Genomic DNA, 69,678 nt, shown 5'->3' with positions numbered 1-69,678 from the left:
GGCAACCTCTGAGTGAGAGCCGTCATAGGGTCCTCAGGTGCCCAGAAGTGGCCCAGGAAAGGTCGAAGCAAGTCTTACTTCTGGGGCCAGTTTAACCCAGTGGCAAGATGCAGAACCAAACCAGCTGTGGGGAGCCAACCCTGAGCAGGAGGGTCTCATGTCGGTGTCCCCTCAGGTCTTCTCACAGCTGCAGGTCCAGTCTGTTGCTAGGATTAGTGCCCAGATTAGCCCATCAAGTTTCCAGAACCTAGAGTGTGCCAGTCACCGGTGCTATAGAAACCTGGCTTGAGACTCCTTTTTAGGCAGGCCTGAGCCGCCTCAGCTCCTTATGGGGGAACAGTCAGAATTATAGGCCTAGAGAGAGCCTGGGCCTGAGTCACCATACCCACCTAGGTTTCCTTCTCAGAGCTCTATGCCCTGGGAACTTTGCAGTCTACCTGGGAACTTTGCAGTCTACCCCGAGCCAGGAGAGCACTGCTGAAATGGAACCATTCTCTGCAAGGTGTCAGGCTACAGGTGGGAAGCCTCAGTTCCTTCCATGTAGAACTCAGCACAGGGCCTGTGAGCCCAGACCCAGAAAGAAACAAAGACAGACAGGAGGGCCTATGTCTGTTTTGTATGGCTGCTTAGAGACCCCTACCTCCTCTTTGAAATGCTGTTTCTATTGTCCTGATAGCAGAGAGGGAGGGGCAGAAGTGAAGCTCTCTAGGGCCATCTTGAAAGATGACTCCCATGATCAGAGGCCACTGGCTTCTTCCACAACTTAGCTTGGAATGAGAGACGCAGCAGGTGTTATCCATAGCCTGGCGTCTGCCATCCTTTTCCCATGCCAAAGGCCTTGCCCACCTGACACCCCAGGCCCTTTCCTTCCCCTCTCAGGAGTCCTACTACCCATTTCCCTTCCCATCCTCCTGCCCTTCCTCAGCCCCACCACTGTTCAGGGCCTGACTTCCTGTCTCTCACCCTCTCTGGCCCCTCCTGTCCTCTCAGGGTGTACCACCTCACACATCCCTCTACTGCCCAGTTCCCCGTCACCTGACTACCACTCTGCCAGCCATTGCCATCACTTCCTGCCCTTCGTTCTGGAAGCAGTCTCCCCCTCCCCACTCCCGAGGTGATGATGAATAGCAGTGTGAAGAACAGGGTGTGTGTACTCTGAGAGTGAGCTTCTGAGCCCCGAGCCCCAACAATGCTGGTATGTAGGAAGGATACTCACTACTGCCCCTTGCTCCTGGCCCCACAACTTGGTAGATGCATTAACGACAGGAAGGGGAAACTGGGGTGCTTTGTGGGGTACACAATAGATCCTGGGGCACACTTTGGATCTCTGTGTGGTAAGCCAGTGCCGTTGGTCCAAGCCAAGTTACTACAACTCTGAGAAAAGAATATTAGAGACAGCATGGATTGGGGGTCCACCCTATCTTCCTTGGGCAAAGGAGGGAGGAGAGAGGGATGAAGGGGAAAGAAAGGGTAGGAGGAGACTCCTGCAGGAAGTCAGGGGCCCCAGAGGTCATCCACTCTGCCTTCCCTGACCCCCTTCCCTGTGGGGCCCAGACCTGAGGTGACACTGAGAGTCCTCCTCAGCACTGACCCATGGCTGGGAAAGGTCAGGGCTTTCTGGGGCTCTGCTGCCAAGGATGGGGGTGAGGAGCTCCTTCTGGTCTGTTCTTTGCCTCCCAAATGCTCTAGTCCTGGCAAGTCCAGTCCTGGAGGCCCACCACCCTCCCCTGGGAGCCCACGGCCCAGCTCTGCCAGCTGGGGCAGAGCATTTAAATTGACGCCTATTATGCAAGGAACGCTGCAGGCCCCAGGGCTGGAGCAGAGCAGGGTCATTTTTTTTATTAAAAAGCAAAACCTAAACCAAGAAAACAAAGTGATTAAGTTTCTCCTCAGAGCAGCGGGCCCTGCAGAGTCGGGACAACCAACTCACGGTTCCTTAGACCCTCAGCACAGGAAAACAACTGAAATCTGGACACAAACAGGAAGCAGCTGTTTTTCTACAAATGTGAGGGGGGGGGGCTGGGGTCTCCAGGACACCCGGGGTCTCCAGGACACCCACGGTCTAGATGGTGGTGCTGGAGCCAAGAACTCAGATGGCTAGGGGCTGTCCCAGACACTGCGGACATGTCCAGACAGGACCCTGGGGACCCCTGGGCTTCCTAAATTTGGCCAGGTGAGGCCAGAAAGAGTAACTTCCCCAAGGCATGCATGCACATGTTCTCTCTCTCTCTCACTCACTTTTCTGGTCAGTTGCTCTGAGTAGACTACCACCAGTAGCTCTCTAATGGGGGCCAAAAAGGGTTGAGCATAAAGACCAGTAGATAAAAAATAGAGCCCCCCACAATAAAAGAGAAGGAAATGAGCCTAGGTTCTGGGGCCTACCCCTTCTCAACAGTCTCTCCTATTGCCCCACTGTTGATTTCATTTGAGAGCAGTGGGAAATGGCTTTCTACTCCGCCCCACCTCTAGTGGAGGCAGCGTCTCGGTGGACCTGTACTGAAGCAGTGCTGAGGTTGGGAAATGGCCGAAGGAGGCTCAAAAGGAAACTTGGTGGAGCACGAATGGGTAGCCAGCCCAACAGAGAGCTCTCAACCAGCTGGTTTGAAGGCAAGACAAATGCAATCCTAGGAAGGGATCCCATCCCTAAAGAGAAGGAAATGCTCTGAGCCTGGGTTCTGGGACCTGTCCCTATATCAAAAGACAAGCATGCCTTACCATGTAATCCCAAAGTTGGGGAGGTAGAAACAGGAGGATTCCTTAGGTTCCAGGGGATCCAATGCCTTCTACTGACTTCTGCGGGCACCTGGGACATATGTGGTGCACATATATTCAGACAAAACACTCACAGACATAAAAAATTAAGTAAGCATTAAAAAAAGTTAAAACCCTCACTAGGTCTATAGAATGGTGCAGAGAGCTGGGGATGTGGGTCAGTTGTAGTGTGTCTGCCCAGCATGCAAGAAGTCCTAGGTTCAATGCCTAGCATAAAGAGTGTGGTAGTGCCTACCTGTTATTCCAGGGTGGAGGCAGGAGCATCAGAAGTTCAAGGTCAAGGTCTACTGGGTCTTGAGTTCAAGGTCAACCTGGAAACAACACGAAGAACCCAGCAGCCAGCTTCCCCTGTCATTAATAGCTTCCACTGGTGTGGGATTTGGCTTTCACCTGGTCCAGTCAGTGTCAACACACACTATTAACTAAAGTACATGCTTCCATTGGAGTCACTCTTGGAATCATACATTCTCATAGATGAGACAAATGTGTAACGCCACATGTCCATCCTTACAGTGTCAAACAGAATACTTCCACCATCCTCAACATCCCTTAGGCTCCACCCATCCCCATTGTTGCCCCGAGTCCTGATAGCCACTGATTCTTTGACCTTATGGTGATTTTGCCCTCTGTAGAATGTTGCAGCATGGTGGAGTCTTTCCAGTCTGGCTTCTTGTCCCCATGTGTCTTAGTCCCATGACTGACAACTAACTTCTTTTTAGCATGGAGCAGCAGCCCTGGGCATCCAACTGATGCCAGCTGTTCACCCACTTACCTGCTGAGGGACATCTAGGCAATTAGGAACAAAGCTGCTATAAGCCTTTGGGTGCAGGTTTTGTGGTAGTGAACCATCTCAAGATGATTTGTAAGGTCATTTCCCTTAACTGCTGGGAATAACTCTCTAGGGGTGGGGAGCGTGCATTTGTACACATTCTGCCCACACAGGCAGAGGCCAGGACCAATGTCTGTGGTTGTGAGCTCCCATGAAGGTTCTGGAAACAAAACCCAGGTCCTCTGTAAGAGCAGTAGTGCTCTTAACCACGGAGCCATCTCTCTAGCTGGCCCTAATAAGAATTTTACCTTGTCAAGTGATTGACTACATATTTGATTCTGAGGCCACTAGCTCCACTTTGTGGGGAACCACATAAACCAGGCTGTTTACACAGCTCATCCTGTGTGAGGCACACCCTCATAGAGTCTCTGCTTGTCACAATGGGAAACTGAAGCACACAGAAACTGGACAACACACCAAGATTTTTGCAGACAACACACTATTCTTTATACTGATGTTAGGCACAACTGGTGACCCCTGAGCTCTGTGACCTCATTTCTCAGTCATTCTGGCCTCAGAACTTTACATTCCTAGAAATTATATTGGCTCCCTAAAAGAGCTTTGCTTGAGATAAAGCTATACATATTGAATATTAAAAAGATATACTCCAGGGTTGAGATTTAATGTCCATCAAGGACATTCTTCAGCTAGCTATCAGCTAGCGGGTGCCTGGAGCTTATTATGCTCCCAGAGGTCTCCAGGCTAGCCCCCTTGTTCCACCCCCAGCACACTGTCCTTGCTGGAGTGTCTTGGTGGGAGTGTCTCAGCCTCACTACTACCACCACCATAGACCTATCCTGCTCTCCACACTTTGATCCTAGCCGTTCCTTGGCCCCACCTTCCATTATCTAGCATGTTTTCCCTTTCTTTCCATTATCTCCGTGAAGTTTTCTGTTGCAAAGCCCCCACGAGACATCTCCTTTTCTGGAGATGTTCATCTTCTCCTGTTCCAAGCTAGAAGTGCTGTCTTCAGTCTACCCAGCACACTTGTGGCTGCCTCTCATAAGGCCCCTTGCTCAAATCCAGCAGCAACAGAGTTTGGGGTTTCTTGGACTTTTGACTTGAATTAAGCAAAATCTGCTCCTGTGCTAATGATAGATGGAGTGTGGCAAAAAGCAAGCACATGGTTTCTCACTGTGACAGGCCGGCCCCAAGTTTCTTCTCATGCAAAACAATGAAGAGCTTCCTAGAATGTCATGGAATTACATGAATTCAAATTCGGTGGCCCACAGTGGCCATGAGGTGTTTCCATGGAACAGCCATGAGCGAGATATATCAGGATTAAGCTGCTTATGCCATCAGCTTCTTGTCTGGTTCTTGTGCTTTTCATAGGGTGGAAGGCTAGGAGGAGTCACGCCCAACCCAGCCACTCTTTCCTTCCTCCTTACCCGAGCCAGAAGCACTTTTGCTCCAGGGCAGCCAATGTGCCCATTCATCCTTTATCTAGAATGAGGCACAAAGGCCTAACTCCACCATGGATGACGCCATGGCACTGTAGGAGGTCTCCAGTACCTCTCCTATGCTCAGATCTGACTTGGTTGGTGCATACAGATGGGCCCCTAGGTGGGAGGCCACAAACAGCCAAAAGGACAGTATGCTAGAGCATGTATAGACCTTGGCGGGGGAGGGAAATCACTCTTCCTTCCATCATTCTGCCTAGGCCACCCGCTCATCAGGGGGTCCTTGCCTTTCTTATAATATGGAAAAGCACAGGGCCTTGGAAACTTTCCTCCTAGATGGCCTTCCCTCTTTTCTAGCTCTTCCAAGCTCTAGGCAGTACCTCCTATCCCTGAATCCAGAGGTGCTTGTTGGATAGGATGATGCATGTCCAGCAGCAAGAGTCCAAGCATCCTCAAGCTTGAGCCCTCCTACTGAAGTTTCAGTCTACCTAGCTGAGGGATGAGGCTGGTGGATACTTCTGGGAATGTCAGGAGCGTTTTCCGGTGAGTATGGAGCAGTCTCAGTCCGTGAGTACTTGGGGAAATGTGACAGACATATGAGTCAGAGTGGGGGAACTTGGCAATGGAAGCTAGTCACCTCTGCGTCCATAGTGAGTGATTTGCTGGAAATGGAACATGAGAATAGACCCCCACCACGGAAGTCCTTGGGCCTTCCCTGAGATGCCAGAGAACCCTGAGGCAGCTTTGAGATGACACATGAATCTATGCCAACCCTAGAACTTACCCAGGAGCCATCCCATGGAGCTATTACCTCAGGGAATGCAGTAGAATGCATTCCCAGCCAGGGAAGGCAGTTGAGTGATCTGCTCCCACCCCATCTCAACCTCCAGAGCCTGTGTCTGATAGAGGAGAAATGCCTAGGATACAAGGCTGGGGACAGTCTAGATGAGAGGTCCCCAAATATCTCTGGCCTTGGACTTAGGGGGCAAAAGTTGTGTACCGACCCAGGCATAGGAGGGTTTACACCCAGAGGCCTTACTATTCTCCACAGCCCATAATTATGTATCAGCTCACTGAAGTCCTTATTAGCTGTCACTGCCCCCTCCAGATGGTGAGTTTGCAGAGACAGGTCCCATGCAGCATTCCCGTCCTTCCTTAGCTCTTCTGTGATATCCAGCTCAGTGCCTGACTTGGGCCACTCCAGAACTAGGAAATGACTGACTAGTTTTCCTTTCATGGTTCAGTCAACGAATAGGGAGAACGAGCTATACTTTGAGGATGAAGTAACGGACAGATGAGCAGCAAGTATTATTAAGTGGTCCTTGGTCCCTGGAAACTTCTGAGTGAAGGCTGGCTTATAGACAGGAAGGCTGGAGATTCAACAGGTCCTTTGCCTGAGATGAAGGGCAAGAGAGAAGGAGTGATGTGAACAAACAAATTCACTCCAGATAGGACAGCACCAGCAGACCCAAGGGAGGATTAATTCTGTCCCAATCCAGCTTTGTGGACAAGTGGGTTTAGTCGGGGTTACTTATAGGAACATGGGTGAGGGGTGACCAAAGCTGCATCATCAAAACCTCACCCCCTTGCTTTGCACCTGATACATCCCAAGATCATGTCAGCGGGATTACATACAGCTGAGGAGTGGGGAACAGGTGTGTGAAAGTGGCTGGAACTTCAGGGGAGTGTCTGATGACCAGCCTTCCCCCTCCTGTGAAGGAATGTTAACAGGCCCAACCTCATAAGGATCTCATGAGTACAAATGATAGCAATGGTAGAGTCATGCCCACAATATTCCACCACAGGATCCTGGCTCAGGTGACTGCAGGACTAGGGTGGGTAGTCCTGAGGAATATAACCCTGAGAATTTTCTGGCAGATGAACTGAGCAGGTTTGGAGACCTGGACTCAAAGCCAGGACCATGAAATAAGAGATCCATATTCAGGGGTCTCCAGGATATAGGTCTAAGAAAGTCAGAAAAAGAGGAAAGGTCAGGACTAGGCACATGACCTTTAAGGAAAGGGGGACCAAAAACGAAACAAGATGAACAGGTGTTCTAGTTTCATGGAGGCTGTGATAAAACACTTGTGCCAAAAGCTACTTAGAGGAGGAAAGGGTTTATTTGGCTTACACTTCCAGGTCATAGTCTATCATTGATGGGACTCAAGGCAGGTGTCATGGAGGAATGCCACTTGCTGACTTGTTCATAGGTTTGTGCTCAGTTAGCTTTCTTATGCAGTCCAGGATCACCTGCCTGGGGAATGGTGCCGCCCACAGTTGCTGGGCCATCCTACATCAATGAACAACCAAGACAATCCCCCAAAGACACACCCGCAGGTCAATCTGATCTGGGCAATCACTATTGGGGGTCCCTTCTCAGGTGATTCTAGGCTGTGTCAAGTTGGCAGCTAAGAAGACGAACAGGCCAACTGGACAGAGTAGGCACAGCACCAGCTGATGGAAGCAAGTTCAAGGCTCTGATCATTGTGGTTCTGTTGCTTTCTGACTGCCATGTTTCCTGATGAGCTATCTATGGTCTTCTGACTCATCCTCCTGTTAGGTACCATGTCATTCTCTTGAGATTTTCTTTTGTGTTCTCTTTTATCAATGTGACTTCGGTGAGTTTAGGCCACAATTTTCTTTGAACTGATCCTGTTTTGGTTTTTATGAACTACTTGAAATGGTAAGTGTAGGCTTTTAACTAACTTGGGAAGTTTCTAGTTATAATCCTATGACTATAGTTATATAGTTATATGGTTCCATAGTCCTATGACACACCCCACCTCTTGCTCTCTCCTTTCTTGGAACCCCAATTAGTTAACCAAGGATTAAAACTTCTGACACCATCCATTTGTCCTTCAGTCTCCATATTACTACTTTTAATTTTTAACTATTTATTTTATTTTATGTGTATGAGCATTTTTTGCCTATATATATATACCACATGTATGCCTCATGCCTAAGGAGGTCAGAAGAGGGCATGGAATTCCCTGAAGCTAGTGGTTGTGAGCCTCCATGTGGGTACTAGAAACCAAACCCAGGTCTTCTGCAGGAGCAGTCAGTGTTCTGAACTGCTGGGCCATCTCTCCAGTCCTCATATTATTCTTTGTTGCTCCCATTCCCATATTCATATTGAATGTATTGTCTTGTTCTACATCTTCACATATATCTCCTGTCTCCCTGTGCCTGTGGCTAACCCCTTCCAGTAACATTTCTTTCTTTTTAATATTTCAGAAACTGTACTTTTCAGTCCAAACCATCTTTAAATAATGTTTGCCTGCTGAGATACCATACTTTCTTATTCACTGATTATCTAGCTTCCTTTACAGCCCCCTAGAGACATTGTAAAGTCTGTCTAATCACCCTAATGCCAGGGCTAGCCTCACAGTTGTCTTTTTCCCTGGGAATAAGACACGGGTTTATCCCTTACTGTCTCATGTGATTTGACATGGTGCCTTGCATTGTTAACATTACCTGTGGAGACTGCTGCACTGCTCTGGAGAACACTGAGGCATCTGCATGGACAGGTGATTGACATGATCAGCACCACCTGTGAATTGTCTCGCCTCAGCTCTCAGCTCTCCTCAGCCCAGCCCCAGCAGAATGTGAGTGGAGTGGATGCCTTGTTGTAGTTTAGATGTGAACTAATCCCCATGGGTTCACAATGTTTGAATGCTTGATCTCCAGCTGTGGTGCTGTTTTGGGGTGCTATGAGTCTTTGGGAGGTAGTGTCTAGATAGAGGAAATGGGTCACTTTGGGGCAAGACTTTCAGTTTATAGTCCAGCTCTGTTTCCAATCTCCTCTCTGCTTGCTGGCCCATCCAGATGTGAGCAAGCTTCCACCAATGCCGCTGTGAATTGCTACTATGGCTGCCCCACCATGACTGACTACATTCTTTTAAACTGTTAGCCAGAACAAACCTTTCTTCCCCTAAGTAGCTTCTTGTCAGGAATTTGGTAACAGCAATAACAAAAGCAACGAGTAACTCTTCCTTCTGACTCCTTCTGAGGGTTCTTTTCTCATTCTTTAATAACTTCCCATCACTGCAGGAGCATTCTCCAATCAGAAAGGCAGCTGACTTGCTGCTACTCAGATTTTGGTTACCACACCACGCCCTGACTCTCCTTTCAGGATCTACCTGCTTTTGCTTGTTATCTGGAGATCCTAGCTCATTTTTTGTTTGCCACAGCTCAGGGTTTATAGTTTCTCTCTGTGGGAGTGCTGCTGTGATAGGATTTTGATAGTTTGTGAGGAGATAGAACCAGATAATTTCAGGATGTGTAGGAGTTTAGCAGTCACAAGTGCAGCTGAGTTGGCAAGTCTGAAAGAAACAACCACTACATTTGGCTGTAAGAAACTGGGGATGGGTTGGAGAGATGGCTCAGAGGTTAAGAACACTGGCTGCTTTTCCAGAGGACCCTGGTTTGATTCCCATAACCCCATGACAGCTCATAGATGTAACTCCACTTAGAGGGGATCTGATGCCTTGTTTGGCCTCTGTGGGCACCAGGCACACATGTGGTACATAGACATACACACAGCCCAACACTCTTATATATAAAATATTAAAACTAATTTTAAGAAGAAGCTTTGGAGAGACCTTGATGAAGATGGTGAGTGGTGAGATGGGATACCAAGCAATTTGAGTGATGAAGTGATGGAATATAAGGAGACTTGGGGGATGGTGTGTCAGGATACAAGGAACTCAGTCTGTAGTGGTTTGAATGATATGCAATTTTTGTATCTTTCTTCATATGTAACTTTAAACTGTGGATTTCCTTTTTGTGTGTGTGCTACCATGATTGGGTTTGGTATCAGGATTTTATGCTAACCATCTTCTGTGCTTTCGTGCACTCGTCTACTGTGCACTATGGCATAGTGATGACCTTAGAGTTCAGAAATCTGACCATAAAACTATCATACTTTCTCTGGGAGATTTTATAACTTCTAGGTAGAAGCCTGGTTGTTGATGTGCTCAGATTTTCTAGGTCCTCCAGAAAAATCCAGATACTTAACTTACATTCTATTTAATAAATATATCTCATCCCTATGCTTGGGCAGACTATAGAAGGAGGATATAATACAACAGAATGAGCATATACACTTACTATAGGAACAGGTATTCTGTAGATTATAGTGTCCTTATTCTCTTCACTCATTCTCCACTAAGACTATCTCAGATGAGAACTCAGGTAGATGCTTGTGGGTGAACAGTTGACACACCCATCTACTTTCCCATTCATTTTTCTATCCATCTATCCTTCTATACATTGATATATTCATGCATCTATCCATTCACCTTTCCAAACCTGCCAACCCATTCATACAGTCATGAATGTATCTATCCATCCATCCAACCATTCACACATTCACACATCTATCCAACCTTCAACCTATCCTCTATCCATCCATCTAACTACCTACACATCATGCATCTCTCTATCCACTTACCCATTCATCAATCCACCAATCTATCTGCACATTCATGCATCTGTCCATCCCACCCTTCCATCTGCCAGTCATCTGCATATTCATACATATATCCATCCATCCATCCATCCACCCATCCATCCATCCATCTATCCAACCATCCATCCATTTATCTACCCATCTATCCTTACATCTCTTCATCAGCCCATCCATCAGTCAGTCCACCCACATATCCATACATGTATTTGTCCATCCAACAATAACTCTATCCTTGCATCTATCCATCCACCAACCCATCTACATGTTCATGCATGTGTCCACCCATCTATCTTTCTATACATTCACTACCCACATATTCATCCATGTGTTCATACATCCATATACCTTCCCTCCATTCTGGTCCTGTTCACTATGATTATCCTGAGGACCAGAATGAAATTCTGACAAGAACAGAATTCCGTCCATCTTCATGGTTCTAGGGGCTCCTCCATTCATGCAGCCCACACTGAGTTCCTGCTTTCCATTATGTACTATTCTAGGTTCAACTATTGAAGGTTCAATGCTGGAAGATAAAAGCCAAGTTCTGGAAGACCAAATTGAGATCCAAAGTGGTCCTAGCAAGACAATGCCATTGACAGAATAGAAACAATATGCCTTTGTGGAATTCAGGGACCTAAAGTGCAGATCTGAGTGCCCGGTTCCAGAAGGAGGAGCTCTCCAGCTCCAACAGGAGAGCCACAGAGCTTCTACCTGGGAAGGATTCGAAGAACACCTTGGGAGAGGACATGACAAGGCTTTGTAAAGTGTTAGCCTGGTTATCTCCTCAGCCTGGCTGTCTATCAGGCTTATGAAGATGGATTGTGTCCTGTTCACTATGATTATCCTGAGGACCAGAATGAAATTCTGACAAGAACAGAATTCCGTCCATCTTCATGGTTCTAGGGGCTCCTCTGAGGTCTGATAGGAAAGTTGACTAACAAGGAAAGGAAAGAAAAGGAAGGAAGGAAGGAAAGTGGGTCCCACATCTGGGAAGCAGTAAGTTCTCAGTCCCAGATGTCACAGAGGATCCCTGTGCTGAGCTGGATCTGGGGTTGTAGAACCATTGAGGGAATAGTGTGGCCATAGCAACAGCTACCCCATCATTGTAGGAGTTCTGCTCTCCATTTCTTTCCCCCTACCAGGCTCTGAACCCAGGGAACAGGGAGGCTCCCCTAGCCTCAGCCTACCCCCACATTCTGGGCACTGGCACACCTTCCATCACCCCAGTGTGTATCAGAAAGGAGCTTCTGGAGCTAGGCCAGGGACCTGTCTAGGGGTGTCATAGGCACAGGAAGATGGGGAGGGTGGGCATCTTTTTCTCTCTCCTCCTTCTCCTCCTTGTCTTCCACGACCAACTCTGTAGAGAACCAATTTGCCTTATCAGAAAGTCCAGCAAGCGGCTGGCTAACCAAATAGCTAGAATTCCTGCTCCAAGGCACATCTGGTCCTGATCGAGGGGAGGCCAGGGATGACAGGCAGGGGAGGGGGAAGTAGAGGTACTGGCCAGACCTTCCCAAAGCATTGCTCCAGGCCAGTAAGGAGAGCCTGCCAGCCTGGCCCCCAATGGGCAGCCCCCAATGGCCTCCAAGACAGTACTCTCTGCTTGCCCCTCAACCCCACCAGCAGAGGAGCCCAGGCCTGCCCTCTATGGGGCTAGGAGAGGTGAGAACACCTCACTCTAGTCTGTGTAGTGGTGTTGGTCCATACTGTGCTCCTCCCGACTGGAGCACCGCCCTGCTCCGCACCCCAACCTGCCCCTCCTGTTGCAACCATCACCACCCCACAAGCCTTCCCCAGCTCCAGTGCACCTCACATTTACAGCATCTTCCTAAACTTACATCTGGGTATCCTGGTCTCTCCCTAAAATCTCCCTGTTGCCACCCAGAGCCCTTGGCAGGGTGAGCTGAGGTTCAGAGTCAGGACTCAATCCTGGGGTGCTTTGAGCTCCTGGTTGTTCCTTCTAAAAAGAGACTCTTCCAGCCCTCCATGTCCAGGACTTCCTGCTTTGCCCTCTTCAGATGCAAGGGAGGAAGATCTCTCATGGGTAGGGAGGTCCTTTTCAGGCCCAGATGCCATCTTTCTGGCCCCTCTGGTAAGTCAGTGGAACTTATCTCAGGGCCCCCTTGACTCCGAAAAGACCCTTCTGTGATCCAGACTGGTGCAGACACCGGAGGGTGAAAATGAATGAAGACCAGGATTCCCTGGGAGGAGTGAGAGGGTACAGGAGCTGGGGGCTGTGGTAAGGCTCAAATGAAAGGCTTACTTAGGTTTTCTGTCTCCCTTAAGAGAAAGAGCAAGCAGGGACCCTGTCCTTCCTTCTGTATGGCCAGGGCCCTGACCACTGAACTTCCACAGTGCCCAAGTCGTCAGTCCCAGCCAGCTCCCCAGGGATAGCTCATATGTTCACAACAGCAGCCAGGAAACACCTGGTTGGGCAACATCTGTTGACCCACTGACCCAGGCCACAATGACAGAGGACATCCCTGCTCTGTGGGCTCCAGGGCACCATGGGCTTTGCGGGATGAGGAAGGAGATGAAGGAAGGAGACCAGTGGACAGGTGGGGCCCATCGGTCTAGGCACCAGTCCCGTGAAATGGAGGTGGGCGCTTAGTACTTCAGGGCAGACCTGGGCAGCAACCAGACAGTGTTTCCTCCACCTTCTTGCTGGGTCCAGGATGGATGCAGTCTGACTGAGTCCTAACACTGCTAGCCTCCAGATTCACCCTTGCATTGCCCCAGGGGCAACAGAGCCTCCTCTGGCTCCTTCACTCTCCTCACCACTTCACCAGGCCTGCAGCCCCTTCCTGGGGGCTCCCAGTACCCAGGATGAGGGCACAGCCAGAGCAGAGGCCAGTGGGGGTGCTTAGCAGCTGTAAACAGATCAGTTCTGTCTGCCTGGGGGGAGGGTGGGGGCAGGGAGGGAGTTGTCTTGGGCTTTGTTATGTTCTGAAAAAAAAAAAAAAGGCAAAAAATTTGGGTCACAAACCACAAACTGTTTTGCTTTCGGCATAACTGGCATAAACAGGCATTTTCTTCTTGGTTTCTGGCCGGCGGAGGCCTGGGTTGGCTGGGGCTGGGAGCGGGAGAGGCGGCAGGCTGTGCTAATGAGGCCTGAGGCCTTCAGCCCAACAGCCAGAAGGGGGTTGGGCAGGGGCAGGGCTCAGCAAAGCAGGTAGAGAGGCCAGGCTTGGGGGGTACTGTCAGCATGACACCACCCCCAACCCCAGCCTACCAGTGACTGGGGGGAACCTGAGGACCCTGGAAGCCAGGGCACCAGGGCAGGTGGTAACAAGTGCTTAAAGATGAATTTGATAACCTGGTCCAGGGAATTGGTCCAAGGGTAAGAGGCCACCGAAGAGTAGGACTCACCCTTGAAGAAGATGGGCATGGAGAAGCCCGGATCTCTGTAGTGGGTGCCCTGGGGTCCCCAGAGGCACCATCTCTCTCTCCAGCTCTGCAGTAAGGCTACAGAAAACTCCAGACAAGCTCTGGGAAGATCTGACAGTAGACATCTTGTGCTTTGGTTACTGCATCTCTGGGGTACGAGCGGGGGCCCGACTGCTATCTAAAGAAGACCAAACATTTGAGGGGTTCAGAACAGAACTGCTCAGGATAGCATAAGGCATGTCAAAGCCACCAGGTGATGACAGATACCAAAGGGTCTGGGAGTGAGGGGTGCCTTACAGGTCTGGGTGTGGGGACACTGAGAGGACCCAGGGGATGAAGGAAGGGTGTGACACAACCGAGATATGGGGAAGAGGTCATATGCTGAGGAACCCCAAAGCCTACTCGGGCTCTGGGTTTCATCTGATAGTCCATGTGAGCCACAGAGGAGTCCAGGTAGAGTGGCAAGATCTAGACCTGTCGTTCTGGTTTCATGGGAAGTATGTCTAGAGGGAGTTGAGAGTCTGGCTTGTGGTCGGTGGGCATGGAGAGAATGGATGGAAGGGTCTTTAGGATGTCCTGGGGAACAAATGGACACAGGAGGTACCATTTTGAAGCCTGTTCTCTTTGTTCCTAGTCTTTGTGGGGCCCGTGCATATGAAGTGCCACTGTGTACAGGGTGCTCAGGGGGTGCTCAGGGCTTATGGAGAATGGCCCAGTCAAGAAAGGCTACCTGGAGCAGGTCTCTCAAGGGAATTGATCTAGGCAAGACAGCCCTTGCAAAGGCTCAGAGGTCCCCAGATGTCAGGCTCTTGTGGCTGGGACAGTTGTTGGAGGTAGTTGACTGGGTGTGTCAGGGTGGCTTCAGGTCACCATATGTTGGTTGACTTATCTAGAAGCTGCTGTCATGTTTTAAACAAAAGTGGAATGGCGTCTGGTCTTTTTCCCATACCTTGGTGCTGCAAGGAGGCGAGTGGAGCAGGTGGGGCAATGGAGGTGAGGCCTGGCAGGGCTCAGACCACTGAGTGGAAGCTCCTCTTGAAGTTACTTGCTGTGGAACCTTCCATATCCAGAACTGGGCTGTAACAGAGTGAGGGCACTCCAGTGCGATTTTTTTCCTAAACAACCCCAAACTTGGAGCTTCTACAACAGGAACACATTCTCTTAGAGACCAGGAGCCTAACATCAACTACCAAGAAGAGCCAAGGTCACACTTCTTCCCAAGAATCCAGATGGTGGTCCTTCCTGCCTCTTCCAACTTCCAGGACCCTCAGGCATCCCCCAGCTTGTGACTACATCACTCCAGTTCTTGCCTCTGTCTTTGTATAACCTTATTCCTTTTGTAACATTTTCTGTCTCATATCTTCTGAGTTAGGCCTATTCTAAATTAAAAATAATGTCATAGCAGAATCTTTATATATTTTCGAAGACCCTTCCTTTCTCTAAATACATTCACATTCATAGGTCCTAGGGTCAGGAGGAAAATATGTCTTTCTGGAGGACACCATTCACCCCACTGAAGAGATGTCTGTGTTTGTTGAGTGAATAACAATGACCTATATGGCCCACGTGACTGACCTTGCTCTAGCTCTGACCTCATCTTTTATATTTGTACTTCCTGCTGCTGCAATCCTACCCCATCCCAAGTGATACTCTAATACTCCAGGCCCAGCCATGTGCATCCCTCCTCTTACATGTTCTTCTCTACACTTGCCACATTCTGTGTGTCATCTTCTTGATGAGGCCTATTCAGCACTTCTACCACACTCACCCAGCTCCTCCTGAGACATCCTGCATCCTGAACATTATAGGTGCCCACCCACATGTATGGATAGGGTAAGTGATAGATGGATGGTTGGTGGGTGAGCAAGTAGGCAGATGGGTAGATAAATAGGTGGCTTAATGAGTTAATGAATTGATGAGTGGATAGGTGGATAAGTCATTGTGGATGGGTAGATGGATGGTTGAGTGGTAGGTAGGGAGATGGATAGATTGATGGATGTGCATAGATGAATTGGTAGATAGGTGGGTAGATGAATGGGTGAATAGGTGGATGAATGGATAGATGAATGGATTAGTGTATGGGTGGGTAGATATATGGATAGATGGATGAGAGGTTAGGTGGATAAATAGGTGAGTATGCTATTGTGAGATGTGTGAATGGGTAGATAGGTGAGTGGATGGATGGATGGTTAAGTAGATGGGTAGGTGAATAGACAGGTAGATGGGTTGGTGGATGGGTGGTTACATGAATGAGTAGAAGGGTAGATGGGTAGGTGGGTGTGGGGATGAGTGGGCAGATAGGTGGCTGGATGAGTGAGTGGATGGGTGGATGGATGGATGGATGCTATGGATAGGTGGATGGATAGATAGGTAGATGAGTGTGTGCATCAGTAGATGGGAGATAGATGAGTGAATGGGTGAATGGGTTCATGGGTGGTGAGTGGGTAAATGGGCAAGGATAGGTGGGTGGGTGTATGGATATAGGTAGATTAGTGGGTGTGTAGGTAGGAAGATGGATGGTGGATGGCTAGGTGGGCTTGGTGGATGAGGGACAGATGGGTGGGTGGAAAAGTATACATCAGTGGGTGAGTCAGTAGATGGAAGGATGGGCTGCTGGATGGATAAATGGATGAGTGGGTAAGGGATGGATGGATGAATGGTTAAATGTATGAGTAGGCAGGTAGGTGGGTGTTTGGGTAAATATGTGGATATATGTATGGAAGAGATGAGTGGGAGGGGAGGTGGATGGATAGTTGGTTGGAGGATGGAAAAGCAAGAGGATGGATGAATAGGAGTTAGAAAGTTGGGCAGACACAGAAACAAACAGATAACTAGACAGATAAATAGCTGGATCTGTGGAGGGAAGAACTTCTTTAACACACAGATTTTGCCAAGAAGGAAAAGGAGAGAAAAGAGAGCCCGAGATTGTCCTGGAGAACCCTGGGTGGGGGTGAGGCAGCCCTTAAGGGGTTTCTGAGAGGTAAGGAATAATCCAAAAGGTCTGGGCAAAGTGGTTGATTATACCCAGGGCTTCATGGAGGTCAGAGGATGTCATGCAGGTACTCCGGAAGGCAGGTGTCCATTGCTGTGAGAGTGAGAAGCCACCCTGGGAGCTCTAGGGGTGCAGCAAGGGACAAGTGGAGGCAACAGGAGGTGCCAAGAACTCCAGGTTTGGGTGATCTTGGCTAGCAAGTCAGAAAGGGACCAGCCTGAGAAAGGGGGTGAGAATCTGGAGCCTGGCCACCCTAATGCCAGCTCCACAGGGGCCTAGGTCACTGTAGAGTTGACAAAGAGTGGACAGGCCACAGTGGGCTTTCAGGAGCTGATGAGTGGGAACACACTGCACTGTCCTCAGGGAGGTGGGCAGCTCTGGGCCTCCCTCCAGCCACAGCAGACACTGAAGGCTTTCAGAAGACTCACTGGCTGGGAAGGTGGTCTGCCCAGAGTATGGAGTTCAGCTCCAGGCCCCAGCCTAGCCTCAACTCTGTCAGGCCAGGGCTGTCTCAGGAGCCCAGTCCCCTCTATTTCCACCGTGCTTCTCTCCAGTTTTTCTCTTCAAGGACGAACTTGCTTCTTCCAAGCAGTCCCCATGACCACTGCACACCCTGAATTTGGAAGCAGCCCTTGAATATGTATGCTACCCTGGAGATACCCCTGCATACCTCCGGTGGTCACACCCCACAGCATGGCCAGCAAAGAGACCCTGGAGGGAAAACAAAACTAAAAGCTAATGCTAACCGGTACGCTGTCTTGTACCTGTAATTTCAGCACTTGGGGGGCTGAGACAGGGGGATTGGGATTGTTATGAATTCTAGGCCAGCATGGATATCCATATGCAGTTCCAAGCATTTCCAAACTTGCCTGGGATAGAGTGTGAGACCCTATTTCAAAAAAACTAACCAAACACAATAGAAAGAAATGCTGGTGGGAAGCAATGACTGGGAAAAGGGCAGGGTCCCAGGCACAGGGCCTCATCAAGCTGCCTCAGCCTGGGCTCCTCCCACATGGGGGAAGGGCAGATGCCCACCTGCCTTGTGATGGTGCGGGGGAGGGGGGGCACTAGGGAAGAATGAGGAGATCCAAGCCAGGCTTCAAGCATCTAGAGTTGGCCTCACTTTTCTCCCAGGGTCAGGGACCCCGAAGACCATCGCCACTGGACAGGTGGATCTAGTGACTACTGGGGACAGGCTCCCACAAAGCCTTCAGAGAGGGAACAGTGGAGGTGACTACATGTGCAGGGAGCCCATCCCAGGTGTTTGTCACCCTGAGTCCCCATGTCCATCATTAACTGGGATTCCTGAAGTATCCTGGTCTCCACCCCCCACCCCCAAAGCTAAGGGCAATGTTCCCCGGGATGGATATCCGTGGCACAGGACTCATTGGAAAAGCATCATAGGATCCCTCTAGCCCCACAGCACCCCATCTTTGAATATTTGGGGCCTAATGTTGTCCCCCAACCCACTGGGTTCCTCGGAGAGTGCTTCACTGAGCCCACTTCTTGTGGGACGAATCAGAGGGATGCATACTTCAAAGGCCTTCCTCTTCACCTGCTGCCTCCCAGGTACCAGGCACCCTTCTTTTTCTTCCTTCCCACCCAACTTCCCCTCCTTTTGACCCCCAAATAAAACAGAAAAGAACTCAGAAAATAGTATTTTAAATGCTTTATTAGGCTTGCAAGCGTTAACAGGTTAAAAACAAAACCCAGCTTTGGATTTTGCCAGAAATAGCATGTTAAAGGGACTGAGTTGGGGCAAACACCCGGGGCCACTGCTAGATCACACAGACAGTGGCACAGGTGACAAATGGCGTTCGACGCGTGGGGGTCTTCAGGTGATGACAAAGGGAGGGGCCCAAGAGGGGACCCCCCGAAGACAATAGGGAAGAGACAAGATGGAGGGCCACACTAGGCATGGGAGACCAGGTAGGTGCCTGCTTCAAGGTGGTCTATGATTGGGGAGAACTGCAAATTCGGGGACACAGAGGATGGTCGGCAAATGCCCCTGAAAGCACCCATCCCAGTGAGGCACATTAAGTGGGTGGGTGTCCAGCTGAATGGGCAGGTAATTTAGGGTGCCTCGAGATCTTTTGGGTATCAGGCCAATTCACACTCTCCAATTATAACAATTTACTTCTTTAAGTTTCTGTCCAATGTTCCGAATGGCCCATTCTTCAGGCACTTGCCGAGGAACCCTCTGTGCCATGGTCGGGCTGACACACACCGCCCCCAGGGTGGTGCCAGTCCTGTCACCTGGGTCCAGAAGCCTCAGGCCTCTAGACTGCTAGTGGACTGTTGGGCAGGGGGACTGCACTGGAGGCAGAAGTGGGGGTGAGGTAAACCTCCAGCCGCCCTGGTCCCTGCCACAGTCCTAGGTACCGTGGGGTGGCTGCTACGGCTCACCAGACCCTCGGGCCTCGGGGTCCAGGCGACCCCTTGTACACAGCTCTCCCGGCTCTGCAGGCTTTAAGCCTCCCAGCTTCCCCAACTCCAGGCCTCATCCCACCTTGCCCCCAGGAGGTCTGTAGAGCTCCAGACCTCCTGGGGGCAAGGTGGGATGCTGAGGAGTGGGCAAGATGACACTGAGGGACGGGGAGGAGGACTCCCCAAATGCTCAGAAGGCGGCCACTTGCTCCCGCCTGATGGAACCTGTCTACTCTCACATCTATATCCCCTTCCCCCCCAACTGGCAGTGGCCAGCTGGGGGCCCCATCTTTGTGGCCTCCGAGCACCATCCTGACACTTGAGGGGACACTGCCCCACGCCCCCTCCACTTCTCAGAACTCCTGGGACCAGCCACTGTCCTCAGAAGCCAGGCCAGGCAGCGGCCTTCTCAATTCCTTTTATTTCTCTGTGGGTGCGTGGCCAGCACACAACAGAGACTCCACTCCCAACTCAGGCCAAGCGACAGAGACAGATTACAAACAAAAATCATAAGGGGTGATAAATGGCGGAGAGCAGGACATGGTGGTACTTGGTGATGATAGCTTAATGCATTCATTACGTGGTCACTGCTCCCCTGTTACTTAGGGAGTGGGTACAATTTGATTATGAGCGCATAAAAAGCTAAGGAGGGATAAAAAAAAAAAAAAAAAAAAAGGAAAAGATGCCCCAAGAAACAAAAAGAGGGGAATAGATCAATTGGCATAAAATTTGGGGTCCTAATTCTGTAATTCTGCAAGTTGACCTGTGCCTCCTCCTGATTCTTCCATCCAAAACCTCTCTGGGACCACTTCCTACCCATAGCTCCCCCCACCCAGCCCCCACTGCCCCCCACCCACCCCTCCAACCGCCAGACTTCCCACACTCCCCACCATCAGTGTGAGTCTCCTGGGGAGCCCCTAAAAGGTGGGGGCTCCCCAGGAGACTGACAGAGATGGCCCATAGGTGTGCTCAGGGTAGGGGGTGTCCCCCAGATCTTTCCTCCTAGAAACACACCCAGGGTCAGGCTACTCGGGCAGCATGTCTCACTTGGCAGTACCATCTCCTTATCTGGCCAAACTTATTCTACACTGGGGGAGGCCAACGCATAAGGTGGATAGGCATTGGCCCACATTGGGGGGGGGGGCTGGGGAGCACTGGCCCAGATGGAAGTGAGCCTTGTAAGAACACCTCCCTCCCTAGGAAAGACAGAACTAACAGCCTGATCATACACAGGGCCCACAAGCAGCAGCAGAAACTAGATGGACTGGGGGGGGGGGGGGGGAAGGCTAAAACCATGCAAACTGCTCAGGGAATTTGGGATGAACCTTGGTTTGGGCAATGTGGTTCTAATGGGAGTTATTTAGCAATTTCAATGTTCTCATCTAATTGTGAGGGGTGTGCATACCTATATGAGTGAGTGTGCGTGCGTGTGTGTGTGTGTGTGTGTGTGTGTGTGTATGTGCGTGCGTGCGTGTGTGTGTGTGTGTGTGTGTTGTGCGTGCGTGCGTGTGTGTGTGTGTGTGTGTGTGTGTGTGCATGCATGTCTGTGTGTCTGCAGGGATGAGTATAAAAGTGCTTTTTAGGATAAGTGAGAGTTTTGGAACTTGGGGGCTTGTGCCAATTAAGTTTTGTTTCCAGTTTTCATACTCTGTTCCTTTCCTTGGGTTCTCTCACCCAGCCCGGTGGTGACATGATGACATTTGTGATGGAATGGCCAGTGAAGAAAGAGTTTGGGTGGCCTTTGTTGTTCTCAGCCAGCTTAAGCTAAAAGCACCCTATCTGAGTGGTGACAAGGAGAGGGCACTGAAGCATGACATGCCACCTGGAAAGTTTTGGGTCCCCTTCCTTTCTTCTTGGGTTCTGAGATCCAAGTCTAAGCCAATTTGACTAAAGATCCAAATGGGAAGAAGAGGAGGGGGGGGGCCGAATTATTTTATTTTGCCAATTGTTTTTAAGTCAATTAATTTTTAGTTTGTTTTTAGCCAATTGATTTCTTTTGTTATTTAATTTTTAATTAATGGTTCTGGTGTTTCTAAAAAGCCAATTTGTTTTAAAGGGACAATTTGTTTAAAGATTTTTTTAGAATAATTTGGGGGTGTCAAAATTTTTGGGTTCTTTAGAGTCAATCAATTTGGTTTAGTTGTTTAGAGCCAATTGATTTGGTTTTGAAGCGTTTGCTTGCCCGATGGTGTGGGGCAAAGTAGCCTGATGTGGGGAGGCGGGGCATGGGGGGAGGGGGGGGAAGCCTAGGGAAGGAAGTGGAGCAGAGAGATCTTAGTGTGGGACATGATGGAACTGTCCCTGCTCAAGAGGAGGCCACAGAGTGATGGTATTACATTGCAGAATTACCAAACAAATTTGGTTCACTGATGACTGCTGGACATCTCCGAAGAGGCTCCCCCGTGGGCGGGATCGATGGGTGGTAAGGCGATCAGGGGACGGTGACGCTTGGCCTCTCTGAACGCTTCGAGCTCTCTGGCGAGCATGCGACCCCGGCGGGCACGCAGGAGGGCAGGCAGGCCTCTGCGCAGTCGTTGGAAGGACCGTCTCCAGGTGTCATATTGGAAAAACTTGCCCACGGGGTATCTGGGGAAGTCGTCCTGAAGAGGAGGCGCTAGTCAGCAGGTGTCAGGGTAGCACGTTAGCCTGAGGATTCAGCCAGGTCTCACACGCCCCCACCCCACCCCCCAAAGTCACACCAGCTCATGACAACTCCCCACAAATACCTATGTTTGTGGGCAGAGGTCAATAATAAAATGTGGGTGGACTCCATAACACCCCAAATCAAGACGCTGATGGTCTCTTTGTCCCACCCCCCACCATTCTCTCAACCCCACCCCGCTACCTAAAAATTTGCCCTCTGTCCCAAGCCTCACCGGAAGCACGGCCAGAGAAGTTGACACGTCCCTCTCAGACTTAGCGGGGGTGGCACAGTATGTCTCCAGGAGGGCCAGGTCACAGCGGCGGAAGCAACATTCTTCCACGATGCCACGGCTGCGACGGTGGTTGGCACGGCTTGAGGGCCTGCCTGGAAGTTCCACAGGACAGAGATCTTTAGTCACCATCAGCTGGGGGCAGCACCCATTGGGTTGGCCTCCCCAGATCCCCAAGGGAAGGCTACAGAAGGAAGTAACTACCTCTGCCCTCCCACCAGGCCCTGCTCTGATACTAGGTCACCCTGCGGGGATGAGGTAGAAGTGTGAGCCAGGTGGGCCAAGATGCCCAGAAAGGAGAAATAAAGATGCATGCTGCAGGACCAGCCCCTGGCCTCTGGTGCCTCCTGCCTGGCAACTAACATGGTACAACCTCTCTGTCCCACAAACTCCATGGAGACCAGAGGCCACACTGGAGTGGTTTGGAAAACAGGGAGGAGAGGGTGAGCCCCACAAGGGGGCTATGGTGGACACAGGTGTGGTCCCTGGACTTGGGGTCCTGGCCTGGTGCCACCTTGAGCCTGAGGGGCCCACCCCCAAACCCCCAGCACTGAGCTGAGACAGGGAAGAAAGGGCAGGAGAGAACAAGACGGGAGGGGAGGAGTGAGGTACCCAAAATCCACTCCCTTCTCTTCTCCCGTCTTTCCCCTCTCCCCCACATATTCAGGTCCGAGGCTAGGCTGAGGGGTAGAGCCACTGAAGGCTCCACCTTGGACCCTCCTATTCTGGAAGCCTCTCTGTGCAGGAGTGGCTCCCTGAGCGAGGGCTGGCCCTGCAGTGCCAGAGGGCTTCAGAGTGCCCAGGAGCAGGAGCAGTTTCCAGAGGTGTGAAGTGGGAGTATACTCAGAGCAGTTCACAGGCAGGTAGGTAGAGGTGCAGAGGAGGAGGCCGCGTGTCCAGGACCATGTGGGGAAGATAGAAGGGCCCATGCCAGCAAGGAGAGTCATCCATTCTGGTGCCCCTGCCCGCCCAGGCATGCCCCACCTGGGTGTCCCCATCTTCTGTAAGCAGGGAGCCCAGGCCCAGCCCCCCGGGCTGGGAAATTAAGAGAAGTGTGAGCAATATTGAAAGCAGATAAGCACCCCTGAATGTGGATGGTCAAGGTCTGGCTCTCCCCTTGTACCGCCCGCCCCCTGCCCCCCCCCTCCCCCCCTCAAACTGCATGTACACGCTCAACCTGGCCAAGACCCGACAACCACATTTGGTTTTACTTTTTATTAACTTTTAAAACTATCGAACTTTCAGAGTGTGAGACCACAGGCCTGCCCAAGGGGGAGGGGCAGCGTCAGCCCAAGGCCAAACCAGTATATCTTAACCGTCACCCCACCCAGGGAGGCCTGGCCCTCCCCCTCCCCCCACCCCACCTCTCTGGAGTGACTTACTGAAGTAAAAGCCGCGGTCCGAGCAGACAAACTGAAGCGTGTCAACAAGCTCCCCACCGCACAGGGTCTCGCTGGGGCGGTAAGCAGCAATGCAGCACCAGGCGAAGGCCAAAGAGACGAGAAGCACCAACATCGACTTCCCCACTGGGGTCCCCATTGGTATCTGGAAAAAAAGAGATGCAGGCTTTGAGTGAGGGGATCCCAGCCACACCCCTGGTCCCAAGATGCTCCTCTCCATTAAAGACACCTATCATCTCTTAATTGAAAACGCAATTAAATTAGAAAGGCAGCTTGCCCATTCTGTATTTGACCTGCAGAAAACTGGGAGCACTTGAATGGCTGAGGTCAAAAAACCACTTGCGTGTGAAGAAACTCAATGGAGCCCGGGAAGGCACCGCGTGGTGGCTTTGAACTGTAAGAAACCCTCGAGGACCACCCACCCATAGGCGCAATTGCTGCTTGACCACACCCATAGCAGCAGGGGCCAGCGCTGGACACTGGACCTGGTTTCCAAGTGATGACATCATGGGGGTGGAGCCAGCCCAAGGGCCCATCACCATTGCCACTCCTACTCTGGCCTCGAAGCACTGGCCAAGATGGCAGACAGCTCCACCCCACCCACCGTGGAGCATGTGCATCCAAAGGGACCAGTCGCCAACCTCCCTGCCCCCCCTAAGCTGGCCACCCCTCCCTAAGCAGCAGAGCCACCTCCACCCATCCAACCCCCACTCCCAGGCCATGTTGAGCAAGGCTCAGGCCAAGAATCCAATGGTTAGCGCAACGGGACTGCTGGCATTCCTGTGAGCCTTGCTCTCCAGGGTCACCCAGCCCTCCAAGTCCAGACTTCCCTAGGCACCTCAGAGCTCAGGAGAAAGCCTAAAGTCCCATTCCAGGCCTCAACCGTTACTAACCAAGGTCAGGGACCCTAGAGAGTCCCCCTATGACCCACAGGATCATCTTTCTGGTAGGAACTAAATTCTACCCAGGGTACTAGAGACAGCAGTTCAGGTCCCTGGGAGGCTGAACATTTCAGTCTGGAGGGACACACCCCCCTCCACGGGCCACAAATCGTGTGGGCACAGGCTGGGGCAATGGTTTTCTTTAGAGATGAGAGGCCACCACGGCCCAAAGTAAGCCACCCTTGACCCTGCAGAAAGTAATGCCCTCCAGACCGCAGTGCCAAGCCTCTGCTCCACAGGCCCAGAGGATTTCTTGCTGCAAAGAAGACATGTTGAGAGACCAATGCGGAATAGTCAAGAAGCAAACTTGTTTGAGCTCCCTCGGGTAACTAAAAGTCACCTTTGTCCACCTCCTCTACAAGAGCCAGACCGTCCGCCTAACACCCTTTATGCCAGGACCACCGCCTTACAATCATCCGGCCATAGCTGCAACAATTAGTCCTGGGGGTGCGGGTGGGGGATGGGGAAACGGAGCTGACCTCGAAGTCCCTTCCCAAAGCCAGATCACACTGGCTCCAGGTCCAGCCCAAGGTGGCCAGCAGAAGCAGGCAGAGACTGACCAAGAGGTAAGGGATAGGTGAGGGCCCAGGGAAGGCCCAAATTTGCTGGAAGGGGCAGGCGGAGGGAAAGGAAAAAGGAGAGAACGGAGCAGGTGAGGAAGCTTGGGGCCAGGGGGAGCACAGGAGAGGCCGAGGGAGGACGAAGGCTTGTGAGAGGCAGCAGGCCCGGCTGCAAGGGCAGAGGCCCCAGGCTAGCCGATGCCCTGACCACCCCATGGGGCAGGCCGGAGCGGGATGGCAGCAGGGTTCTGGCTCCACGGCCCTGGTTACCTGAAGTTGGATAAGGAGGCCGCTGGGGCTGCAAGAGGTGGAAGACAGGAAAAGGCTGGAAGGCTCTCACAGGAGAAGCTAATGTCCAGTTTGCGAGCTGGTCAGTGCCTCGGCTTTTATGTCTGAGTCGGCTCCTCCCAGTCCCGGCTCCACCCTACCCCCACCCCCCTCCCTACTGACCACTCCCCCCGCCCCCTTTGCACCCGCCCCCTCCCTCCTTCCAGCCAGTCCCTTCACTCCTGCACCCCCCAACAGCTAGCCTTGGACCATTCCTTAGCAAAGCACCACCAGTGGGAGGGGGGGCCTCATCGTGCGCCCCCAGCCCTCTCTGCACAGACTCATGGGGGCGGGGAAGGGGCTCCTTCCCACATCCTCCTATGGAAAGTTCCACCCAGTAAAAGGCAGGGGCAGTTAGTTATTCCTCTTTAGACTGTAACATTTCTGCCCTTCTAAGCCCGAAACTGGCCCCTCTCCCTACATTTTAGGTTGAGAATGTTGGGGACAGAGTTGGGGTGTGCATGTGTGTGTGCGTGTAGGGGGGAAAGAGCGAACTGTGGCATCTGGCCTGACTCCTTTGCCAATTTTTGGGGGGGCCCTAGCCCCGCCCACCCACTATTCCTCTCTCAGCCTCATTGGCACCAAGTCAACATACCAGGGTGGGCTTTGGAGACTCTGCCCCCCTCCTCATCACTCAGCACCCTGCGGAGACAGGGCCTGAACAACACCAGTCATACATTTTAAAGCAGTTTACTCCCCCTCCCCAACACGCACCAAAGGACCAGAAATCTCCAGTGAGTTCAACTTACACACCCCCTCCCCACCAGTCCTCATACCCCTGCCCCCTCCCCCACCTCACGACGCAATGGGGAGAGCGAGTTTGCAGAGGGAACGGGCCCCCAGCCCCCACCCCCGGCCGCCCCAGTCCCGCCAAGCCCAGGCCGCTGGGGCCCCTGAGAGCCCTTACCTGGAAGCCGGCGAAGTTACCACCCAATCTCCCTGCTGCGTGTTTGCAAACCGAAGAGCGGGCGAAGGCCCCTCTGCCGGGCACTCCTCTGCCAGCGCCGCTCCGACCGAGTCGCGGGGGCCGAATGTGCGACGGGCCAGAACGGGGGGATGGCTTTTTTGGTGGGGGGGGGGGGACGACGTCTCTTCTGCTTCTTTAGGGAGGATGGGCTGTCTTAGGGCTGGGGCGGGCCAGATATTGTACTTTGGGGGGGAAAAGGTATCGGGAAATGAGGTCAGCTGTTGTATCAAGGATAGTGGGGGGCAGAGATAGTGAGAGAGACAGAGTGAACGTGAAACGGGGGGGACCACAGAGAGGGAAAGAGGAAGAAAGGACAGCGAGAGGCGGGTAGGCTCACAGCGGGAGAGGACAGCACCGAGAGAAACAGAAAGCTTATAATTAATCCACTTGGGTAGGCGAAGGCAGAGGGCGGACGTGAAGGGGGAGGGAGTCTGAGGCGAGGAGGAGCGGGGAGGGGGCAGGAGGGGAGCCTAGGAAAGGTGGCGGGTAAGTGCGTGCGCGGGGGGGGGGGGGGCGCACCGCGAGCAGAGGAAAGGACGCAACTTCGAAGGGCCGAGGACGGTGCTGAGGGGGGAGGAATGGAGGCGTCACCCCGGCCACGGGCACCCAGCTCGGTTAGGGCCGACGGAGCCCTCGGCCGTCGTAAGCCCGGGCCTCTTGGGGGGGGACAGGCGTGGCGGCGCCGCGGCCACTCGGGACAGCAGCGAGAAGAGGGGAGCGGCCGGGCTGCGCGCCGGGGAGGGCTGGGAGGGGGAGCGCGGGGGATGACAACGCCGGCGACCTGCAAGCCGGACTGCCTGCGGTGGGGACCGCCTCCTCGAGCGAAGCAGGAATGGGGTGTTGAGGTAGATAGAGGAGGAGGCGGTTGGGAGATCCGCAGGCCCGACGGAGCGCGGCCCCGCCGACGGCGCCCTGCGCGGGAGTTAGCAGCGAGGCGGCGGACGGCGTCGACGCGGGGCCGCCAGCCCGGATGGAGGCGCTGGCGGGCCGAGCGCGGGCGGGCGTGGGCCAGGAGGCGGGGGCGGCCGGAAGGGGGGGCCGGGGGCCGGCCTGGCCTCACGCAGCTCCGCCGGAGAGCAGGCAAACTCCGGGCGCCAACTCCCGGCTCTTATAGCCGCGCCACTCCGCGGCTCCTCGCCCGCTCGGGCCCGCTGGCCTTACGCCCGCGCCAATGGGCGCCCGTAGGGCCCTCGCCCCGCCCCGGGACCGCCCCCGCAACTCGAGCCATGGGGGGGGGAACGCGGGCCGGGGGCCCTGGGCATGGGTGTGCCGGGTGGGGGGGCGTGGGGCGCCCCAGCAGGCCCACGAAATACCGGGTATCCGTTCCAAAAAAATCAAGGCCCTATGTCATGTTTCCGGGGTGCCCTGTGCTTGTGCAACAGGGGCGACAGGGGCGCGTGGTGTGAACCAACGTGCGTGGCACCCTAGGCCTCAGTGCTAGTAAGGGACCTGTGCTCAGTTAGAGGGTTACAAAGTAGGCGCATCCTGGCATGTAGAGTTCAGGCGCAAGTAGCTGGGTGCTGGGTCGAGGGTCCTCACAGGGACCTACCTCCCAGGCAGTGCACGGTTCCCATGATCGGCTAGGGTGGAGCGCGCAGCCGCCACCTGCCTGAGCAGGCAAGGAGGACTGTGAGGCACCTCGAGTTGCAGCCAGATCCTGAGCGCCCCCCGGTGCTTTGCGTAGGATACCTGAGCAGTGTCGGGGGGCCACCAGGTGCGCCACGAAGGAAAGGCTGGTTTGACCACGCCAGAGTTGGGCCCTGCGTGGGGCCCAGCGCAAAGTCTGCATCCTAACGCAGAAAAAGAAGCAGGGCTGGAAACGTAGCTCAAACCATACCTGTAAACCAGAGCTCACTGGAGTGCGTCTAAGCAGCACGCCTTTGGGACCCACCCAGAATACCTGGATAACAGTTCCCTGTTATCAATGCGATAAACTTGCGTAGGCGCGGGTTTGGCCCCAGGGGCCACCACGATAATTTGAGGGTCTGAGGAAACCATCTCCTGGAGGGTTCGGACGATGTAAGAAGCCATTGTTATTTTTACGGAGTCGAAACCACTCATAAACCGGCCCCGCCAGCCCACGCCGCACACCTCTAGGAGTGGAAGGGGCCATCACCGGCGGAAACCCGCGCACCCCGGGCTAACCTCCGGGCCCGGCCATCAATCACTGAGCCCGCGCTCCGCGCACGCCTCCCCAAGCCCTCAACCGGTAGGACTGGAGGCTCCCAGCTACCGGAGCGCTCAGCGCCTCTCCCGGGTTTGGCTTTGCCCAACGCTCTGCCTTTCCCGTTTCCTGGCCGCCAGGCGCTTTCCCTACCACTGCGTTGTTTGCAGAGTGCAGGCAAAGTGGCGCGTGTTTCGGGGCACCCAGCCTAAGGGAGCGCGGCCTCCGAGGGAGAAGCCAGCATCCCGCTCCAGCGCTGCTCGGCAGCAGCCCTGGGGACTAGCTGCGAGGTAGCCTGTTGCCCGCAGCCGCAGAGCTGGGGCACCGGGAGCGCGCCACGGGGAGCTCACCGCAAGGCCGAGGGTCGCGTCCGCAGGCGCAGGAGGATCCGAGGAGAAAGGCTGGAGAGGATCTGTGGAGCGCAGTGGACGTTGCTGAAGGTGAGCGAGACCCCAAGGCAGTCCCCAGTGTCCCGGGGCAACGCCCAGTCCGTTGGAAGACCCGGGGACAATGCCCAAATTTGGGGGAAACTGGGGGCAATGCCCAGTCGTTTTCCTGGACGAGGGAGCAGCACTGCCCACGTCCTGGCCGTCGCGCAGTGTCCTGAGCGTATTTGGGGCACACAGACTTAGCCAAAATCGGAGCTGTCTCTGGGACCCCGTAGGAAACTGAAGAGGCCGAACGAAACTAATGTTATGCGCAGGACAGGGGAAGCTGCCGAGAGTGGCCAGCGGAAACAATGCTCAAATTTCGGGGATCCCAAGTCAGACCCTTGTTTGACTTGCAGCCCTGTGGATGACTGTCCCGAAGTAGGGGGACTCAGAAGAGACTCCACAAATGGGAAAACTGGTTAATAGCTAAATTTGAGATTACAGAAAAAAATAGACTCCCAAGTTGGGGAATGAGAGAAATTATTGCATGCAAAAATAGGGGGCATTTTGATCCAAGCCTAACTTGGGGAACCCAACATCTTGGTCAGCAAACTTAGGAAAACCCACAAAAACCTAGATTAATTTGTAGAAGTTAGGTAGTTTGTTGTTGCTGTTGAATTTAAGAAAATTCCCAACATGAAATTTGGGGGAGCTTCATTTTAATTGCTTAAAATTGGGAAATGGGATTTTAGGGATCCAGATCAATTATTTTGGGGGGCAGGAGTGGAGATTAAGATTTACCCTTGAGGCCAGTGGAACTTGTCGCCGCCGGGAAAAATCACCTCTATAATTTCTGTGGCTTCAAAGAAGTCCTCCAGAGAATGGGGAAACGCTGTCTAAATGTAGGGGAATTGGGAGTGCAAGCAGTCCATTTGAGGAAGACAGAAAATCGATGTCTTTTAATATTTTAATTTCTTAGACAGATTTCAGTCCATCATTTTGTTGAACAAGGGGGAAGTTTGTTTTCTTGGACAATGTTTGCGCTTGGAGAAACATGCGCGAGTTTTAGGGATCAATAAAAATTACCCAATAGATGTTGAAATCCAAATTGCAGGGAGTAGAATTAGTAGCTAGGAAATGTGTAAGACACAGACTTTTAAAACCTAGGATTTGGGGGATCTGGGACGTTTTTCACTGTGCTTGGGGGACCATAAAACATTGTCTAAATTTAGGGAGACTCTGGCAGGAGTCATAAATTCAAAGTTCATTAAAGTTTAATAAAAACCCAACTCTTTGAAAGAAAAAAAAGTCTCAATTTGTTTTGGAGTACGTGAATTTGGGGGCCTCAGGAAAATAATTTCTGAATCTAAAGTTTCCCAGTATCCTTGGAACACTTTAGGGGCAATTCCTACATTTCAAGGAATAGAGATTATGAGTTCCTAAATCCTAGGACCTAAGAATCAATGCCCTAAATTTGTAATGTGCAGAGATTGTGCAGGGTGACTGGGGAAGAAAAGCTGAAATGTAAGAGGCTGAGTGTGTGCATGGCTGGTACCGCAGCGGGACATAGTAGAAACTTTCCGTGACCCAAGGCTAACTAAACGTGTGTTGGGGCCTGGAAAACATTGCCTAATGTTTGAGGGTGCTCAGCATGGGCCAACATGGGGAATAAGGAGAAGGGTCCAGGATGGTACTGGACTTTGCAACTGGTGTTTGAATTAAAAAAAAAAAAAATTTTTTTTTTTTTTTTTTTTTTTTAAAAAAAAGGACCCAGGGACTCTTGATACTTGGTGCAGAGAAAATACTCAGAATGTTCAAGGATTGGGGACATTCAACATTCTAGTATAAAGAAAAAGGCTTTGGCCAGTGGTTAATTTTGTGCCTTCTGTGACCCAGAGAGACATGTATGAATTGAGAGAGCATGGAAAGCTCTCTCTTGCCACATGTGAGCACACGCCTTAGATCATTGCTTAGCCTGCTTTGGGAGCTTGAGTGAGAACGTCTGTATTTTAAAAAACATAACAGTGGCCAGAAAGCTTTCAAGAGCCCTAGAAAACCCCAACTCCCGAGACCCTTGTGTGTTGGGCGGGGGAAATGGGGGTTCTTGTTGAGTGAGTTTTAGGGGTAATTTGTGAAAGCACTCCCTCGATTTTCTGGAACCCGGGAAATGAGAGTGTAGGTTGCTTGAATTGCCTACCTTTAGGGGAGGACATAGTAAGAAAGGCTAGAATTTCGAGGGTTCCAGGGAAATTGTTTAGGAGGTCTGAGTGGATTTCAACTTTTAAAATTTGGGGTTGGGGCAACAGACTACAGAATCTAGTGTATGATGTTCCACGTTAATGGAACTGGAGGGTGGGTGGCGGGGAAACAGAGTTAGCGGGAACAGTGCTGTAGATATAAAATGATGTGCTAAGGACACGGGAAAATAGCCCCCCGCCCCGTGAATACAGCGCCTAAATGCTGTGAAACTGTCCACCCTCCCGAGTAAGAAAAATTTGTCAGAAGGACTCAAGACCCCCGGCTTACGTTTAAATTTTAGGGAACTGAGTTAAGACCTTGCATATGAAACTAAAGAGACAGAAGCAAACTCGGGGGGCCCAGGCCACATAATCTAATTTTTGGGAGCCAGCGGAGGCTTAATTCCCACCTTTTGGAATGTTTGGAAATCAAATATCAAAAAAAAAAAAAAGTTTCACTTGTGAGAAAAACAAACGCTGAATGATTTTAGAGGGCCCCCGGAAAGCAATGCTTCAATTTTGAGGATCCCAAGGAAACAACGCCTGAGGTGCAGAGAAGCTGCCGAGTTGCTCTGGCTGCACGTAGACTACAGAGAACTAGAGCTGCATTTGAGAAACTGAGCTCCCAGGCGGCGAAGGACGGGGCGCAAGGATCCGCGGTGCCAGGGAACTCACACGGAGCAGGGGCGCCCTCACGGGGGAACGCGGGCGCGGGGAAGGGGAGCAGGCAGAGCAGACAAGGAGCACCGGCGCCGGCGAGCGTACGCCCGAGCCAGCTGCATTTTTCGTTCTTTTGCCTTATAGCCACCCAGAGGGCTTGGGTGGCGGAGGCCAAGCCGGACGGGCGTCGGCGAGGGAGCGGACCGTTGAGCAAGCAGCCGCGCGCTGCTCCCGGAGGCTCCCTGGGCTCCGGGCGCCCCGTTCGGCTCCCCGCCGCCCCTGCGCCCCACGCGTTCAGGCGCCGCGAGCCTAGGCGAAGCCGCGGCCCGGCGGCCGCCGGGGGCAGGCTCGTCCCTGGCTCTGTTTGGGGGCCCGAGGCACCCCCAGTGGCCACCCCTGCCCGCCCCTGCTCCCCGAACGCGCCGATCTGGCCTTGCTCGCTCCCTAACAATTAACAACGGAGGGATCAGTTTTGTTTAGACAGTATGGAAAGAGGGTAAAAAGTGGGGGAGCAGAGAAGAAAGTGGTGGTGGGTAGAGGGGCGCAGAATGACACAGTGGGAGCAGTGACTGGGTGCCAAGGCCCTCATTTCGTTTTCTCAGAAAATTTCTGCGACTAGCCACTCGGTTCTGACTGGGGAAAGTCCAGCTCCTTAAAGGCAAATATTAAACCCACACACAGGCTCACCGTGCTGTTGTGGGGAACAAGGCCACCCCCTCATAGTTGGGTAATGCTGGAGGTGAAGGGCCACGATTCTAGCGGGACCTGGGGGGTGGGGTGGGGTGTTAGATAGAGGAGGTGCTGGGGAGCAGCTGAATGGGGGAAAACCCTGGGACCATGACTATAAGCATTGCTTGTCTCTATAATCACTCACAGAGAGACCCATAGAGGACAGTATGGCAGGGTGTGTGTGTGTGTGTGTGTGTGTGTGTGTGTGTGTGTGTGTGTGTGTGTGTGTGTGTGTGTGTGTGTGGATTCTCAAAGCCTGACACTCTGGGGAGGCAGGAGTTAATGTCCTTTGACAGGTGTGGGGACCCAGGCAGGGTGAGGCATCATCTCCTTCATATTAGCTTGGCAAGATTGAGAGAGCCCCCCCACACACACACCCATTTTCCACCCAGAGCATGAGGCACGTGGAGAATGTTCCCCTTTCAAATTCCAGTCCGCAACAATCACCCCCGTGTCCTATTCCAAGAACATCTGGCATGTCCCCCTCTAACACACCCATGCTGCCCCCCTCCCACCAGCCTCCATCCCTGGCTTTTTTGGCCTGCCTGCGTGTGTGCCTATAGACTTGAGGAAGCTTCCAGCTAGGAAGACAGAGCTATGGTGATCCCCATTCCGGGGATACTTGTAAATTTGTTGGGAGTAAGAAACATTTAAAAAAAAAAAGGTGTCTGTGAGCACCCAGTCCTCATGAAGCCAGAGCAGGCAGGTACAAGCCCTCTGCTGAGGGTCTTTTATAGAAAGACATGGCAGATTGACTCCCAAGTGCCACCTGGGGGTTCTCTACCTTTCCCCAAGAAGTGGCACAGATTGGGGGTGAACAAGATACTGGGACCAGAGCCCCGTTTCTGGAGTCCTGCTTCTTGGCTCCTAAGAGGCAACTGAGAAGACAGCAGTCATAAAGTGACCTGTTTCATGGCCTAATCTCTGCTTTCCGCCCTGCAGAGGTGCCTTGGAGAAGCCACGGGAACACCCCTGGAGACCACTCCTGGATTTTGCCAGGTAGGGAGACGCTGAGGTCATCTTGAGGTGCCCACTGAAGAGCCACCAGAGCATATAGGCGGGGTAGGGTGGGGGAAAGGACACGCATGTTCTCCGTCCTCTACGTGACTCTCCACGGAGCCTTCCCCTGGCCTTATTTAGTCAAAGTGAAGAGGCTGATACACAGTTCCGGGTCAACCTAGGACTCAAAAGTGCTCAACCCACCCTCAGCCGGGACCAGCAACAGGATTCTCCCTCTAAGGCCCTCTCTTTTCCTCTATTTTCAGTCCCTGTCCCCCACCCCCTGAGGTAGGAAGGAACCTACTACACCCTTAGAATGTTATTGGGAGGGGGCTACGGTTTCCTCTAGGCAGGGCTTGACCCACCAGACTTCAGCACTAAGTGCGCCTCAGTCCCTGCCCTGCCCCACCACCATGGCAGTCCAAGTCTTTCTGGGCTTAAAAGCTCCAATTCTGAAGAAATTAAATACCCTTTAAGATTCAGATTCACCCATTAAGCCTGGCCAGCACCGTTAGCCAGGGGCTCTGTCTGCCTCCCTTCAGGCCACGGGTCTTCCTTGTCTTTCCCCAGCTCAGGTGTTGCCCTAGCTTGGGAACAAGCCCAGCATTTCGCACACCCAGCTCCTCTCTGAGGGTCCCCGGTATGCTCTCCTTCATTCCCTGCCGGAGGGACAGACGCCTGCTGCAGAGGCCACACTCTGCTGGGGACCTGGCCACCACACTGGGACTCCACACCAGGAAGACCCAGGCAGTGCTCTATGTTATCCTGCAAGCCTGGGAAGTCACTACCAGAACCTCCGACATGAGGATTGCACCACCAGGCTGACCAACACACCCCAAACCAAAAGTAAGTAAGAGCTGCTGTGGGGGCACTGGAGGGGGGTGTGTGTGCTGGGTGGAGATAGACTGAGGCCACACCACTGTGTTAATTGCTTTAGTGTCAGAACCAACCTTTAAAAGGAGGTTTTCGGCTTCTCTTTGGCATGGGCCTGATAGCCTGGAAGGGGGGTAGGAGTTTACCTGCTGGGCCCCACCCTGCCGACTCTGGGAAGCCTGTAGTACTTGAGGCTTAGGCACAAGGACACAGACCCACACGCGGCTCCCCCTCCCCTAACCTCCACTGCTCGGCCTTCCTGACAGAGCTTTTGCCTTCCTGATCCCCAGTACCTGAGCAGTGAACTGCAGGGGCCACCAAGCAGCAGAGCTTATTCCAGCAGAGTCCACAATGCTTCTGGCCCCAGGCCCTTTCTTGCTGCCTCCCATCCCCATTCACGCACAGGAAACCCATGGCCTCCAGAACACAATGGAATCAGGACATGAGCTCTCCTAAGGCCCTTCACAGGTCTCACAATGTCTCTTTGGTCATTATTTCATTTGCTATTCACAGTTCAGCCAGGAGGTCTGAGACTGTCACACACTTTGACAAATGGGGATAGACACAGAGAGGTCAAGCCACTAGTGCTGGGCCTCCACAGCTGCAACTGCATAGCCAGGGGGAGGGGGAACAGGGACCCCCATGCCCAGCTTTCCTCAGTCTCTCAATTCCTTCTAGCTAACCGTTTCTTCTTTTTTTTTTTCTTTCCTCAGATTCTTTCCTCATCTGGAACCTCTGCCTTTCCCTCTTGGGCTGTTTGACCTTTAACCCTCAGCCCTTGCCACCTTTGCTCCGGGACTCCTGGGAGCACAGCTTCAAGGATCTACAGGCTACAGAGACTGCTGGATGACTGCTCTGCCTATACCCTGTGCTCCCAAGGAGAGGCACGTGGAGCCCACCTGAATTCCAGATACCGACTGTGTGACTGAACAGATTTCCTAGCCTCTGCTAGTCCCTTGGCTGCAGGGGACTTGGCTGAGCCCAGTATCTGTAGCCGTCCAGATGTGACTCCTATGCTAGAGATGCCTCTGCCCTACTGGGCGCATGATGGACACTCACCTCTGGGGAAGGACTGGGGCTGGTGGGCGGCTTGGTTCAGTTCTGGGAGCGTGGAGATCTTCTGGGCCACAGGCCACAGCAGGTGGCCCTGGGGCTGGACTCACGAGCTGCTCTGGCTGGTTGCTGCTCAGGTTTCGGCTCAGGTCCTGGCTCAGGCCCTGGCTCAGGCCCTGGCTCACGCCTCGGCTCAGACTTAGGCTCAGGCCCTGGCTCACGCCTCCGCTCAGACTTAGGCTCAGGCCTTGGCTCACGCCTCGGCTCAGACTTAGGCACAGGCCTTGGCTCATGCCTCGGCTCATGCCTGGGCTCACGCCTCGGCTCACGCCTGGGCTCACGCTTTGGCTCAGGCTTAGGCACAGGCCTTGGCTCAGGCCTAGGCTCATGCTTAGGCACAGGCCTTGGCTCCAACTTAGGCACAGGCCTTGGCTCAGGCCTCGGCTCCAGTGTAGATGCAGGCCTTGGTGGAGGTACCGGCACGGGCCTCGGCTCAGGCCTTGGTGGAGGTACCGGCACGGGCCTCGGCTCAGGCCTTGGTGGCGGTATCGGCACAGGTCTCGGTGCAGGCTTGGTTGCATACTGGGCAACAGGTTTAAACGCCGAAGGAGATGGAGGACCCTGGGCTATGGGCTTGGGTTCCTCCTCCTGCACAATGACCTCGAGCTCGCTGGTGACTACGCGGCCCCTGGGGAGAAGCAAAAGTCCTTGAGATTATCTCAAAAAAACGAGTCTTCTCCAGCTGAGTCTTGCCCCCCTCCCACATTGCTGCTGGATAGGGAAGCCTGTGGGTCAACTTGTCAGGGTTGCTTCCCTCCCCGCCCAGTCCCTTCAGCTGCCTAACTACCCCCACCCCACCCCCACCCTCCCAAGTAGAAGGGAGAAAGCAGTTGGTGAGAAGTCACTTTGCCAAGTTTGACAACTGCTCGGGGAGAGGCAGGAGACCCTCCTTTGGGAAGGGCAAGCTGGCCCCTTCCTAATTAGGGATGGGCTTCTGCCTTGGCACAGGTAGTGGTGCTGCACACAAAAGGCTTTCTTTGAGGGGTCACAGCTAAAACTATGAAAGTCTTCCACTCCTCTCCTCACACCCCCACCTTGGATAGGAACAAAAGTCAAAAGGGCACATGGCTGTGCTTTGGGAAGGCAGCCTCTGGAAGGGTGGTAGGGCTTCTCTAGGAAATAGCCCCCCTCCCCATAAATGCTATCCTGGGTGGATTAAGGTGTCTGGGATCCCAGCTGCAGGGAAGAAAAACTTTATGCACAAATGAATGTGCACCCAGGAGTGCTGCTGCTGCCCCAAATTACTATTTGTTGACGGGGGCACTAGAGGGAAGGCGCGCAAAGCAGTCGGCATGGTCAGGACAGAAAGCAGCTTTTGTTTTTTAAACCCTGCTAGAGAATAGCAAGGGAAATCATCCTCTCTTGGTCCTTCTCCTTGCTCTCCAGTATCCTGGTGGTAGTTAGGAGGTATAGGATATAGATGGGGAAGCTTTGCTTTTAAGATTATATATATATGCGTGTATATATATTCATTTTATATATGCATGTATGTATAATACATACCCCACACTGCTCTAGAATCTCTAGCCCCTCTGCACATTTGGGGGGGGGGGAGAGTGGAGACGAGTGGGCACCAAGGGGAAATTTTTCACACAGAAAAACTCTTTCCTTCCACATTTGTGAAAACAGCTGTGTACTCCCGCTGGGAAGAGCAAGAGACCTGCCTCTCCCCTTTTGCATGGTAAATTAGTGAAGAGAAACTTACTTTCCTTGTAGCTTTGTGCAGCCCTGTAAGTCCCCTCCCCAATTGTCTTTCCTGTCCCTGCAGAAGTTAAAGTTTCTCTTAGACCCGTCCGCGCTACACTTAGACCCGTTCACGTTACAGCCCCCCGCCCCCACTCCAGTCCGATCCAGCAGCAATCTTCCCCTCTTCAGAGACCAGGATCCTAACTGCCCCAAATCCCCAGCCCACTTAACTGTATCAGAATATTTAAACTACAATTTCACTCATACACAGAAGGAATGAAAAGCCAATTAGTTACCTGTACTCTAGTCGCTTTGAAGTCCCCGAAGTCCCCGGACGGTGGAGAAAGAGGACAGGGGGCTCACTGGTGCCAAGGATTCTCTTCCGCAATTCCTTGGGTGATGAGCTGCTGGCTGGGCCAGGATTAGCAACCTCCTCCAAAGCAGGGGGTGCTCTGGTTGTGGTGCCCAGACACTCCAGCTGAGTTGAAGTTGAGGGAGAGGTGGAAGGGGACGAGGCTGAGGCTGAGGCTGAAGATCCGGTGAGAGGGTCTTTTGGAGCTTGCATGATAACAGGGCCGCTAGCCGTAGGCTCTGCTCTCCACCACCGAGCAAGGCACCTGCTCAAATGCTAACTGACTGGCTTTGCCACTCACCTCCTTGTCCTCTCCGCGCTGGTCTGCAGACCCCTCCAAATTTGGAAAATTATATACTAGCACAGTGCAGCAAAGACTTCTGGGGCAGCTGACGATGGCAATTCCCCCCACCCCCCAGGGTATGCGGGCATTAGGGGGCGGGGCTTTGGCCCATGCCTGATATGCGGAAGGACCTCTATGTGGGTAGGAACATAAGCTAGAAACACTTCCTATTTGCTAGGGGGTTGGGACTAAGTGCAGGGGGTGGGGAATGGGTGGGGCTTCACTAGAGTGACACTTGATAGTCACTTGACACCCTGGAATGTTGTGGGCGTGGCACAGGTAAAAAGGGGGCGTGGCTTATTCAAATTAGAAGGAAGGTTCAAAATACATATTAAAATTACTTTTTAAGTACTTCCGGTGCATCTGTGTGGCACAGCGCCATCTTGGCGTCGTTTCATGTTTCATGGGTACTCAACTTAGAGTCATCAGTCATCTGACCTGGCCCCCTGCCCTCTATGAGTGGTGCCAAGCACTTAGTATACTGGTACAGATGGCATGTATAGTGACACTTGTTCGTCCTTTCTGGAATGTTGCTTGGCTGGGTTCTCACCCCGTTTTCGCTTAGCTGCAACTCCATTTAAGGCACAGCCTGAGGGCTGACAGCAGCTGGGACGGGACTCAGATACAAGCATTGCCTGAAGTCTCGTTTGTACTTTGAAACCTTTGTCCCTGGCTTTGAGGGAGAGCAGGGAGTACAGCAAAGGCTCAAAAACACTGGTTCACTCCACAGAAACCCACTAGTCCGTACCCTTTGCACTCCAGCTAATATTTTTATCTTACTCAGCTTATCAGCCCAGGCTAAGATTTAATTATTCCCTCTCCCTTTGTTATCTAAGTCCCCCCTGAACTCCTTACTTAGTGGTAGAGATAGGCATGTTTGGGGAGAATGAAACTTTCTGTAGGGGAAGATAATTAAACTTTAGGGGAATTCATATCTGATGGGGGTGGCTCAGCATGATACAGACATCCTATTCCATGGGAGAAGGGCAGGTGGAATTTCTCACTATACTTATGGGTGGCCTCAAGTCATATCTGAGATACATAGCAGAGGGCATCTCACACTTCACAGAGGTGAGGCAGTCCTTTCCTTGTAAAGATTCTAACTTTACTTCGGGGCCTCTAATTAGAAGTGCTCCCCTAATAAGCATGTGCTCCCCTCCATTGCCTGCTGCAATATGCCTGGACATTGCAAGATGTTACCACTAGGGCCTTCTGGGAACGTTTGGCTGGGATTTACCAAGCCAGAGGTGTTGGCATGGGGAAGGCAAAGGCTTATTCCAAACCCATGAAGAGATTCCTTGGTAGTGCCACAAGAGGAGGTGCCCTCTGAGCAGGTAGAAGGCCAAGGGGCTAGAAGGAAAAGCTGGCTACATCCCACAAGTCACATGCAGAGAAGCAGAGCTGTACTCCTTCCAAATGAATCCAAGCTCTGTCCCCCTGAATTTCTACCTCTGACTAAGCCCAGGGCTATTTTTATTCTATTAGGGTCTTAGAACACAGAATGTTTAAGGAAGGGGAGAATACAGGTGAAGAGTGCCCATGGAAGAACAACTAAACCACGGTGCCACTGAGGCAGGAATGGGGTGCTAGGCATCAGTGAGTTATGGTTTGAGGGGAATGACCCTTCATAATTATATTTTATGGATGTTCCATGGTTGAGGGACACAGTCTAGGGGACCCCAGAGGAAGGGACCACACAAGAACAAATATTGGGGTACAGCCATGAAGACACAGCACAGAAACAATTTACTCACTCGAGGTTTGGAGAGAAGAGAGTCATCTAACTCAGGGGGTCTGTCTGGGCTCTCATTTATGGAAAAGCACTGAGGTACCCCTAGAAATCCCTAGCATCTAATTTTCCTTGCCGGGCTGCTAAAGTGGCCTCATGCTGACATCTGGTGGCCATATCTGTAATTACAATGCACAATCTAAAGTTCTTACTGCAGAAATTTGGGGGTACTCAGCAGGGGGAATTAGGGAGAGGCAAAGCTACAACTCTTCTGTAGCCTTGTACTGGGGCTTTTTTTTGCCTCTACCCTATCAGGCATTTTTTCTTTGCATATCTTCCTGTCCTAGGGCTTGGGAACATCCCAAACAACATAAACCTCAAACACCTTGTTCTAAGTTCTAAGTTCTAAGTTTAGTTCTAAGAAAATTGTCATATTTATATTAAAATTAATTTTATTATGGGATCTTTCTAGGTATAATTCCAGGATCCCAGATAAGAGGTGGGGTCCCTGGGAAGAACTAGGGTGGGCTAAATTTTGTTCTTAATTCCCATTGGCAGCCCCACCACCGTGTACCTGGAAAGGGAATTTGCAAACCTGGCTCAAGCTTGCCATCTGGTGGTCATTTAGGAAATTACACTGAGGCCTCAGAGGACGTCTCTCTCCCCACAATCATAATTACAGGGTGCTTTATTAAGCCTTGGGAATGGGGAGAAGAAGAGGGCAGGTGTTAGGGCTGGGAATGTAGTTCAGTGGTAGAGTATCTTGCAAGCATGAGGCTCTGATTCAATCCATTGCCCAGAAAAAAACCCCTCTTATCCTACCTGCATAGAACGTGTTCCTAGCCCCTGCACATTGACCTCCTCCCCTTGGCAGACTGGCAAAGACTAAGACCACCTTCTCAAAAGCTACAAGGCCACAGCTGAGAATCCAGAAAACTCTGTGCTTGGGGATGAGGGACCCATTCTATCTACTTCTATGCACTGTGCATCATATGGGAATAGAGTGGGCACAAGGGGTTGGTGCCTGCCTAGGTTCAAATACCTACCTAGTCTGCTCATTACTTTGGGCAATATACCTAGAGCCTCCATTTTCCCTCCTGACATCACAGGTTGTTCTGGAACCATGTGGAAATGTAGCTGAAACAATCCAGAACCTATTACCATGAGAGACCTGTCCCTAAAGGCTCTTTTACCTATTCAGACAAAACATTACTCCAGATGGGACTCTGGGATTTGGGGTGGAAAACTGGCTATGGCTGCCTTGAGAGCTGAGCAAAGATTTCAAAGAACAGCAAAGACCTCCTTGCCCCAGCACACACAGTGGACCTCGGAACCAGAGAACTCCCTCATCTGCAGCATGGGACTACTGGTCTCTCCCAAGAGCTTGCTCTTGGCTAAACCCTTTCTCCCTGATTCACTCTGAGATGAGTAGAGGCCTCTGTCCTCCATCCCTGGGGATCCTGTCCCCTAGGGTATGGTGCTCCCCTCTAACCATGGCTCTCCTGGGAGCATATGCAGGAAGTACACCAGCTTCCTTTTCTCCACAAAACCCACGTGGGAGCCTGTGCTAGCTCCAGGAGACGAAAGCCAGAGACTCCCAGATCCAAGACATAACCCTCCACCAGTCTGACCCATTAGCCCTCAGGATTCAGCCCCACTGACCCAGGGAGGCTGAGGGTGAAAGGGGAGCTGAGAGCCTCTTCTTACACCCACAACACACACACACACACACACACACACACACACACACACACACACACACCACACACACACACACACAACACACACACACACACCACACACACACACACACACAACACACACACACACAACACACACACACACACACACACACACACACAACACACACACACACACACACATTGTACAATTTGTGGCTATAGCCACCCCCTGTTTATACCATGGCCAGCCCATATGCCAGGCCTTAGGGAAGAGCTCAGCATAAGGCCAATAATGACTCTTAGCAGTGCCTGGCTAGGGATTATAGGGAGGCCAGAGTGGACCTGCCTCAAGGCTACAGACTGTAGAGCACGGATATTGCTTCAGAAAGCCTTCCCATCACTCCCTTCTTCCTTGCTTTTAAGGTCTAACTATGCAGCTGGAGTTGGGATATGGGGGTCTCTCCTTTGTTGACTCTCTCTCAGCTCTTCTTCCAACTCAGCCAGCCCCTCCCATCTCCTTTCCAGGATCTGGGTTCAGGTGGAGGCAATTCACCTTCTACCAGTTCCCTAGCCCTGCCAACGGAAGCTATGCTTGGTCCTCAGAAGTCAGGCCTGGAGAAGATCAGTCAGCAATGGCCAGAGCACAGATTTGAGTGCCTCAATGTACCCCTGGTCCCCAGGTCCATTCTCACTACTTCTGGGTTACCAGGTGTTGCTGACCCATGCTAAGGACCTGTGCCCCAGCGAAGCTATGAGGAGTCTTCCAGGTCCCCAGCAGTCCAGGTCACAGTAGGTCTTAGGGATGGACAGAAGACCAGAGACCCAGCTGGAGTAGAACTCAGTTCTAAGCCAGGGTGGCCCTTTGAAGAGCAGAGGGGGAGTGCCAGGGCCCCAGCATGAACAGTCGCAAGCTGGCAGGGCTGAGAGCTCCCACTCTGCTGTCCACAAACACAGATGGGCTGGGAGAGTCAGAGGGAGGTCCTGGTGGAATGTGGGTCATTGTCAGCCATAGGATTCTAAGCTTCGCAGGACTGTGGGGGAATGAGGCCTAACAGAACCATGAGGGTCTGCGGATGTCCAGGCTTGGCAGCTTTCAGACCTACTTCTGTCATTGGCAAAATACAGGTATGTCTGGGAAATAATCCACCAATAGTCCACAGAGAGGAGGCACACATGGCCATTGGGACCTGACTGGTTCAGCCAACCAGAGTCAGTGGCCTTGGCCCAGAGGTTGGATCTAGTCATTTTGAGAATATGGATGAGGCACTGGACGGATGCTGCATCACTGTGACAATTCTCAGTCTGAGGAGCCCTGGCTTAGGTCCTTTTTGGAGAGAGAGGCTTGTTGGTAACCCTATGTCTCAGCCCAAGCCCAGATTCAAGGATCAGCCTCAAGGGTATTCAGATCAGGGGCTGGGTTCTGGCTACCCACAGCAGAAGGGTGGCAGGTGAGGTGTTTGTACCAAGGAATATGTGTGTGTGTGGGGGGGGGTGAGGGGGCCACCTGGGGGCCAGGCAGTGAGCCAATGACTCTAAGGGGACTGGCTCAACGCCACTGGGTAACTTGGCGCCAGCACAGCGTGACTGGACCACACAGGGCCGCCTCCACAGCTTCACTTTCGAAGGAATCTGCCTTGCTGTTCTGTGGCCAAGCCAGAAACAATAGTGGGGGGGCGGGGGGGGGGGAAGAAGAGTGACACCGTGTCCAGGCTGTTCTTCAACTCTCAGACCCCTGGCCACGCCACCCCCAGCATTCTTTTCAAAATTGACCTTCCTTTCCTCTCAGCACTGGGCAGAAGGTAGACATGGGAAAGGGCTGACCCTGTCCCAGATGGGCCTTGCATGAGGCATCCTACACCCTGGGGGTCCCTGTAGACCCAGCTTCATGTGAAAACCAGGATTTAGCCTTCCAGCCTGTGTGCCCAAGAAAACTCCAAGCAGAGCAAGAGACCACTGGCTCCTCTGGCTCCCGGTCTCAGTGCCTGCTAGGGTTCTGGGGAGCTACCACCAAGGTCCTAGCTGGAAACAGACAGTCTGTGCCCCTGGCCTGTTTGCTTAGCTGTAGTGTGGGGAGTTGCATGGATTGCCCCATACTCTCCTCTAGGCAGCTGTAATTCAAGGCAGGCAGTAGATGACTGTAACCTGAGACATTCTAGGAATATTGCAGACCCCTGGACATTTGTTCATCTGCTCCATGGGCATCTAGGGAGTCTAGACCCCCCAAAGGTCACACCAAGCATGATCAGACACCTCTCGTTCTCAAACTTCATACCTTCCAGAGTCCAGAGCAGCCAGCCTTTTGGGAAGCCTCTTGGTCCGCGGGAGCGCAGAAGAGCAAAGGGAGGAACGCAGTCTCAACAAGGGCAGTAGGGCCTGCCGACTTGGAGCGCCTCAAAAGCAAGGCTTTGGTGCCCTCTGCTGGACACTTTTATGACTAGTCATTTCTGGCTAGATTGTTCAAAATCTGCAAACATCTACTCCAAAACACTGAGGGACACCCAATTTGAGTCCCTGAGAAGGCTCCTCAGGGATTTCCTTTCCTCACAGCTAGGCCAGAGACCCACCAACCAGTATTTGGTGCTGTCTAGTGGGCAGGTTGACTTAAAAGCTACCTGGTTCTGGATGCTTTCCACTCCTGGGTTCAGAACCTTTCTGGCCTTAAGGACCTCAGAAGAAGAAAAAGTGGACTTCAGCCCCCCCTGAAGTCACCTCTCGTGTCACTCAAGATCTGTTCAGGCCTGGGGAACATGAGTACAGTAAATATTTATTGATAATGTAAGAAGGCAAGTACCGTTCCTGGGCTGGGCTGAGGTGCCAGTTCATCTGTGCCAGGAGCCAATGCAATCTTGGGGAGCTAACCTGAAGGCAGCTACGTTGGCAGATCATCTTAGGTGTCTGGAGACCTGTATTGTGAGTGCACAGCGGCAGGGTGGCTGCCCTGGCTCCAGGCCTCAGTCACCCTGGGCGGAGCATTAGTTTGAGTCTCTCTATCCCACATCTCATTAGACCAGGCAAGAGTACATCGCAGGTGTACTGGCTGTCCTTAGTAATACCCTAAAGGATCCTGGACGGTAGGCAGAGATGGTGAGGGGCCCCAGCAGGGGTGGGGGTTGGCTAGGGAGCAGGTCTCCATAACACACAGCCCCAGCTCCAACACCAAAGTGACAGCATAGCTTGACGTAAATGATCATCGCTGCAGGCCCCATGGACAAGTGGGGTCCGGGCTCCGAGGGCAGGCAGGAACCTCTGTGCTGTACCCAGAATGGGCTGAGTGAGGCAAGGTCAGCAGGAGCGCCTGAGGCAGGTCTATGGCTGACCTCCATGGGGTGATCTGAGGGCTTAGGGGGAACCTCTGAAGTCCTCAGCTGGCATCTCTGGAGTTAGCACTCATGGTGGTGCTGATCAAAAACTGGCCTGACCTCTGCTCCCTGGGCACTGGGTCCTTTTTAGTGGCCGCTTCTTGTCCACTCCTGCAGGGATTGAGAGGCAGCACATGCTTGTCTCTAGTATAGACCAAATGAGAAGAGATAAGAAGGAGAGCCCCAAACCAGAGTTTCAGGAGGCCCCAGGAAGCTGATATGCCTCAGCCTAGGCAGGTTAAGGGTCCTGAGGACAATCTGCCCCTCCCTTCAGGTCTGGGTCAAAGGCCCTAGGAGTGAAGTCGTTGACAGGACTTCTGATATGTGGACCACACTTCTGAGCTCTCAGAACCCATGCTGCAAAGCTAGGCTTGCCCCACAAGACCTAAGGACCCAAAGACTCTTGCTTCCTTCACCTCGGACTTACATGCACTCCCAAGAGTTTGTGGTTCCTGAATGGTGGGGTGCCACATCTGCCCACCCACCCAAGGCCCAGGCAGCCATGGCTAATGGCTTTCTGGAGGTTCAGCAGACCCCCACCCAGCCCACTTCCTAGTTCCTGCTTCTGCTCTTGCTCTACACACACACACACACACACACACACACACACACACACACACACACACACACACCCCTCCACTGCAGCAGGGTGCCCCGTCTCAGGCTGTACAAATGGACCACTGGGGTGTTGTTCCCCTAGAAGGATCGCAGTCACCTCCTTTCTCCTATTCCAGCCATCCACCCCCTGTTCAGTTCTGGCCATCTTTTCAGGGGCAGAGCTTGCAAGGGGCTTCTGACATGTCTCCTCTAGGTAGAGGTGTAGTATTGTCTCAGAGAGGAGGTGACTGGGAAGGGGTCCTCAGGACTGCTTTAGGAAGCTTCCCAGCTACCAAGATCCCTGGCCCTGGGTGCAGTTTTCGGGGAGACACAGATTAGTTTGGCTTGGGTGGCAGGTAGGTCATCCAGGCCTTGGGGTGACCAGGATCACTGTCTAGGCCTCTAAGCTCTCATCTCACCGACAAGTACCTCTCAATCTGTGCTCAGTTGGTGCTGAAGAGAGGTGTTCTATGTTGAGATTCTCCAAAGACCTAGATGTTAAGTGACCTTTCCTTAGGACCGAAGATATTTCTAGAGGGATTGCTAAGCAGTCAGGTTCAAGGAATCTGGTGAGAGACCCCATCCAGCTGGAAGGAGAGGCTGAGAAGTGACAGGAGATCCCAGCCCTAAGCCTTGCATCATCTGGCTCCCTCATGGCCCACATTGCCTAGAACTCACTACTGGACCACTCCTGAGAAGTGGGGTTCTGACGCTCCTGCCCAGTGCCTATGGGAATCTTTCAGTATGTCCTTTCACCCCTATGGAATACCTGTCTTGTCCAGAGCACTAAGGGTCACTGGAGAGTCTGAGAGGGATCGGGGATGTCTCCTGTCCTCCCAGAGCTAAGCACCGAGAGAATGGTTTCCATAGCCTTCCAGTTTAAGTTCCTAAGCCTAGTTTCTGGCCCATCAAGGACTCCATCTGAAATAGCTCTGCAGACAGAACTCAGGAAAGCTAGGTGGAAGCTGCTGTTGGAATATTCTGGTCCTCTTTTGTTTAAAAGTTCTCTGGGGCCCTTGAAGGCCCAGAGCTGTGAACCAATGAAGCATCAACTCCTAGCTGCCATCACCCATGCCTTCCAAAGACGCCTATCTCTTCTCTATTCAGCTAGAAGCAGCAGGGGTCGGGATCATGGTCCTCCCAGACAACTAAGGGTAAGGGTTATGGGGCTACCTGGAAGTGTTAGCTGCTTTGAGGAAGGAACTGTCTATGTTCCAGATTTGGTGGAGTGGATACCTGTGGTTGCCCAGGGAGCCAAGAGGAAGCTGGGTGTTCAGGGAGCACCAGAGAAGGAACCTTGGGCAGACCCTTTAGGAGCCATCGTGGCCAGACAGGTGGACTAAGCTGGGGCCACGCCAGCCAGTGCCCGCTCACATCCTACAGACACAGACACACAGCTTGTAGTGCTCCTTCAGAGGTTTTATTCATTGCAGGAAGGGGGGCTGGGTCGGGGAGGTGGCTAGTTGCAGTAATTCTCCAGTTGGTAGAGTGAGCAGATGCTGGTGCAGCACTGGTCCACAATGCCTCGCTTCTGCTGGGCCACCTCCAGCGCCAAGGTCTGAAGGTCACCTGCTCCGGGGCCCCCACCCAGCTCCAACTGTGCTACTGTCAGGAGGCGGTGTCAGAGCAGGCCGGGGCATCAGCAGCATAGATGCAAAGACACACAGGACAATCCAGTCAGGAGCAGTTGAGCAGCCCCCTGCCTACCCCAGGCTTTCTTTCACCTTGGCCCCTCCTGCTAAGTTAGGGCAGGTGGCAGGGACCGCATGTATGTGGGGCAAGTCACTGGGCATGGACACAAGGAGCTCCAAAGCCTACACATCCTGCCATCTTCCCCCAATCAGTGCTTGATGCCCCCCGCCCCCCGAATAGGTGCCTATTGTGGGGCCTCCCCACAGGTCTCCACCACCTAGGAGCCTTAAGCTGGATTGTCATTCATTCCCAGCAGCTGCCAAGTTTGCCTATGTCCCGCTGCCCATGGAAATGTGCACCACCGCCCCCTCCCCCCCCCCCCAGTTACCCTGAGACCCTTCACACCCAGGACACAATCTGTGAGGGTGAAGAAAACCAGGGTGGTAAGCACTGGGGACCGAATTCAGGGGCAGAGCTCACCTTGCGGGTCCTCCACTCCACGCCGGGACTTGGGTGTGTAGAAGAAGCCACGCTCCCCACAGACCAGGTAGAGCGCCTCCACTAGGTGGGAACCACATAGGTGCTGGTTGACAAAAGCCTGGGCAGGCTTAGGCTCCCAGAGGACCAGCAGGGCCAGCAGGGGCAGAAGGCGCATCCACAGGGCCATGATGGAAGAGTGACCTGGAAGATAGGCAGGGTTGAGACCAGCAAAGGGCATGTGAAAGAGAGAGGAGCCCACATCTGCCCTCAAGTCTCCCCAGGCCCAGCGAGGAGAGTACATACCTGCTTGCTGATGGCCTCTGATTGTGGCTAGTCACGTAGGGCTGGGGGTTACTGGGTCCCTACCAATTTTATAGTCTAAAGCACCTCCTCTCTGCCCCCTGGACTCTGGTGTTTGGCCCATTAAGGGCTCCAGGGGGGTGAGTCGGCAGATGGCCAGAGGGGCTGAAGCTGCAGTTTCCAAACACTTCCCTGGTGCTGGGTCTGCAGAAAGCTCTCATTGGACGTCAACACCTCTACTTAGCCCTAGGGTAATTAGAGTCTTAATAAGGGGCAAGGTGGCCTGATGATCCGGTTCACAGCAGGGGACATTGTCCCAGTGAGAGTGAGGCCTTCTTTGGCCTTGACTGAGCAATTTCCATTTCATTCCGCAGGGAGCTAGGGCTGTTGGGGGCCTGGTATCTCTGTCCCTTGGACTGCTTCACAGTCCCCATTGATAGCCAGGTCCTTAGCTCAGCTGAGACCACAGCTCACCCACAGAGGTAGGAACAAAGCAAAATTCAGGCATCAAGGCACTTGCTGGTCCCTTCCCTTCTATCTCCCCTTGCACAAACCCATCGAGCACTCAGGGGTCAGCTAGACTGAAGCCCTGTGGTACACCCTCCTACCCCAATACCCCAAGACAAGCACCTGAAGGCCATCAAGGTCCCCACCAAAGGTACAGAGCTCAGAGTCTCTGCCTTGATCTCTTAGTGCAGGCTCTACCCAGCTATAAAACCCTTCTCAGACTCCCCTTGGAGTGATTGGAGGTTCCTTGACTCCTCCTGTCCCTGATTTGGTACTGCCCTCTTCCCCAAACAATCAGCAAAAACTCTTGGTGTAGTTCTAGCATGAGCTAGACCTCTACCCTGCGCAGGGCTTTATAGCCATTACACTAGAACCGTGGGCCCCTTGCTCCCGCTCCCTGTCCCCCAGGAAGTGCTGCAGCTGTTCACACTTTGGTTATCTGGGACACTACAGTGAATCCACTGGATCAGGGGATATGTGGGTACCCCCAGAGGAGCGCAGGTAAGGAGCAGGATCCAGGTGGGAAGATGGGGGCAGTGGGGAGGGGTGTCCTCAGGACCATAGAGAGGCTAGAGGGCCTTGATGAGGGCCTCACTGGGGCTCCAACCTCCCTAGTTGTTTGTTCTTTTGAGAAAGGAGTCCTGTGGTATAGCTAGGCTTCTCTTAAACTCACAGTCTTCTGCCGGGCGGTGGTGGAGCATGCCTTTAATCCCAGCACTCGGGAGGCAGAGACAGGCAGATCTCTGTGAGTTCGAGGCCAGCCTGGCCTACAAAGTGAGTTCCAGGAAAGGCGCAAAGCTACACAGAGAAACCCTGTCTCGAAAAACCAAACCAAACCAAACCAACCAAACAAAAAAAAACCCTTCCAGTCTTCTTGTCTCAGCCTCCCAAGTTCTGGAATTCAGGTATGTATCATCAGTTCTGGCTCTTCTTGGGACCTTAAAAAGGCTAAGGGCTTTCTTTCTTTATGTTTTTTCTGTGACATTTATGCTGTGTAATAATTCTGCTGTATACTGTGTGCATATATGTCACTATGATTGGTTTAATAAATAAGCTGACTGGCCAATAGCTGAACAGGATAAAGTTAGGAAGGAAGGCCAAACTGAGAATAATGTAAGAGTTAGTAACAAGCCCAAGCTACTGGCCAAGCATTTATAATTTATATTCAGCCTCTGAGTTGGTTACTTGGGACTGGGTGTTTGGGACAGGAAACACATTTAAACTCTTTTGGGGTTTCAGTGACATACAGGAGTAATGCTGAGCATCCTTGCAGGGCTTTAAGCCCTCCACAGGACCACCATGGTGGCTCAAACATCAACAAGGTTTCCATGGGGATCACACCTAATTTGAGTCTCAAAGGAGCTCATGGATGTGCCAACACTGCAATGGGCTTACCCCATCCCAAGGTTGCAGCAGGGCTCACAGCCTATTTCAGGGTTCCTCTGTGGCTTAAGGCCTTCCTTGGGGCCTCACATGGTTCAGCATCTGGCTCTCTGGGAAGGTTTCATTGTGGCTCTGGGCCTTCCCTAGAGTCTCAACTGAATAAATGCCTTCCCCAAAGTCTCTGTGAGGTTTTAGAGCACCCTTAAGGGCAATGACACCCAGAGACAGCTCCAGTTTCTCAGTGGGACTAAGACCTTCTCTAGGTATTTTTGGAGCTCACAGCCTTCCTCAGAATCTCAATAAGCACCATGGTCTTGCCATATCACATATCACTGCTATTTCAAATTCTTACAGCCTTCCCCAGCGTACTAAAAGGACTTAGGTTTTCTCCAGGTGTTCCTGAAGCCTGGTCTGCTTGGTACTCCATGGGGCTCACACTGTCTCCCTGTCTCTCATCCAAACTCATGGTATTCCTGAGGGTCACAAGGGGACTTAAGGCCTTCCCTAAGGTCTCAGTGGGCGTCACTGACTTCCCAAGACCTGAAAAGGGCCTAACTCGCTGCCCCTGTGTTAGTTCCTTTCATATCCCCATGAATGAATCTCCCAAAGAAGCAGCTCATGGTTTGAGGGGACATGGTCCATCATGGAATGGAAGGCATGGTGGCTGGAGTTGGTCTGTCTGTGGCAGCAGGAGCTTGCAGAGGCACTGGCCAGGAAAGAGAGTCGGACTGGAAGCAGAGCTGGCCTATAACCCTAAGGCTCATTCTTATGGCCCTAGGCCTATCAGCTAGGCCTCATGTATAAAATCTCCCAGAACAGCACCACATGCTGGGGACCAGATTTTCAAACACACAAGTCTATGGGGAAAGCTTTACACTCAAGCCATCACACCAGGAACACTCCATGGCTGCAGTGGGACCCACAGCTTCTCCTAAGGTCTCAAAGGAACAGAGAACCCTCCATGGGAGGCCTTGCCTTCTTGTGGCCGGGAGTAGGAGGAGAGAAGATGAGGGTCTTTGGTATGTAAAATGAATGAAAAAAATGTTAATAAATGTTAATAAAAAGTTAGAAAGGAAAAGATTAAGTATACAGAGAACAAACAGAAGAAAATCAGGTGTCATTGTTTTAAAAGCAGTAGTCTCCAAGACAAGGTTACAGCCAAGAAAAGGAGAGCTCTTGAATAATTCACTGCATCAGGAAGGCATGTATACATGTGTACATATAACAGAACCTTCAGATAAATGAAGGGAAAACTAACACAAGAAAATAAGGGTAATAGAAATAATTAATTTAATTATTTTAGTATGTCCTCATTATAAGTGCCTTTTTAATTAATAAAGTTGATAAGTCACAACAATGATCAAGCAATAGAGAAAACCTCAATCAATATGAGCAAATAAAAGAACATCACTATGGATTGAAGGAACAGAGGAAAGAATCATATGAAATATTATGATCAGAATTATGCAAGAAATCTTACATCTTACCTTAAGTGAACTCCATGAGAAACACAGCTTCTAAAATATTGTACAAGATTAAATAAAAATCAAATAATCATACACACACACACACACACACACACACACACACACACACACACACACACAAGACTTCCCCAGGATCTCAGGAAAGGCTAGTCTTCCTCCGGATCACATGGGATTGAAGGCTTTGCTCAAGATTTAACATTGTTCCTGGCTCTCCTCCAGGTCTCAGTGGGGCTCATGGGTTTTCTAAAGAATCTCTGAGGTTTAAGGCCCTTCTACAGTGTCCTAAAGATGCTCTCCTCTCTCCTCAGGGCCTCAGTAGCCTCACAACCCTTTCCAAGGCCTCAGCAGAGCACGAGAATCTTCCAGAGTCTCACCAGTACTCAAACACTACGTAAGTGTCTCAATAGGGAAGAAGACTTTCTCTAGAGTATCTGTGGGCTTTCACGGCCCAAGATCCCATGGCCTCAGGAAAACTCAGACTTGCCTGAAGTCTTAGCACTTTTTCTTCTTCTTTTATCTCTGTGTTTTAACTGATGAATTGTTTGTCTGTTTACTTCCAAATGTGGAAGTCAAATGATAATCCACAAGGCATGAGTCCCTCTTTCCCCAGAATGAGTCCTAGGGGCAAGCACAGGTTATCAGACTTAGTAACCATTACAAGCTGAGCCATCTTGTTAAGCTCAGATGTCAGTACTTGTTACGCCTTCCCAGGGGTATCACTTAAGCCTAAAACCTGTAGATGGACTTACCAGGGCCTAAGTCCTTTCCAATGACTGAATGGGGAGCCTAAGGGACTTCTTCATGGTCTCAAAAACACTAAGGCCTGTCACAGAGACTCATTGGGACCAGGCTTTACCAGGTTCTGAGTGGGCCTAAGATTTTCTTCAGGAACTTACTGAAGCCAGAGGCTTTTCTGAGAGCCTAACTGTAGCCAAAGGCTTTCCTCAGGGTCTCACTGTAGCCAAATGTTATCACAGGGTCTAAATGGGGTCTAATATCTTAGCAGGGTCTCACTAATTTCAAAGGTTCCCCTAGGGTCTCTGTGGCCTAAGGCCTTCCCAGTTTCTCGCTGGGGCACAGGCCTTACCCAAGTTCTCCCAGGAGCCTACAGTCCTGCAAGAGTCCTAATGGGCCAGAGAACTTCTCCGGGGTGTGAGACCTTGGACTTATCTAAACTATCACAGAGGATTAAGGTCTTACATCAGGTATCATTGCACCTAAGGCTTTCCCATATTCTCACTGGGGCCTAAGGTGTTCTCAGGTTCTTACTGGGACCTAAGACATTTTCCTGGTACTTACTGGGGTAGCAGACCTTCTCCCCAGGTTCTCACTGGAGCTTAAGACCTTTCTCAGGTTCTCACTGGGCCCTAAGGCTTTCCCAGATTTGTACTAGGGCTCAAGGCCTTCCCAGCTTTGCACTGAGGCCTAAGACATTTTGCAGGCCCTCTCTGGTCTGAAGCCCTATCCAGATGGCCTCACTGGGTCTTTCTTAGCGCCTTCTGAGAGTCTCACTGGGTCTCATTAAGGCTTTCCCAGGTACTCAGTGGGTCTTAATGCTTTCTCTAGCTTATTATTGACTTTGAAGGCCTTCCCTAGGTTACCACTAGGCCTTGAGGCCTACAGGGACTGACTAGGGCCTGAGGTCTCCCCCAGATTATCACTGAGATCCCAGGTCTTCCTCAGGGTCTAGGTGGGGCCTAAAGCTGTCTCCAGGATTTAAACTTGCCTTATACTTTCCTTAGGAACTCATTGGGACCTAAAGTCTTTTTCAAAGTTTGATTTGAGCTTAAGAGCTTCTCAGGGCTTCAGTAAGGTATAAGGATTTCCCAGGGTTACACTGGACTCAAGATCTTTCTATGGTCTCTCTGGGGATCTAAGGTATTCAGTAAGGTCTTTCTGGAACATAAGGCATCTCCAGGATCACTCTAGGGCCCAAGGACTTTAACAGGGTCTCACTGGGGCTTCCTGACTTGACTAGCGCTTAAGGCCTCCCAATGGAACATAACATCTTTCTATATTCTCACTGAGGCATAAGGATTTCTCCAAATAACATCCTTAGCTAAAGCCTTCCTCAGGATCTCACCTGGGCCTTGGGCCTTTCCAGAGGAGTACCATCTTCAGGATTCTAGCATCTTGCCAAGGGTCTCAAAGTGGCTGAAGTTTATCTCCAAGTTCTAATGGTACCTGATGAATTCCCAGGGTCTCACAGAGGTCAAAGGTTTTCTTCAGGGCCATTCTGTGGCTTAAGGTCTGCACAGTGTCTCTCTGGGACTCAGGCCTTCCTCAGGGGCCTCCATTCCTCCAAGGTTTATAATGGGAGCTGAGAACTTCTCCAGGAGGTCACAGATACTGAGGACTTATCCAAGATATCACAGAGGACCAAGATCTTATGTTAGGTATCACACACATTAGGCCTTCCCCATATTCTCACTGGGACCTAAGGCCTTCTCAGATTCTGACTGGAGCCTAAGACTTTCTACCAGTACTTACTGAGGTCTAAGGCTTTTGCTCTATGGCTTAAGGGCTACATTGCATTCTCACTGGGGCCTTATGTCTTTATCAGGTCTTCACTGGGTCCTAAGGCTTTACTCAGGTTCTCTTTGGACCTCAGGCCTCCATATTCTCAATGGGGCTGAAGGCCTCTTCTGGGACTTTCTGGAGTCTAGTGCTTTCTTTAGGTTTTCTCTGGGGCTTAAGGACTTCTCAGTTATCACTGGGACCTAAGGCCTTTCCCAGGTTCTCACTGGATCTTAAGCACTCTTCAAGGTCCCATTGGGTCTTCCCATGTTGTTACTGGATATTAAGGCCTTCCCCATATTCTCACTGGGTCTTAAAACCTTTCCCAGGTTCTCACTGGAGCCTAAGGCATTACCCAGGCTCTCAAAAGACCTAATTTTTTTCCAAGTTCTCACAGGGCCTATAAGGCCTTCAACATGTTTTCAGGAAGTCTGAAAACATTCTCCATGTTCTCACTGTGGCCTAAAACCTTCTAAAGATTGTTACTGGGGCTTAAGGTCTTCTCCCGGTTCTCAGAGAGGCCTAAGCCCCAGGACCTAAGGCTGTCTCTAGAATCTTATTGATCTTCCCCACATTGTCAGTGGAGCCTAAAACTTTCTTTAAATTGCTACTTGGGCTTAAGGCCTTCCCAGGTTGTCACTGGATAGTAAGGCCTTCCCGGTGTTCTCAGTGAGTCTTAAATCCTTGCCCAGGTTCTCACTGGAGCCTAAGACATTACCCAGGCTCTCACCAAAAACTAAAATTTTCCCAAGATCTTACAGGACCTTTAACTGTTTTCACTGGGTCTCTAGGCCTCACAATAAATGTGCTCACTTATCCTAAAAGTTTCTACAGGTTTTCACTGGTGTTTAAAAGCTTTCTCCAGGTTCTCACTGGGACCTAAGGCCTTCCCCAAAGACCCATTGAGGCCTTAGGTTTTCTTCAGGTTCTCACTGAGGCCTTCTATAGGTTCTCACTGAGGTCTAAGGCCTTCCCCATGTTCTCACTGGATCCTAAATCCTTGCCCCGGTTCTCACTGGTACTAAGACATTACCCAGGGTCTCACTGGGCCTGAAAATTTTCCCTAGTTCACACAGGGTCTTTAAAGCCTTTAATGGGTTTTCATTGTGTGGTGGTTTGAATAAGAATGGCCACCATAGGCTTATATACTTGAATGCTTTGTCACCATGGAGTGGCACTATTTAAAAGGATTAGGGAGTGTGGCTTGTTAGTGTAGGTGTGGCCTTATTGGAGGATGTGTCACTAAGAGTGGGCTTTGAGATTATCAGAAGCCCAAGTCAGCAACTGGGGCAGAGTTGGGTGTTGGTTCCCGGGGACTGGCTGTGTCCCAGGGCCTGGCTTCCAGAGGCCGGACTCTCCTGGTGGGAGAGGAGTCACTCACCTCTTGGTCCAGACCCAAAGAGGGACGCATGGACCACCCTAGGAAGGGGAAATAGATGAGAGCTCCATGAGTAAATTGGGGAGGAGGGATGGACAATGGAGGGTAGGAGATAGGGGATAAGAACATAAGGGAATGGGATGGTTGAGCTGGAACAGGGAGGGAGGGGGAAAGCAATGAAAGAGATACCATAATAGAGGGAGATATCATGGGTATAGAGAGAAACCTAGTGCTAGGGAAGTTGCCAGGAATCCCCAAGGATGACCCCAACTTGAGCTACTAGCAATAGTGGAGAGGGTGCCTGAACTGAACTGGCTTGCCCCAGAGATCAGATCAGTGAATATTCTATCATTACAGAACTTTTCTCCAATGACTGATGGAAGCAGATGTAGAGATCCACAGCCAATCACTAGACAGAACTCCAGGAGTCCAGTCAAAGAGAGAGAAGAGGGATTCTATGAGCAAGTTCAGGAGGATCATGATGGGGCAACATGCAGGGACAACCAAACCAAACAAGAGGGAACTCATGAAAGTTGGATCAATGGCTGTAGAGCCTACATGGGACTGGACTAGGCCCTTTGCATGGTGAGACAGTTGTGTAGCTTGATCTGCTTGGGAGGCCCCCTGGCAGTAGAATCAGAATCCATCTCTGGTGCATGAGTAGGCTTTGTGGAGTCCATTACCTATGATGGGACACCTCATGCAACCTTGAGGCAGGGAAAAGGGTTTGGACTTGTCTCTACTGAATATGCCTCCCCATGGGAGGCCTTGCCTTTTTGTGGGTGGTAGTGGGGGATGGGTTGGGAGGGGAGGCTGGGGGGCAGGAGGAGGGAAGAGGGGTATCTTTGATTGGTATGTAAAATGAATGAAAAAATTTTCTTAATTTCTTTAATTAAAAAGAAAAAAAAACCCAAGTCAGACTCAGTGACTCTCTCTTCCTTCTGTCCATAGATCTGAATGTAGAACTCTCAGTTATCATGTCTTCCTGTGTGCCATGCTCCCTGCCATGAGGATAATGGACTTAGTCTCTGAAACTGTAAGCAAGCCCCAATTAAAGCTTTGCTTTATAAGAGTCTTGGAGTCTTTTCACAGCAACAGAACACTAAGACATACTAGGTCTGAAGACTGCTGTGGGATGTTCTGTATGGCAAATGTGTTGCTGATTAGTCAATAAATAAAACACTGATTGGCCATTGGCTAGGCAGGAAGTGTAGGCGGGACAAGGAGGAGAATAAAGCTGGGAAGTGGAAGGCTGAGTCAGAGAGACACTGCCAGCCGCCATGATGAGAAACAGCATGTGAAGATGCCGGTAAGCCACGAGCCATGTGGCAAGGTATAGATTAATGGAAATGGATTAATTTAAGCTATAAGAACAGTTAGCAAGAAGCCTGGCACGGCCATACAGTGTGTAACCAATATAAGTCTCTGTGTTTACTTGGTCGGGTCTGAGCTGCTGTGGGACTGGCGGGTGACAGAGATTTGTCCTGACTGTGGGCCAGGCAGGAAAACTCAAGCTACAGAAGACCTTCCCCAGATTCTCACTGTGGCATAAAATCTACGGGTTCTTACTGGGGCTTAAGGCCTTCTCCAGGTTCTCACAGGTATCTTGAAGGGTTTAAACTCTCCCACTCTCACAGCTGTGTTAAGGCTTCAGTTCTTTGAGAAAGGCAAAACAGGTGTCTGTCCTACAAAGGGCCATTTATCCACAATAGCCTTACACTCAGGGCCAAGAGAAAACAAACACTGGCCTAAGTTAGGTCAGACTAATCATGCCTCAAGGACAAATCCAGCAGCCCCTTCTGAGTCACATCTGAATTTGCCCAAGCTTGTGCAAATATATCCAAAAATGATAGGACTAAATCTCAGCCAATTAAAAGTATACTAATGTAACTGCTGCTTACTTAACCAATTATTCATGAGATGACCTAACTGTTCCTGAAACACCCCTTAGCTGTGCTTAAAAGGAACTTTCATGTTCCTCTTGGGGTCATAACCATTTTGTACAGGTGAACGATCCTGCATATGCTAGAATATTAATATCCATTCTTTGCTTTTACATACTATTTGGTCTGGGGTCTCTAGTGTTTCCTCAGACCCTTACAATCTAAGGCCTTTCCCAAAGTCTTAGTTAGACCTTCCCCAGATATTCTCTGGAGCCTAAAACTTTTACAGGTTTTCATGGGAGCTCAAGGCCTTCCCAAGTTGTCACTGGAATCTAAGGCTTTGCCCATGTTCTCACTGGACCTTAAATCCTTGCCTAGGTTCTCATTAGAGTCTAAGGCATTCCTCAGGGTCTTGGTGGGGCCTAAGGCCTTTCCCATGGTCTTACTGGGTCCTAAAGTTTCTCCGGGTTATCACTGAGGCCCAAGGCCTTCCCAGATTGTCATTAGGATCTAAGTCCTTCCTCGTGTTCTCAATGGGTCTTAGAGCATTGACCAAGTTCACACAGGAGCCAGGGTCTCTCTGGGGCCTAAATTTTTCTCAAGTTCTCACAGGTACTATAAGGCCTTCAATATGTTTTTACTAGGTTTGAATGCCACCCTGTTGTGATTATGGTTCTGTGTGCCATGAACTTGTTGCTCCGGTTTGGTTGATGGATAGAGCGCTGATTGGCCAGTTGCCAGACAGGAAGTACAGTATAGGCAGGATAGGCAGAGAAGATAATTCTGGGAAGTGGAAGGCTGAGTCAGGAGACGTTGCCAGTCACCGCCGCCATGAGAAGTAAGATGTGAAGTAGTGGCAAGCCACAAACCACATGGCAACTTATACATTAATAGAAATGGGTTAATTTAAGATATAAGAACTAGATAGCAAGAAGCCTGAGTCATTAGGCCAAACAGTTTAAATAATAAAAGCATCTGTGTGTTTATTTGGATCTGAGTGGCTGTGGACCCAGGCAGGACTGCAGATAACTCCAGCTACACCTCCCTCATGTTTTGACTGTGGCCTAAAACCTTCAACAGGTTCTCACTGGGACTTTAGGCCTTTTATAGGTTATCACTGCAATCTAAGGCCTTCCCAAAAGTCTCATTGAGGGATAAAGCCTTCCCTATGCTCCCACTGTGGCCTAAAACCTTCTACAGGTTCTTACTGAAGTTTAAGGCATTCCTCAGTGTCTCAATGGTGCCTAAGGTCTTTCCCATATTCTCACAGCATCTGAAAGCTTCAGGTTCTTACTAGAACCGAAGGCCTTCCCCAAGTTATCAATAAGGCCCAAGGCCTTCCCAGGTTCTCACTGGAACCTAAGGCATTAGCCAGGATCTCACTGGGCCCTGCAATTTTTCTCCCATTCTCAGAGGGTCTCTAAGGCCTTTGACAGATTTTCACTGGGTCTGAAGATCTTCCCCATGTTCTCATTGTGGATTTTAATCTTCTATACATTCTCAGGGGTTTAATCATTCTGGAGATTCTCACAAGATCAAAGCCCTTCTCCAAAGTCTCATTGAGGCTTTGGTCTTCCCCAGGTTCTCAGTGGAGCCTAAAACCTACTAGAGGTTCTAACTGGAGCCTTCAGTCTTCTGAGGTTGTCACTGTGGTCTAAAGCCTTCCCCATGTTCTCACTGCGATCTAACATCTTATGCAAGTTTCCACGGGGTCTTAAAGCCTTGCTCAGTTTCTCAATGGGAAATTAAGGCATACCCAAGTTCTCACTGATACATAAAAATTTTCATGAGTTCTCACAAGTTCTATAAGGCTATTGACAGGTTTTCACTGGATCTCAAGACCTTCCCTTGGTTCTTACTCTGGCCTAAAACATTCTGCAGGTTCTCACTGTGGCCTAAGGCCTAAGGCCTTTCCAGGTTGTAACTGAGGTCTAAGGCCTTCCCCATGTTATCACTGAATCTTAAAGCCTTGCCAAGGCTCTTCTGGTGCCTGAGGCATTACCTACGGTCTCAATGGTGCTTAAATTTTTTTCCATGTTATCACAGAGTCTAGAAGACTTTGACAGATTTTCCCTGCATCTGAACTTCCCCATTTTCTCACTGTGGCCTAAACCTTCTACAGCTTCCCACTAATGGGCATTCTCTATGTTCTCAGTGTGATCTAAGTCCTTTTCCATAGTTTCATTGAGGCCTACAGCCTCCCCAGCTTCTCACTGGTGCCTAAAACCTTCTACAGGTTCTTACTGAGGCCCAAGGCCTTTCTAAGTTTTAATTGGAAATTATGTCCTTCCCCATGTTCTCACTGTATTTTAAAGACTTGCCCAGGTTTCACTGGAGACAAAGGCATTCGTAAGTGTCTCATAGGAACCTTAAAATTTCTGCATGTTCCCACAGGGTTTATAAGCCTTCAACATATTTTCACTGTGTCTGAAGGCCTTCTCCATGTATTTACCATGCCCTAAAACCTTCTACATTTTCTCACTGGAGCTTAAGGCATTCCTCAGGTACTCAGTGGGACCTAAAGTCTTTCTTACATTCTCACTGGTTCTTAAATCTTCCACCAGGTTCTCATTGGGGCCTAAAGCTTTCCTCCAGTTATCAGTGGCATCCTAAGACCTTCCCAGGTTGCCACTTGGGCATATGGCCTTCCTGTTTCTCATTGGTGTTTAAGGCATTTCATAGGTTCTCACTGGGCCAAAAGCCTACTCAGGTTATCACTAGGGCCTAAGGCCTTTCCTGTGTTCTCAGTAGGTCTTAAATCTTGCCCACATTCTCACTGGAGACAAAGGCATTCCCAAGTGTCATATGAGAACCTAAAAAAATTCCCTAGGTCTCACAGGGTCCTTAAAGCCTTTGACTAGTTTTCACTTTAGATCTTCTCCGTGTTCTCACTTTGGCATAAAACCTTCTACAGATTCTTTCAGGAGATTAAGGCCTTCCCTAGGTCTTCACAGGCATCTAAGGACTTCTTCAAAGTCTCATTGAGGCCTTAGGCCTTCCACAGGTTTTCACTGGTGCCTAAAACCTTCTATAGGTTCTCACTGGAGCTTATGGGCATCCTCAGGTTCTTACTGCAATCTAAAGGCTTCCTCAAAATCTCATTGAGGAATAAGGCCTTCTCCAGGTTCTCACTGAGGCCTAGGACCATCTAAGGTTCTCAGTGGAGCTTAAGGCATTCCTGAGTGTTTCAATGAGGCCTAATGTTTTTCCTATGTTGTAATTGGGTGTTAAGATTTCCCCCAGGTTCAACCTGTGGTGTAAGGATTTTCCTAGGTTATCAGTGGCACCTAAGGACTTCCCATGCTCTCACATGGGCATAGTGCCTTCCTATTTCTCACTTGTGTCTAAGGCCTTTTGCAGGTTCTAACTGGGGCCTAAGGCCTTCCCATGTTGTTACTAGTTTTCAGTGTTCTCACTGGGTCTTAAAGCCTTTCCTAGGTTCTCACTGGAGACAAAGGCATTACCAAGTTGTCTCATTGGGGCCCAAAACTTTTTGTTAGGTTTCCTGGGGTCTTTAAAGCCTCTAACTAGTTTTCACTGGGTCTAAAGACCCGATTCTCACTTTGGCATAAAACCTTTCCCAGGTTTTCATAGGTATCTGAGGCCTTCTCCAAAGTCTCACTGAGGCCTTAGGTCTTCCTTAGGTATTCATTTGTGCCTAAAATTTTCTACAGATACTCACTAGGGTCTAAGTCCTTCCCATGTTCTCAATGTGTCTTAAAGCCTTGCTCAGATTTTCACAGGAGCCTAAGGTATTAACCAGGATCTCACTGGGGCCTAAAAATGTTCTCAATTTCACACTGGTTCCATAAGGTCTTCAATACATTTTCACTATGTCTGAAGGCCTTCTCCAGATTCTCACTGGTGCTTAAGGCCTTCTCTAGGTACTCACTAGTATCTAAGGCCTTTTCCAAAGTCTCATTGAGGCTTTTGGTTTTCTCCAGGTATTCACTGGAATCTAAAACCTTCTAAAGGTTCTCCATGGGGACTAAGGTCTTTCTAGGTATTAACTGGTATATAAGGTCTTCCCCATGTACTCACTGGGTCAAAAATCCTTGCCCAGGCTCTCATTGGATCCTAAGGCATTCATCAGGATCTCAATGGGACCTAAGGTCTTTCCCATGTTCTCACTGGTTCTTAAAGATTTTCAGTTTCTCACTAGAGCCTAATGCCTTTCCCAGATTGTCAACAGAACTTAAGGTCTTCTCCAGGTTCTGAATGGGTCTTAAAGCCCTGTCTAGCTTCTCACAGGAGCCTAAGGTATTACCCAGGGTCTCACTGGAGCCTAAAATTTTTCTCAAGTTCTCCCTGGTTCTATAAACCCCTCAACATGTTTTTACTATGTCTGAAGGCTTTCCTCATGTTCTCACCGTGGCCAAAAACCTTCTATAGGTTTTAACTGGGTCTAAAGGCCTTACCAGGTCCTCCCTGTGATCCAAGGCCTTCCCTAAAATCTCATTGAGACATAACACTTTCTCCAGTTATCACTGAGAGCTAAAGCATTCGACAGGTTCTTACAGTGGCTTAGGGCCTTTCTAGGTTGTCACTGGAGTCTAAGTCCTTCCTCCTGTTCTCAATGAGTCTTCAAACCTTGCCCACAATCTCACTGAAGCCTAAGGCTTTCCACAGGGTTTCACTGCTGCCTAAAAACTTTCCCAAGTTCTCACAGGGTCTGTTAGACCTTTAGATTTTCTCTGGATCTGAAAATTTTTTCAAATGTTCTCACTGACGCTTAAACCTTTGCCCTGGTTTTCACTGGAGCTTAAGGCATTGACCAGGGTCTTACTGAAACGTAATAATTTTGTCAAATTCTCACTAAGTCTACAAGGCATTCAGAAAGTCTTTGTTAGGTTTGTAGCCCTTCTGCATGTTCTCATGGTGACCTAAAAGTTTCTAGAGGTTCTCACTGGTGCTAAGACATTACCTAGGATCTCACTGGTGCCTACATTTTTCCAAAATTCTCACAATGTCTCTAAGGTTTTTGACAGGTTCTCACTGTGTCTAAAGACTCTAAAGACTGTCTCCATGTGCTTCCTGTGGTCTACCACCTTCTACAGTTTTCTCACTGGAGCTAATGGCATTCTCCAGGTTCTCATTGGGATCTCAGGTCTTCTCTGGGTTTCTTTGAGCTCTTAAGACTTTTTCAGGATCTCACTGGAACCTAAAACCTTCTACTGATTCTCACTGGGGATTAAGTTCTCCAGTTTTTCACTATGAAATGAGGCTTCCCCTAAATTTTCATTGAGACCTTCCCTAAATTCTCATTGAGGCCTTCTCTAGGTTCTCACTGTGGCCTAAAACCTTCTACAGATTCTCACTGGAGTTTAAGGTATTCCTTAGGGTCTAAATGTGGCCTAAGGCCTTTCTCATGTTCTCAGTGTCCCTTAAATCTGCTCCAGTTTCTCAGTGTAATTTAAAGCCTCTGTGAGATTATAACTGGGTACTAAGGCCTTCACAGGTTGTCAGTGGGGCCTAAAGTCTTCCCAGAATCTCACATTTTTTTGAAGTCCTTTTGCAGTTTCTTACTGTAGCCTAAGGCTTTCTCAGGTTGTCACTGGGGTGTAAGGCTTCACCATGTTTTCATTGTGGCTTAAAGTCTCCAGGTTCTCACTGTGATCTGAGGCTTTCTCCAATGTGTCATTGAAGCCTTTGTCCTTCCCCAGGTTTTCACTGGAGCCTATACCTTCCCCAGGTTCTCACTGTGGCCTAAAGACTTTTAGAGGTTCTCAGTTGGCCTAAAGGCCTTCTCCAGATTCTGACTGAGATCTAAGAAATTCTGAAAGTCTCAGTGAGCCCTATGCCTTCCCCAGGTTATCACTGGAGCCTAAAACTTCCTACAGGTTCTCTCAGGGGCCTAAAGCATTCTCTAGCTTCTTACTGGGGACTAACATGTTTCTTAGTTTTTTACTGGGGTTTAAGGCCTTCCTAGATTGTCATTGGGACCTAAGGCCTTCCTAGATTCTCACAGGGGCCTTAAGACTTCTCAGGTTGTCACTATGGTCTACAGTGTTCCCCATGTTCTCACTGAGTCTTAAAGCCTTGCCCAAGTTCTCAATGGAGCCTAAGGTAATACCCATGGAATTCATGGGCCCCCATAATTTTTCCATGTTCTCACAGGTTCTATTAATCCTTCATCAGATTTTCACTGTGTCTAAAGACTTTCCCTCATGTTCTCACTGTGGCCTCAAACCTTCTGTTGATTCTCACTGAGATCAAAGGCTTTCTCCAATGTCTAATTGAGGCCTGAGGCCTTCTTTGTATCCTTATTAGAGCTAAAATATTCTCCAAGTTCTCACTCATGCTTAAGGCCTTCTCCAGTTTCTCACTATGATCTAAGGTCTTCCTCACAGTTTCATTGAGGCCTAAGGCTTTGATCAAGTTATCTCTGGGGCCTAAGCCTTCCCAGGTTGTCACTGGGGTCTAAGAAATTCTTCATGTTCTCAAAGGATCTTAAAGCTTTGCATAGGTTCTCACTGAAACCTAAGGATTTACCTTGTGTCTCAAGTTACCTAAAAATTTTCACACATTCTCACAGGTTACAGATTAGGCCTTTAACAGGTCTGTACCAAGTCTGCAGATAGTCACCATGTTCTCACAGTGGCCCAAAAGCTCCACCATGTTATCACTGGAACTTAAGGCCTTCTTAAGGTTGTAACTGTGATCTAAAGTCTTCGCCAAAATCTCAATGTAGACTAATGCATTCTTCAGGTTCTCACCAAGACCTAAGGCTTTTCCAAGGTAATAACTGGTGCCTAAGGACATTCCAGGTTGTCACAGGGGACTAGGCCATTCCCAGATTCTCACAGGAACCAATAACCTCCTACAGTACTCCCTAAGGCCTAAGGCATTCCCTATGTTCTCACCTGTGTTAAATCCTTCCCTAAATTCTCACTGGAGCCTAAGGTATTACCCAGGGTTTCAGGGTGACAAAAATGTCCTAAGTTCATACAGGTTCTATAAGACATATGAAAGCTTTTCTCTGGATCTGAAGACCTTCCCATGTTTTCATTGTAGCCTAGAACTTTCACCACATTTTCATTTTGACTTAAGGCCTTCTCTGTGTTCTCAATGATATCTAAGCACTTCTCCTTAGTGTCATTGAGGCCTTCGGCATTTCCCATATTCTCACTGGGGCTTAAAACCTTCTGCATGGGGGTTGGGGATTTAGCTCAGTGGTAGAGCACTTGCCTAGCAAGCGCAAGGCCCTGGGTTCGGTCCTCAGCTCTGGAAAAACAAAACAAAAAAAAACCCAAAAAACAAAACAAACAAAAACCTTCTACATGTATTAACTGGAGATTAAGGGATTCCCAATTTGAAACTGGGGACTAAGGCCTTATCTGTGTTATAAAAGGGTCTTAAATCCTTGCCTAGGTTCTAAGTAAAGGCTAAAATATTACCCAAGGACTGGAATCTGTGGTTAATATGTAAAATGAATAGAAAATCTTTTTTTTTTTTTAAAAAAAAGGAAAAATAAAAGTTTCCCAAGTTCTCACAGGACTGTCTGAAATGAGACATAGGAGATGGGTTTTGATGCAAATGTGGATGCAGAAAAACTTTGAGTTCCATAAAGAACCTGTAAGATGTTTGAGGCCTAGGGCAGAAAATGAGGAATGTTTTAGGAAAGACAGAAACTGTGTAATGTTTCAACCCCAGTGAGACTCTGAGAAAGGGCTTAGGCTCCAGTGAGAACCTGGGCATAATTGTAGATGCAGGCAGAACATGGGGAAGGCCCAAGACCCCTTTGACATCCTGACAAGATCTTAAGACTGCGTGAAGACATGCATAAAGCCTCAGCCACCAGGGAGAATCTGGGAAGGTCTTAGGCTCCAAGGAATATCTTGGAAGATTTCAGGCTCCAGAGATAACCCATGATGCTCCTCTGATCCCCAGTGAAAACCTGGGAATGCCTCAGTCCTCCTTGAGTACTTCAGGAAGTCCTTAATTAACAGTGAGAAACTCTGAAAAGCCAGAGCTCCAGTGAGAATTTGTAGAAGGGTTTAGATTCCAGTGTGAACCTGGGAGAAGCAGGCAGAATGGCCTCAGTGAGAATTTGAAGAAGACCTGTACCCTCTTGAGAACCTGTAGAATGTTGGTTGGTACAGTGGGAACAAGATGAACTTATCCAGGCCAGGTGAAAACCTGCTACAGGTACTTTTGATGGTGTAAAACCATTGCAAAATTTTAGGTCCAGGTGAAAGTCTGGCTTTAGGATCCAGGGAAAACCTGAACCCTAAACCTTAAAGACCCAGGGACAAGCAGAAAAAGGCCTTATGCACCAGTGATAATTGCATCCTGTGGAATTCTGTAAAGCATGATGCTCCTTTGGCCAAGGCCTTAGACAGCATGGAAAACCTGGAGGAGTTCCTGAGCCCCATTGGGAACCTATAAAAATACTTTTGTTCTAGTAAGAAGTTGAGGAAGCCCTAGGTCTCAAGGAGGCATTGGAGAACATCTCTGATCACAGTGAGAAACTGGAGAAGGTCTCATGTGCCAGGAGACCCTGCAGTAAGTTTGAGGCCTTAATGAGAACATGGGGATGGCCTTTATACTCCAGTGAGTCCAGTGGAAGACGTTATAGAACTTGTGAGAACTGGAGCAAATTTTCAGCCTCTAGTGAGACTTTTGATGATGCTTTAGGTGTTTGTAAGAAATGAAGAGTCAAAGAGAACATGGAGAGGGCCTTAGTCACTAGTGGCTACCTGGGAAGGCCTTCCTCTCCAGGGAGAATCTTTAGAAGGCTTCTAAGAACCAGTAAGAACCGGATAGGACCTCACATCATAGTGAAATCCTTGGAAGACCTCAGAACCAGTGGATAACCTGGGAAAGGATGTAGGGCCCAGTGACATGCTAGGGGATCTGTAAGGCACAGTGAGAGAATAAGGGAAACCTGAGCCCCTACTGAAATTCCGAGGGATGCCTTAAACTCTAGGGAGAACCATTAGAAGTCTTTAGGCTACAATGGGAATCTCTGATAGGTCTAAAATGTTGATGGAACTGGTCAGGGCCTTAGATGAAGTAAAAACACAGAGAAGGCATTTAGACACATAGAGTACTTGTCAAAGATTCATTCCCAGTGAGAACCTGAGCAAGGCCTTAGACAGCGGTGAGAATCAGGGGAGGTCTTAGGCCCCAGTGGCAACCTGCGAAGGCCTTAGGCCCAATTGACCACACGGAGAAGCCTCTAGGCCCCAGTGATTTCGCCTAGGGGTAACTGAGTCTTTACTGAGACTTTGGGGGATATCCTTAGTTAGCATAAGAATCTGGAGAAACCATGAAGAGTCAGTGAGAATCTATTGAAAATTTTAGATTCTGTCACGACTGGGGGTGGAGGAGTGATGGAAACCTCTGGAAAACTTGCAGAAGATCTCAGACCCAAGTGAGAACTTGCAGAAGGCCTTAGACCCCAGGGAGAATGTACAGAAAATTTTAGGTCACAGTGAGAACAAGGAAAAATTCTTCAGCTTCAATGAAATTCTGGTGAAGGCTTTCTAGACCCTGTGAGGACTTGGGGATATATTTAGGCCACAGTGAATCTTTCAGTTATGCCTTAGGCTTCAGTGAGAACCCAGGCACGGTTTTGAGACCCAGCAACAAACTGGGAAGGTCTTAGGCCCAAGAACAACATGCACAAGACCTTAGATAACATTTATGATCTGCAAATGCAAAGGCCTGTGAGATCGGGAAAAGCCTCAGTTCTCAATGAGACTTTGGGAAAACCTTCTTAGACTGAAGTGGATACTTGGAGAAGGCCTTCTGGTTCAGTGAGAATACGGAGAAAGTTTTATGAACATTGAGAACATGGGGAAGGCCTTATGAACCAATGAAAATCTATACAAGGCCTGGTAGAGCTAGTGAGAGCTTGGGAAACATCTTTGCATTGCAAGACTCTTTGGAATGTTCTAGGATCCAGTGCGAAGCTAGACAGGGCATCAGGCCCTGTGGAAATATGTGGAAAGACTTATGGCCTAGAGACAACCTGACAGGGCCTGAGACACCAGTAATAATCTGGGAGTGCCTTAGGTACCATCGAAAATCTGGAAGAAATAGACTTTGGTTAAAACATTGGATAGGACATAGGCCCAAAGGAAAAACCCAGGACTTTCAGACCCAGAGAGAGCGTGGAAAAGACCACAGGCCCCATCAAGACTCTGAAATATACTTGAATCTCAAATGAAAACTGGGACAAGGTTTATAGGCCACAGTTGCAATGTGACATTGGAGATGGACCTAGTGAGTAACTGTAGAATGTTGAGAAGCCAGGGTAGCTCCTAGGCCTCAATGAGACTTTCGAGAAGGCCTTTGAGAACAGTCAGAACCAAGAAAAGGCCTTCAGACCCAGAGGAAACAGTAATAACATGAGTATGTCTTCAGATCCAGTATTGCAGATCTTATAAAAACTGTGAGAAATGGGGAGAATTTTAAGCATCAGTGAGACCCTCTGTAATACATTAGCCTACAGTGAAAAACTGGGCAAGGATTTAAGACCAGGAGATCACATGGGGAAGGCCTTAGACCTAAAGGACAACCTGGGAAGACCTTAGGTCCCAGAGAGGACCAGTGGAAGCTTTACAACACAGTGAGAAAAAAGAGGAAAAATCTTAGGCCCCACAGAGTCACTGAAGAAGGCCTTGAGCACCAATGAGAACCTGTAGAAGGCTTTCGGCCACACTGAGACCCAAGAAAGGCCTAAGGCTGCATTGAGACCTTGGAGAAGGCATTAGATACCAGTGTAAACCTGGACAAAGCCTTAAGTTCCAGTGAGAATCTGTAGAAGGTATTAGGTTGCAGTGAGAACATTGGGAGATGCTTTAGATCCAGTGAAAACCTGTCAAAGGTGTTATAGAACTTGTGAGAACTTGGGAAATTTTTCAGCCTTTATTGGGATCTGTGTAATGCCTTAGCTCCAGTGAGAACCCGGGCAAGGCTATAAGACACAATGAGAACATGGAAGGCCTTAGACATCAGTGTCAACCTAGGGAGACCTTAGCCAGTGAGTATGTGTAGAAGGTTTTAGGCTCCAATGAGATCCCGGGAAAGGTCTAGGGTCTCAATGAGAATTTGAGGAAGGCCCTAGATCACAGTCAGAACCTGGATGAGACCTTATGCCCCAATCAGAACCTGTAGAAGGTTTTAGGTTCCAGTGAGAATTTGTGGAAGGCCTAAGGCATCAAGATGACTTTGGAGAATAAGATGTACTTATTGCACAGTAAGAACATGAAAAACAATCCTTAAGCCCAAGTGAGAAGATATAGAAGGTTTTAGGCTCCAGTGAGAATATCAGGAAAGTCTTCAGACCCAGTGAAAACCTATTGAAGGCCTTATAGAACCTGTGAGAACTAGAAAAAAAAAATTTAGGCCTAATGTGACCTTGAGTGATACCTTAGACTGCAGTGAGAATCTGGGCAAGGCTTTAAGACACAGTGAGAAAATTGAGAAGGCCTTAGACCAGAGTGAAAACCTGTAGAAGGCCTGAGACATTAGTGAGAAACTGGGAAGGTCTTAGGTTCCAGTGATAAACTGGGAAAGCCTTAGGCCTCACTGATAACCTTAGAAAGTCCTTATCCCTCTGTAAGTCTCTGAGGAAAGTCCTTAAATTACAGTGAGAACCTGACAAATGCCTTTAGCCTCAGTGAAAACCTGTAGAAAAATTCAGGCCACATCAAGAACATGGGAAAATTCTTCAGACACAGTAAAAACCTGGCAAAGGATTTATAACCATGTGAGATGTTGGAAAAATTTTGAGGCACCATTGAAAATCTGCGCAATTCTTTAGACTCCAGTGAAACCTCTGAAAGGCTTTAAGACCCAGTGACAACCTGTGAAGACCTTCGGTCCCAGTGAAATCTAGTTGAAGCCTAGTTAGACACCATTATGAATCTGGGAAAGACTTAGTCTCCATTAAGAACCTGCTGAAAGGTTTAAGGCTACAGTAAGGACTTTGGGAAAGTCTTCATACCCAGTAAAAACCTATCAAAGCCGTTTCAGAGTTTGTGAGAAGTTGGGAAAAGTTTTTGGCCCCAGTGAGTCCCTTTGTAATGCCTTAAGCATCATTAAAAACCTCGACAAGGGTTTAAGACCCAGTAAGAACATGGGAAAGGCCTTAGACCACAGTGAAAACCTGTGCCATCCATGGTTGTAGTGAGAAGCTACAGAGGCCTTATATAGCAGTAAGAATCTTGGAAGGCCTTAGGCCCCTGTGACAACCTGGGAAGAAATTATGCCCTAGTGATAACCTGTGAAAGGACTTAGGTGCTGTTGAGAAACTGAAAAAGTTTAAAAACCCAGTGAGTACAAGGGAAAATCTTTAGGCCCCAGTGAGACACTGAGGAATGCCTTTAGCTCCAGTGAGAACATCTAGAAACTTTTAGACCATAGTGAGAACATGGGAATGACCTAATGCCTCATGAGAATTTGGAGAAGGCCTTAGAGCCCAGTGTGAAACTGGAGAAGACCTAAAGTTCCAGTCAGAACCTGCTAGAACATGGGAACATTTTATTGTTCCAGCGAGACCCTGGTTTAATGCCTTAGACACCCATGAAAACCTGGGTAAACTTTTATATCCCAGTGAGAACATGGGAAAGACCTTAGATTCCAGTTACAACCTGGGAAGTCCCTAGGCCCCAGAAAGTACCAGTAGGTGGTTTTAGGCCCCAAGAGAACCCAGGGAAAGGCTTTAGGACTCAGTGACAATTTGGAGAAGGTGTTGATTGTAGTCAGAATCTAGAGGATGCCTTATGTTCTGGAAAGATCCAGTAGGAAGTTTTAGAATCAGTGAGAAGCCAGAGAAGGCCTAAGGCCTCAACCAGATTTTA

The 69,678-nt window shown here is 50.3% G+C and overlaps 3 protein-coding genes across 6 annotated transcripts; all 3 read right to left on the bottom strand.

The window, feature by feature from the left end:
* Positions 1-20,140: 20,140 nt before the first annotated feature.
* On the bottom strand, positions 20,141-35,613 carry Igf2 (insulin like growth factor 2). Of its 4 annotated transcripts, none has more exons than XM_052713221.1 (4): positions 35,498-35,613; positions 23,593-23,755; positions 22,154-22,305; positions 20,141-21,877 (listed from the first exon to the last, which is right to left on the bottom strand). In XM_052713221.1, exons 2-4 carry the CDS (start codon positions 23,747-23,749, stop codon positions 21,641-21,643), a joined length of 546 nt encoding a protein of 181 aa, XP_052569181.1. In that variant the 5' UTR covers positions 23,750-23,755; positions 35,498-35,613; the 3' UTR covers positions 20,141-21,640. The 4 variants fall into 4 exon arrangements, with proteins under 4 accessions (XP_052569181.1, XP_052569183.1, XP_052569182.1 ...); XM_052713223.1 differs by lacking the exon at positions 35,498-35,613 and adding an exon at positions 26,346-26,502; XM_052713222.1 differs by lacking the exon at positions 35,498-35,613 and adding an exon at positions 25,382-25,500 and having other exon boundaries at positions 20,141-21,891.
* Positions 35,534-38,709, bottom strand: LOC128094722 (protein TsetseEP-like). Its single transcript, XM_052713219.1, has 2 exons — positions 37,534-38,709; positions 35,534-36,179 (listed from the first exon to the last, which is right to left on the bottom strand). Exons 1-2 carry the CDS (start codon positions 37,800-37,802, stop codon positions 35,534-35,536), a joined length of 915 nt encoding a protein of 304 aa, XP_052569179.1. The 5' UTR covers positions 37,803-38,709.
* Positions 38,710-46,758: 8,049 nt separating this feature from the next.
* Positions 46,759-47,609, bottom strand: Ins (insulin). Its single transcript, XM_052713225.1, has 2 exons — positions 47,412-47,609; positions 46,759-46,904 (listed from the first exon to the last, which is right to left on the bottom strand). Exons 1-2 carry the CDS (start codon positions 47,596-47,598, stop codon positions 46,759-46,761), a joined length of 333 nt encoding a protein of 110 aa, XP_052569185.1. The 5' UTR covers positions 47,599-47,609.
* Positions 47,610-69,678: the final 22,069 nt, after the last annotated feature.

The sequence above is a fragment of the Peromyscus californicus genome, unplaced genomic scaffold (assembly GCF_007827085.1).
Source record: "Peromyscus californicus insignis strain IS unplaced genomic scaffold, ASM782708v3 Scaffold_4__1_contigs__length_199733344, whole genome shotgun sequence".
In the NCBI taxonomy this organism is placed as follows: Eukaryota; Metazoa; Chordata; class Mammalia; order Rodentia; family Cricetidae; genus Peromyscus; species Peromyscus californicus.
Note: the sequence above shows the minus strand (reverse complement) of the source record. Positions and strands in the feature narration are given on the sequence as shown.

Bases quoted from the DNA above. Each gene is read 5' to 3' on its own strand.
- Igf2 (XM_052713221.1), bottom strand. From the start codon at position 23,749: ATGGGGACCCCAGTGGGGAAGTCGATGTTGGTGCTTCTCGTCTCTTTG. The intron at 22,306-23,592 runs GTAAGTCACTCC...TGGAACTTCCAG, and splicing joins GGACCGCGGCTTTTACTTCA to GCAGGCCCTCAAGCCGTGCC. The intron at 21,878-22,153 runs GTGAGGCTTGGG...CCTCCTCTTCAG, and splicing joins CTTCTCTGGCCGTGCTTCCG to GACGACTTCCCCAGATACCC.
- LOC128094722 (XM_052713219.1), bottom strand. From the start codon at position 37,802: ATGCAAGCTCCAAAAGACCCTCTCACCGGATCTTCAGCCTCAGCCTCA. The intron at 36,180-37,533 runs GTAACTAATTGG...GCTTCTCCCCAG, and splicing joins TCAAAGCGACTAGAGTACAG to GGGCCGCGTAGTCACCAGCG.
- Ins (XM_052713225.1), bottom strand. From the start codon at position 47,598: ATGGCCCTGTGGATGCGCCTTCTGCCCCTGCTGGCCCTGCTGGTCCTC. The intron at 46,905-47,411 runs GTGAGCTCTGCC...GCCTCCTGACAG, and splicing joins TGGAGTGGAGGACCCGCAAG to TAGCACAGTTGGAGCTGGGT.